The following is a 69,652-nucleotide window of genomic DNA, read 5'->3' as shown; positions in this document are numbered from 1 at the left end:
CAAGTTGCTTCAGCTTCTTTCTATTTTGAGGAATCTTCATCTCTTGTCCTTTCTCTCTTTTCCTTACTTTCTAAAGGAAAACCAACCAATCAGCTACATCAAAAACCCCTGGCTGGCCTCATACAGAGCCATTGCCCTACTCCTCTGAATCCTTGGCACCATTCAGAGACCAGGCATGGCGGAGGGTTAGAAGGGCTCCTCTTCAACCACAGACATACATATTCTTCTCTCTATGAGGGATTCAGGCCAATGAGAGCTTTTAAACACCATTCTGGCTCAGGCACTTGTCTTTCTGGATGGTTTCAAAAGCCACTCCAAATCATCTCTCCATCTTCTCTAAATTCAAAGTAAAAACATTTATTCTTTTACCATTACTTTTCCTGTGACATGTCATTTCTATTTCCTAAAGTTGCTCTATTCTCTTTAACTAGCTGGGCATAGCTAAGGTTTCAGAGTTCATCCCCCATCCCACAATTCCTAGCAACCTACCTTGAGCCAAGTTTTCTTGAACAACCTCCCATCATAATTATTTCAAGAGTTTGGGCTGCAGCTTGCTTGAAAATTCCAGTGAAGGCCCTGCTTAAACTGAGATCTCCTTTCTTTACTCCTTGAAGTGAAGTGTTAGTTGCTCACTCATGTCTGACTCTTTGCAACCCCAGGGACTATAGCCTACCAGGCTCCTCTGTCCTTGGAATTTTCCAGGCAAGAATACTGGAATGGATTTCCATTTCCTTCTCCAAGAGACCTTCCCAACCCACGGATTGAACCTGGGTCTCCCGCATTGTGGGCAGATTCTTTACTGTCTGACCCACCAGGGAAGCTCCCTTTATTCCTTATTACTTGTCAATTCTTTTTTTGGTCTCCATTATGACTATTTTCTTCTCTCCTTTTTTATGTTCTCCTAAAATGCTAGGGAGTAAATTTTTAAAAAGAATTATTAGTATGTATCTTTTATTACATAGCTGTTTTAATTTTTTTTCTATTAGAAAGTAATGGGGGTCTTTTGAGTAGGGATTCTTTAGAGTCATATAACTAGGAAAAAGGAAAAAAATCAATAAGTTCTTTAATATGATCCTATAATTGGTTATTAAAACACAATAATTTTAAGGAGAAAATGTGTAATGAATGATACATTTTTAGCTAAGATCAAATTCTCATATTATAAAAATATTAAGAGCATTTTTAAAACAATGGTTATGAAAACCTGACAAATGTTTTAAAAGAAACTTTTCAGGAAGCACTTTATCTTCTTAACAAAGAATAAAGAATTTTTCCAGTGTCATAGTTTATCTGAAATGTTATTATATCACATACATGTTTTATCTCCCTGAGGATGAGTTATCATAATATCAACTGCAGCGATGAGTCACACACTTTAGATTGCTTATTAAGCAGTGGATCAAGCCAAAATATTAAAATCCCAGAGTCTAAGGATATGTTGAAATTTTCTACCACTTCTGTCTTCAATTATAAATTTTTATTGGCATTTGTCTTTAATCCTGTACTATGTTAATTATGTAGAAGCAGTGGTTACATGGTTAAGTGATTGGGCTTTGAAGTTAGGCTTCCTGAATTGAAATCCCAGCTTTGCTTTCTACTGGCTGAATGGCCTTGTGTGTTAGTCGCTCAGTTGTGTCTGATTTTTTTGTGACCCCATGGATTGTAGTCCGCCAGGCTTCTCTGCCCATGGTATTCTCTAGGCAAGGATACTGAAGTGGGCTGCATTTCCTTTGGTAAGCTATTAAACATCTCCATGCCTCAGTTTCTACATCTGTAAAATTTAAATTGTACAAGTAATGATTAGAACTGTGTCTAGGTCAGAGTAAGAGTTTAGTAAATATTAATCCATATTAACTATGGCCTTCCCCTGGTGTGTGGCAACTGCTTGGACACTATTAGTTGCCTATCCAATAGTCAGCCTCCTCCTCTTTCTTGCTGGCAGAACAGAAGTCAGAAATATCTGATGCTTCTTTGCCCAAGCCTCCCTCATACTGGGGCACTGTGTAACCTGGTCCCAGCCAATAATCTAAGGAGTAGTCTCTTAGCAGGAGAGAGATGAAGGAGAAGGAAGAGGTGGTGTTGGAATCATTCACAGAAAAGGTTTTCCTCCCTGAAAAAGAAGAGAAATGTCTACAAAAAGCCTACCCTTCTTTCCTGAAAGGGACAGAGGCTGGGAAAGTCAGCCTCTGTGGTCATTAGGTGAAGAGGGCAGCCAAAAAGTGGAGTGTAGCAGAGCTGAAAGGTAGAAAGAGCCTATGTCACTGACGACACTGGTGACAGCTGAGCCAAGCAGGGAGTGCCAAACTCCAGACTTCTTACTGTGTAAAGTAAGCTCTGATTCTTCAAGCCATCATTAGTTAGGCATCCAACTACTTCCCACCAAAAATCTTGCAACTGATACATGTCCTCCAGAAAATAGCATTGTCGTCATTCAGTCACTCAGTCGTGTTTGACTCTTTATGACCCCATGGTCTGCAGCACGCCAGGCTTCCCTATCCTTCACCATCCCCCAGAGTTTGCTTAAACTCATGTCCATTGAGTTGGTGATGTCATCCAATCATCTTGTCCTCTGTTATCCCCTTCTCCTCCTGCCTCCAATCTTTCCCAGCATCAAGGTCTTTTCCAATGAGTTGGCTCTTCAAATCAGGTGGGCAAAGTATTGGAGTTTCAGCTTCAGTATCAGTCCTTCCAATGAATGTTCAGGGTTGATTTCCTTTAAGATTGGCAGATTTGATCTCCTTATTGTCCAAGGGACTCTCCAACACCACAGGTCAAAAGTGGGGTCTGATGCTCCTTTTTCCAAGGCATTTCTAAAAAGTGCAAGTCAGTGTTTGAAAACGTGTACAGTAACTGGTTTAATAAGTAAATGTATGATATTCTGATGAACAAATTAATACCCTTTTCATTTCCTTGAAAAAATTTTGTCCAAGTAATTTTCTTTTCTGTACAAAAGGATCATGTTGATTTCAATAAGCTAACAGGGAAAAGATCTATTTTTAAAATGCCCATCCATAGCAGACAAGCCAAAAATAGAATAATTTAAAAAAAAACAAAGTTAATGTTTTAGTTTTCTTAAGCTATTCTTAAAGCATATACTAACCATAAGATACTAACAATGCCAATTTCATATTTGTATCCCTGAGTTACTAAGACCACATTCTATCTTCTTATGAATATTTTTCTTCATATTTTACAACTGGGGGTCCATTATTTTTTGAGTGTTCTTGACATAGTTAACTAACTCTCCTAATTTCTAATTATATTAGTAGATAGATCTTGAAATGATAGAATAGTAAAATAATGTCAGTACTCTCTGTTCCACATTGCATCTTTATACCATTAGATTTAAATTGCTTCTGTTTATTAAGAAAGTTCATGTCTGAAGACTCCAACTTCTGTGGATAGTATCTGGGTGAAAACTGATAATCAGATCCAGCAGTCTCACTCCTTAGTATTTGCCCAAAGGATTTCAAAATGTATGTCCACATAAAAACCTGCACATGGATGTTTAGAGTAGCTTTATTCCTAACTGCCAAAATTTGGAAGCAACTGACATGTTCTTCAGTAGGTGAATGTATAAATAATCTATGGTACATCCAGACAATGGGATATTATTCAACACTAAAAAGAAATGAGCTATCAAACCATGAAAAGAACACAGAGGAAACTTAAATAGACATTACCAAGTGAAAGAAACCAATCTGAAAAGGCCACATACTGTATGATTCCAAATATATTAAAACGTCCAAACTGTGGGAACAGTGAAAAGATCAGTGCTTGTTAAGGGTTTTGGGGGGAGGAGATGAATAGGCACAGCACAAGGGATTTTTAGGGCAGTGAAAATACTCTGTATGGTACTATAAAGGTGAGTACATGCCACATATTTGTCCAAACCCATAGAATGCACAACACCAAGAGTGAAACTTAATTTAAGCAATGGACTCTGGGTGATCGTGATGTATCAGCTGAGGTTCATCAGCATCACAAATGTTCCATCTGGTGAGAGGTGTTGCTGATGGAGAAGCCTATGCATGTGTGGGCCAGAAAAATATATAGTATATCTCCGTTTCTTCCTCTTGATTTTAACTGTGAACCCAAAAATGCTCTAGGAAAATTAGGTCTTTAAAAAAAGAGAGAGCTAGTCATTCTAATTCCATAACATGTGCTTTGAACCTTAAAGCAATCATTGTTTATTAATACTTCCTGCTTATGGGAAATCATGATTTATCAAGGTCAGGGCTATGTGTTCCACAAATAAAGTAACTTGCCCCAACACTCGCAGCTAGAAAACATGAATGCAGATGGAATGTTTTCAAAGCCCTTGCTGCTAATCACTATGTTATTGTAACAACGCATTTCAACCTTAGCTCATGCTTATTCCCAGCCTGATCTCCAATGGTTTCAGTTCCGTTCAGTTCAGTCACTCAGTCGTGTCCGACTCTTTGTGACCCCGTGGACCACAGCACACCAGGCGTCCCTGTCCATCACCAACACTTGGAGTTTACCCAAACTCATGTCCATTGAGTCAGTGATGCCATCCAACCATCTCATCCTCTGTCATCCCCTTCTCTTCCTGCCCTCAATCTTTCCCAGCATCAGGGTCTGTTTAAATGAGTCAGCTCTTCACATCAGGTGGTCAAAGTGAGTTTCAGCTTCAACATCAGTATTTCCCATGAACAGTCAGGACTGATCTCCTTTAAGATGGACTGGTTGGACCTCCTTGCAGTCCAAGGGACTCGCAAGAGTCTTCTCCAGCACTGTTGGGAGCCAGCGTGAGGAACTCCGCCCGTGGCAAAGGTCTTGAGGAAGGAGGCTCGGCATTACACAAAGGTGGGATTGAGCCTCAGGAGACCCCCTGTTCCCGAGCATCTACCCTCAAAACCAGAGTCTGCCTACTTTACTGCTTTATGCTCTCACCCACACCTCTGACTCTACGGGGGGCTGTCCCCCATCACTTCTCTCCGAGAAGGAGTTAACTTACAGCTCCAGTTAATAACAATTCCTGGGTGTGACAAGAGTGTTTCAACTTACAAACTCCTCTGAGGGTTCTCTAGCCTACCTGAGCAGGTTCGTCCAGCCACGTGTGATTGTTCACACCCTCCCAATCGTGAGAGGCATGAGATGCTTTAAACTTTCTAAATACAGATTCTTTTGAGAAGTTATAAAATTATTAGTATAGTATAGTGGGTTGACTAGGAATTATATTGGTGAAGGGTTTTTCATTTGTTGAGCCAATATTTGCTGCTAAATCTCCATATTCCCTGCCCTTATAATGAATATAACTAGCATATAGGAGAAATATGTATTAACCTTTAAGATTAATCATGTTAAACCTTCGGCTAAGTAAATTCCTTTCTTAATTGTAACCCACTGCACCTTCATGCTATAGGAATGCAACTTTATCTGGTACTTTCGGAGGGTGGCGCCTGGTTTAAGAAAAATCACCCCTGGAAAATAAGTTTTCTGGTTAACTGACTTATCAGAAAGAAAGGGTCATAAAATGTCAGCAGGCCTCATGGCCAGAAGATGATGTAAAGCCACCTAAGACCTTTTGTATACATTTATATTAAGCATCTGATTTTGATAAAGGTCAGGACTGCTGACCCCCGCATGACTTTGAAATTTCCATTTGTCTCTATCTGTAACAAAAAGGTATATAAGCAAACCTGAAAAATAAAGAAATTGGATCAGTTCCTGGAAAGACTGATTCCCCCGTGTAGTTCTTTCTTGTTCTCCGTTTTTCTGGCTGAATTCCCATCTGGAGCATGGAGGCTCGCCATATCTTCTTACTTACCCTGGTTTCTAAGACCCACGCGAGAGGGAGCCCAAGGTGGGGCACCCTCCGCTATTCAAGCGGGCGCTGGTGGCCTATGTAGATGGTGCAAACCTCTTGTCTCAAGGTTTTATTGGTTTTCCATGTAAACCAAGTTATTCAGCATCTTTTTCTCCACTAATTTTCCTACTACACTATTCTTTCCTAATATCTCCTTTCTAATTAAATAGTCCTCTCCCAGATGCCGACTCCATCCCCACTTCAAATTCCCTGGATCCACTGAGGCTGGACCCTGACACAACACCACAGTTCAAAAGCATCAATTTTTCAGTGCTCAACTTGTTCTCCCCAAATTCATCATTAAGAATGTGATGGTATACAGAGATGAAGCCTTTGGGATATAATTAGGTCATAAGCATGGACCTCATACTATAGAATTAGTGCCCTCATTAAATGACACGTGAGAGAGCTTGTTTCCTTTCTCTCTCCTGGGAGGATAGGATCTATCTGTAAAGTAGGAAGAGGGCTCCCACAAGGAAAGGAATCAGCCGGCATCTTGATCTTGAATTTCCCCACCTCCAGACCTGTGAGTGATAACTTTCTGTTATTTAAGCCACCCTGTCTATGTTATTTTTGTTATAGCAGCCCAAACTGACTAAGATACCAATTAGATACAGTTGGATAACTCTATATAGCAAAGTTAACATTAAATCCTACTTCATTTCTTACAAAAAACTAATCATACTCTTAAATATAAAAGCTTAGAATCATAAAACTTTTAGAAGAAAACATAGAATATCTTTGCAAATGTGGAGTTATGAAGCATAAAACCACAAAAGGAAAAATATTGATAAATTAGATTGTACCAAAATTTAAAAAATTCTACTCATTAAAAGACACAATTAAGAACTGTGAAATTACAGATGTTCAAGCTGGATTTAGACAAGGCAGAGGCACCAGAGATCAAATTGCCAACATCCGTTGTATCATCAAAAAAGCAAGAGAATTCCAGAAAAACATCTACTTCTGCTGTATCGACTATGCCAAAGCCTTTGACCATGTGGATCACAACAAACTGTGGAAAATTCTTCAAGAGGTGGGGATACCAGACCACCTTACCTGCCTCCTGAGAAAGCTGTATGCAGGTCAGGAAGCAACAGTTAGAACTGGACATGGAACAACAGACTGTTTCCAAATAGGGAAAGGAGTATATCAAAGCTGTATATTGTCATCCTGCTTATTTAACTTATATGCAGAGTACATCATGAGAAATGCTGGGCTGGAGGAAGTGGAAGCTGGAATAAAGATTGCTGGGAGAAATATCAATAACCTCAGATATGCAGATGACACCAGCCTATGGCAGAAAGCGAAGAACTAAAGAGCCTCTTGATGCAAGTGAAAGAGGAGAGTGAAAAAGTTGGCTTAAAGCTCAACATTCAGAAAACGAAGATCATGGCATCTGGTCCCATCCCTTCATGGGAAATAGATGGGGAAACAGTGGAAACAGTGACACACTTTATTTTGGGGGGCTCCAAAATCACTGCAGTTGCTGACTGCAGTCATGAAATAAAAAGATGCTTACTCCTTGGAAGAGTTATGACCAACTTAGACAGCTTATTAAAAAGCAGAGACATTACTTTGCCAACAGAGGTCCATCTAGTCAAAGCTATGGTTTTTCCAGTAGTCATGTATGGATGTGAGAGTTGGACTATAAAGAAAGCTGAGTACTGAAAAATTGATGCTTTCAAACTGTGGTGTTGGAGAAGACTCTTGAGAGTGACTTGAACAGCAAAAAGATCCAACCAGTCAATCCTAAGGGAAATCAGTCCTGAGCATTCATTGGAAGGACTAATGCTGAAGCTGAAACTCCAATACTTTGGCCACCTGATGTGAAGAACTGACTCACTGAAAGAGACCCTGATGCTGGAAAAAATTGAAGGTGGGAAGAAAAGGGGATGACAGAGGATGAGGTTTTTGGATGGAATAGCTGACTCAGTGGACATGAGTTTGAATAAACTCTGGGAACTGGTGATGAACAGGGAGGCCTGGCATGCTGCAATCCATGGGGCTGCAAAGAGTTGGACACAATTGAGCAACTGAACTGAACTGAACTAAGATACAGACTGAGAGGAAATACTCACATTATATTTGATAATAGTACAAATATAAAAGACTCCTACAAATCAGTAATAAAAAATAACCCAATAAAGGTGAACAAAAATCTTGATATACATATGGGTCATAACTATTAAAACAGTGCTCAATAACATTGTTAGTTATCAGGGAAATGCAAATTAAAATCACAATGAGATGCCACTTCGTATCTGTTAAAATAGCTTAAAAAGGGTGACTATAATAAATATTGGCAAAAATGTGAAGCAATTGGAACTCTAGTTACATTGCTGGTACAATCACTTTGAACATGAATATAGCATTTTGTTATAAAATTAAAGGTATGTATATCCCCATGACCCAGCAATTCCACTTCGAGGTAAACAAATGAAAACAGGTTCATAAATGCCTTTTACAAGATTGTAGCAGCCTTATTTATTACAATCCCAAACTGCAAACTACCTAGATAGCTATCAAGAGGAGAACTGATGAATTGTGATATATTCATATAACTGAATACTACTCAGGAATAAAAGGGAGCAAAGTACTAAAATAATGCAAGAACATGAATGAATCTAAAAAACATATATATTGAATAAAACAAGCAAGACACAAAATAATGTACAATGTATGATTGCATTTATATAAAGAACAAGAATAGGCAAAATTAACCTCTAGTGACTGGAATTAGAAAATGGTTATCTCAGTGTGCATGTAGGTGGTGAGAAGGAGTGAAGGTAGTTTTGGTTGATGAACTGGAAAGGAATACAAACAAACTTTCTAGGCTGATGTAAGTTTCTAAATCTTAGTTTTAGGTAGTGGCTTTATCGGTGTATATAATCGTCAGAACTCATGTTCTGAACATTTAATATCTGTTTTGTGCACTTTATTGAATGTAAATTTTAATTCAGTTTAAAAGCGACCTGTGGTGATCAGGAAATAAGTAGTTATTAAAGGCAAGCCTTTGATGAGAATGGCAGAAATGAAGAATACAAACATTATGGGGTGGGTTTGATCTTTATCACTGTATTAAGAGGCTTGAAGCAAAATGCGATAAGCTCAAGAGCTGGATTGGATCCCTGGGCTGGGAAGATCCCCTGGAGGAGGGCATGGCAACCTACTCCAGTACTCTACCTGGAGAATCCCATGGACAGAGGAGCCTGGGGGGCTACAGTCCACAGTGTCCCAAATAGTTGAACACAACTGAGTGACTAAGCACAGCACAGCGGTCAGGAAGGCTTCTGTGATTGCCTTAAAAACATCTTTATGGGTTGCTGGGATGACATGGTGGTGTTGGTTTAGTCACTAAGTCATGTCCAACTCTTGCGACCCCATGGATTTCCCAGACAAGAATACTGGAGTGGGCTGGGAACTTCCTGACCCAGGGATCAAACCCCCATCTCCTGCGTTGCAGGTGGTCTGTTGCATTGCAGGCAGATTCTTTACCGCTGAGCCAGCATACATATCTAAATCAAATATTAACGCTGTGAAGAGCTGAGTTACAAAGTAAGTTGAACAAACAAACTGACAAGGTGAAAAATTAAGGCACTGATTGAAAAGGAGTTGGGTCTTGAGATTGTAGTGAAGCTGTCTGAATAGACTTAGATAATTCTGTCATCTTGATACACAGACCTTATAGAGCTTTGGACTTTCTGAAAAACTCCTCCTTCCCTGTCTTATGAGGCTGGTCCTGTCTTTTTTGAAAATTCTGAAATAACATTGACTGAAGAATTTACCTTCTCATAACTCAGTGTTATCCTTTCTTTATCCTTCTAAACCAGTGCTACCCAGTAGAAATATGTGAGCCATATACACAATTTTAAATTTTCTAGTAGCCACATTAAAAATAGTAAAAAATAGTTAAAGTATAATGATATATCCTTATTTAATTCCATACATTCAAAATACTATCATTTAAACATGTGTTCAATATAAAATTATTAATATATTATTCAGTCCATTTCAGTCACTCAGTCATGTCTGACTCTTTGTGACCCCATGGACTGCAGCACACCAGGCTTCCCTGTCCTTCACCAACTCCTGGAGCTTGCTCAAACTCAAGTCCATTGAGTCAGTGATGCCATCCAACCACCTCATTTTCTGTCGTCCCATTTTCCTTCCACCTTCAATCTTTCCTAGCATCAGGGTTTTTTCCAATGAGTCAGTTCTTCAAATCAAGTGGCCAAAGTATTGGAGTTACAGCTTCAGCATCAGTCCTTCCAATGAATATTCAAGACTGATTTCCCTTAGGATTGACTGGTTTGATCTCCTTGCAGGCAAAGGAGTCTCAAGAATCTTTTCCATCACCATAGTTTAAAAGCCTCAGTTTTTCGGTGCTCAGCTTTCTTTATAGTCCAATTCTCACATCCATAAATGACTACTGGAAAAACCATAGCTTTGACTAGATGGACCTTTGTTGACAAAGTAATGTCTCTGCTTTTTAATATGCTGTTTAGGTTGGTTATAGATTTTCTTCCAGGGAGCAAGCATCTTTCATGGCTTGAAATGGAGTGTCTTTCATTTGCAGTTACCATCTGCAGTGATTTTGGATCCCCCAAAAATAAAGTCTGTCACTGTTTCCATTGTTTCCCCATCTATTTGCTATGAAATGATGGGACTGGATGCCATGATCTTAGTTTTCTGAATGCTAAGTTTTAAGCCAACTTAATATGCAAAATCAGTGTGTATTTTGCACTTAAAGCATATCTCAATTAGAAATAGTCACATTTTAAATGTTCAATAGCTAAAGGTGACTAGTGTATTCTCCATATTGAACCAAGGTTTCTTAATGTCATCACTATAGACATTTAGCCTGAAAAAAAATATATATATTTTTTGATGTGAGGGCTGTCCTGTTCATTTAAGGATGTTTAGCAGCATCCCTGCCTTCTACCCACCAGGTGCTGGTAGTACCCTCCCACACCTCCAGTTTTGATTAAAAAAAAAAAAAATGTCGAGAACCGCTAGTGCAGATCTATAGTGTTGGCTCTCAGTATATTCTAGGGTGTAAGTAAAAAGTCTGGTCTAGGAAAAGGCTTTCACACAAAAATTAGCAAGACTTTGCTTATTTGTGCTGGCAGAAACCTATGGAATACAATAATGAATTCCAATGGTGTTAGAACAGGCATGAAAGGATACAATTTTTGATGAGACAAATATTTATAATGACTATACTTTACCAGAGACCATAGATTTATCATGAGCATCTGGGGTGATTCTAAAGATTTTCTTAGTCTTTTGGTTGAAACCTGAACTTAGTGGTGGCCTGCACTTAAATAAAGTTGAAATGCTAGAACTCTCTCAATATATTTTAGAGAATTGATTTAAAAGATTTAAGGAGATAGGATAGTTAGAACAGATTTATCATGTGCAACCCAGGCATCCATCTCCAAACATGTCCTGAAAAGGCCCGGAAGACATTCTCTTCACTAATGCATGGAGAAAATAGTGGGGAGGAGTGCCAGAATCCTTTCACAGCACTGTAGCTGCTATCCTCTAAGACCAGGGATGAAATTAGGAGATTATGCCATTTAACGGGGTCCCCAATTCCCTACTAGACATAGTAGAATCCAAAAATGGCAGAGGTCAAATGACCACAATTAACCATCAGAGATGAGGTAGTTGTAGTTATAGTGATAGGTAGGAGGGCCAGAGCAGTAATTATAGTCATTTGACTAAGAGGCATCTTTAGCTGTGGATAATTGAATATGGTGTCCCTACAGTGAAATGGACAATCTACGTGATAATGAACAATTGATAGATATGATGAAGAGAGACCTAAACTTCATCACCTTAATGGAGATTTACAATATCTTATCATTGGCTTCTTAACTCATGGCTATTAAAATAGGAAGCCCAGTTGGAAGCTTTGGAACTGCCTTTTCTACAGAAAGAGTAAACCAAAAGCAATACCATATTCCTGGGGAAATTCTAGTGATTAGTGCCAATAGCAAAGACTCAAAAAATGCAGGCTGGTGATTCTGACCACACTCCCATTTAATCTGCCATTTGACTTGTGTAGAAGATGAATGGGTTGTGTAAAATGTTGATTCCTAGCAATTCCTAGCACCTAATATGCAGATATCACTTTAACAAATGTCTTTTACTCATCCTAATGATATGGCAACCCACTCCAGTGTTCTTGCCTGGAGAATCCCAGGGACGGGGGAGCCTGGTGGGCTGCCATCTATGGGCTCACACAGAGTCAGACACGACTGAAGTGACTTAGTAGCAGCAGCAGCATCCTAATATGCATGGAACAACGGAAACTATTCAGTTTCATTTGGAAGTGAGAGAATGAGGGAGAATTTATTTATGTAAAGCTTTGATAATTCTTTCACTCCCACTCATAATTTAGTGTGCAGGAGCCATGATGATTTTATCACCTTATGGGACATCACTTTTGTCTACTCTATTTATGATATTGTGCTGACAGGACCCGATGAACAAGAAATAGCACATACCATAGATGCCTTGTGTAGTAAATTGTCTCTCATAGATGCTATGGATCTTGACACTATCTCATTCAAAGGTGGAATCCCTCACATTTGGGCTGACTCTCTGGTATATTTTAGATAACAAAATGCAGCAGAAGAGATTCTGTGTAAGTTGTGTGGCCATAGAGCTGCAGTTTCTGCCTTTGTTGCTTGGAACACTTACTCTTGGGATACAGTTGCCATGAGGAAAAACTCAGGTAGAGAGCCACAAAGATAGAGGGGGAAGAGGCCTTAGACCCTCAAGTGAACCCACCAAGTCACTAGACATATAAAGTCATCATGGATAGTCCAGCTTCAGCAACAATCTGGTTGCAACTTAGTGAGAGACCCCAGGTACTGACACATAGACCAAAAAAAACATCCAGCTGAACCCTGCCTGAAGTTCAGAACAAATAAAACAGTGTTGTTTCAAACCACTAAGTTTGATAAAACAACAAAAGAAAACTAAAACAACTTGGAAAGAACACATACAATTTGGGGGTGATGGGGAGGGTGGTTTAAATTGTGACAATTGAGAGTTCTGAAACCTCACTGAAATTTCTGGGGTCCAAATGGTCTGGGATATATTTGCTTATTCCCTCAAAATGAAAGTAGTTTCAATTTGCGTCCCTTTGGATCATGATGTTGCATTGGCTAGGGTCACTCATTCAGTTGTATTCACCTGGGAACAAGGCTGTGACTTGAAAGTCAACTGGCCCACAGGTCTAGCACCTCAGGTGAGAGGCTCAAACAGCGAGGATCTGGCTAAGTCTCCTTCCTCAGCAGGGTAATTTGATTTCTTATATGGTGCCTGGTTTCCAAGAAAGGAAAGCAGAACCTTCTAGGTCTCCCAAGGCCTAGGTCTGGAACCAGTCTAGGATCACTCTTTAACGACACTGTATTGTTCAAATTCAAGAGGAGGAAAAATAGACTCCATTTGTGACGTGTATACAGGTCTGAGAATAATTGTTTGGAGGCCATCTTTGGCAACAGTTTATTGTACCACCAAGCTGTTTTTTAAATTGCTTTTTTACTTTGCTAAGTATTTCTATTCATCAAGTATCTTTAACCTATTATTTCATTGTTTGCTGTTTTACATTATAGTGTACATTTGGTGCCATCAGGGGAAAAAAAACCCCATAAATTTTATCTAACACTGCTGAGGGAAAAAAAAAAACCAAACATAATTTTTATCCAACTCCACATTGTTGCATCCTACACACAAAAGTCCCACTAATGAGTTTAATGCTTATTAGGCATTTGATGTCTTAAAATGCTTTGCATCAGAGGTTTGCACGCTATGTCCCATAGGCCAAATCTATCCTGGTACTCATTTTTGTAAATAAATTTTAGTGGAGCACTGACAAGCCATGTGCTTATGTATCTTTCTATGGCATCTTTTATGCAACAGTGACAGAGTTAAGTATGACAGAGGCTGTATAACCCACAAAATTGAAAATATTTACTGTGTGACCTTTTCAGAAAAAGTATACTGGCCTTTGCTTTAAATTATGCAGAAATCCTTGGCAGATTGTTTCACAGGTAGTCAAGTATTTAATGATATTTGGGGGAAATTGGGGTTTTTGATGGACTGGAATGTTTTCCCATTATGTAAAAATGGAATAAAAGATATTTCTATCCGAAAGTTCCCTATCCAACCAGATTTCAGGAACAGATTAGAGTCAGACGATGAGGGATGCCATATTTACTTTACCTGGACAATTCAGTTAAATAGGTCAATTTAAGAATTTTATGTAACCACTTTGAGATTTTTGTGAATGTTTCCTCTTGAATGTTTATCAGTTCAGTTCAGTCGCTCAGTGGTGTCCGACTCTTTGCGACCCCGTGAATCACAGCACGCCAGGCCTCCCTGTCCATCACCAACTCCCAGAGTTCACCCAAACTCATGTCCATTAAGTCAATGATGCCATCCAGCCATCTCATCCTCTGTCGTCCCCTTCTCCTCCTGTCCCCAATCCCTCCCAGCATCAGGGTCTTTTCCAATGAGTCAATTCTTCTCATGAGGTGGCCAAAGTACTAGAGTTTCAGCTTTAGCATCAGTCCTTCCAAGGAACATCCAGGACTTTTCTCCTTTAGAATGGACTGGTTGGACCTACTTGCAGTCCAAGGGACTCTCAAGAGTCTTCTCCAACACCACAGTTCAAAAGCATCAATTCTTTAGTGCTCAGCTTTCTTCACAGTCCAACTCTCACATCCATACATGATCACTGGAAAAACCATAGCCTTGACTAGACGGACCTTTGTTAGCAAAGTAATGTCTCTGCTTTTGAATATGCTATCTAGGTTGGTCATAACTTTCCTTCCAAGGAGTAAGCATCTTTTAATTTCATGGCTGCAATCACCATCTGCAGTGATTTTGGAGTCCCCCAAAAATAAAGTCTGACACTGTTTCCACTCTTTCCCTGTCTATTTCCCATGAAGTGATGGGACCAGACGCTATGATCTTCGTTTTCTGAATGTTGAGCTTTCAGCCACCTTTTTCACTCTCCTCTTTCACTTTCATCAAGAGGCATTTTAGTTCCTCTTCACTGTCTGCCGTAAGGGTGGTGTTATCTCCATATCTGAGGTTATTGATATTTCTCCCAGCAATCTTGATTCCAGCTTGTGCTTCTTCCAGCTCCGCGTTTCTCATGATGTACTCTGCATGTAAGTTAAATAAGCAGGGTGACAACATACAGCGTTTATACAGGTGGTAAACAACAACTTATAATACCAATACAATTTAAATAAGTATTTTTCTTAACAAAAGCCTAACTTCTGTGTACAGTTATTTTTCTAATTATGACAAGTTAGCAAAGTTGGCTAGAATCCTAGTTTAGTGCTAAAAAGGCCCCAAGAATTATGTTTCTTGGGCTTCCCAGGAGAAGGCTTCCCAGTGGCTCAGCAGTAAAGAATCTGATTGCTAATGCAGGAAACACAGGAGATTCGGGTTCAACACCTGGGTTGGGAAGATCCCTTGGAGTAAGAAATGGCAATCCATTCCAGTATTCTTGCCTGGAAAATCCCATGGACAGAGAAGACAGTCCATGTGGTGTTGCAAAGAGTCGGACAGGACTGATACGAACCATGATACAGCTTATAAGCCATGCCGCAACTAGAATGTGTCCACAGCTGCTAGAGAAAGCCACTCTGTTCTCATCCCAGCTCAGATAAGGTTCACCAAGGGGGTACGTAGAATGCTGAATATGGATTCTAATGTTGCGATTTTTACCTAGCTGTACAGTCTGAAACAAAAGCTTGTGGCTCAGAAAGGGCTTCCCAGGTAGTGCTAGTGGTAAGAACCTACCTGCCAATGCAGGAGACATAAGAGAGGGGGTTCAATCCCTGGGTGGGGAAAATCCCCTAGAGGAGGGCATGACAACCCACTCCAGTATTCTTGCCTGGACAATCTCATGGACAGAGGAGCCTGGCAGGAGTTGGACACGACTGAGGGACTGAGCATGCACGCTTGCCTCAATTCTACTTTCCCTTTTTTTTCCAGGTGAGAAGATTAGCTCAGAGAAGTTGACTTGCCAAAGGTCATGATCCATCAATTAGAGTAGGTACTTAAATGTGCAATTCCTAGGGCTTTTTAACATTTACATATATGGAAGTTAATGTATTGTGAACTTGTGCTGGGGCTGGTGGTGGGGATGGGGGAGCATTGCTGGAATCATCAATGGAAATTGTTCTTTAGTGAAAGCAGTAAGAGTTATGCCACGGTTAAACTGCTCAGTTGATAGTTTCTTTATTTGTGAACCTAATGTGATACTATTTTTAACGTTAGGTTGAAGCGTTGGATAACTTTTTTTGTTTCTTAACTTTTTCAAGTAGAATTTTGCCTTGTTCAATTTATAAACGTATCAGATTACAAATTATCGGAAACCCGAAAGATGGCTGGGAGGTAGCCGTCCGGCTCTCTGACTTAACAGGACAAAACAGAAGTCCAGACAATTACCTCGGATAAACGGCTTTCAGCTGTTTACATTTACAGCGAACTTTCTTCCAGTCTCGATTGCCTTGTTTTTTTTCAAATTTACCCCTTTAAAAAACAAAAGGAAGGCACTTTTGATGATTCAAGCCTAGTGTCAGAAGATTTGGAATGCATCGGCCTTATTTCCCTTTCTCTGTGAACTCAACAGTTAAGACTCTTGGTAACTATACACAAGTGCTGCCCTTCTCTTAAAACAAAAGGTTGGGGGTGGGGGAGTTTACCGGGAGAAGCAACTCCGAGACAGGACGCCTCCCCCGTGCCCCGCCCCCTCACTCCTGACAACAGCAGCAGACGCCGGCGCTCGCTTTGCTGAACTCGGCCAATTGGCTGCGCCGCTGCGGGCGACCGAAGGGGCGGGGCGGCCGTTGCCAGAGAAGCTACTTGCTGGTTACCAACCCGGTTTTGTCCCGCTTGCTCCCCGTTGGGCATTCTTCCACTCAGGTCGTTCTAGGAGTTCGCCTGCTTCCGGAGTCGCGTCCTTGCCTTCCTTCCTAGCTTTCATCCACTGCACTGCCCCCCGCATCCTGCTCCCTGCTGGCCCACCCAGGGCTGGGGAGCACAGGTATGCTCGCCAGGGTTTGCACTAACGTTCACCCGACGTCAGCCTTCGGGGCCCTAGCGGACCCGGCGGCGGCCTGACGTCACGGCGGCGTGATGACGCAGTGGTGGAAGCGACGGTCTGCTTTTGGAGGGGAATTTTGGCTTGCGCGGCAGAGGGTCGGTTACCGCGGGTGGCTTTAAGGGTCCCGGGTTGGGACCGTGGCCGTGGCCTTGGTGAGTTACGGAAGTGAAAGGCCCTCGCGTCCACCCAACACTAACCTCAGCCCCTTTCTGCCTACACCTCCCACTCGCATCCTTGACTTGGCAAAGGCAGCGAGGAAGGGTGTGGTCCCTGGAACAGCCTGGCAGATCTTAGTGAGTTGGGCTTGTCGAGGACCGAGACGTGATCCAGAAGGCCCTGGTAACGGCAGCGCTTCTTTAGGAAATACTGCTCCCTTACGTATTCGGCGGATGTTGAAGTGCCCGCTGTATAATATGCCAGACTCTAATTGGCTCCGGGGCTCCTTTAGTAAAGAATACTTCAGGCCTCGGGAAATCATTCCTTTTCCAGGGCCCTAGATTTCCAGCCTCTGTTCTTTAAAGTGTATGGTTTGGACAATTCACTAACTTATCTGGTTTCAGTTGCCTTCTTCGTAAAATGAGGGATAAGTCACTTTCGAGTGGTTGTAATAAGATTTAAGTTAACCAATGTCAGGTTTTGAGTAGGTGGTCGGTAAGTGGTGCTTGTTCAGTGAGAAAACCACAGCCAGACTTTGGCTGGTGTTGGGGAGAAAATATTGCAAAAGACAAAGTTTCCCTATCACCTCACACACAGGTTTCCGTTGTTTTTGGATGAATGAGGGCTTCCTTGATGGTTCAGTGAATGAGGTTCTTGGAGTAATTTTAAGTACCACTTGGTTGGTTATGGTTTAAGGAATAGACTGCAGAAAGCCTGTCTACTTTTAAAATGAGTTTAATACCCTCCTGCTTACAATAAGATTGTCACGGTCATGTTTGTTATGGTCCTTAACAGCTAGGTATCCATTTTCTTGCTTCTCTTTTTCTTATTTCAAAATTGATGTGTATTAGTAAGGTAGTTTTTGCATCGAAAACTCCCAAAGGTATGAGAAAATGGCTTTGTTTATACCGCTGCTAATCACTGCTTAGTTTGTGCAAATGACTGAGACCCTAGAAGCTGGGTATAGTAATGAGGTTAACATAACATCTATTCCCTTGGGCACAGTTCTGTTGGAAGTCAATGATTGTTCCTCTGGGCCCTGGCTTAGTAGAACTCAGTCAGTTTTTTACTGCATTGAAGATGATTTGTAATAATTCTACAAGAATGATTTTTGAAAGAATTATTTTGAAGTTGAGTTGATTCCGTACAGATAACTCTGAGAAGGAAAAAATAATACATTTATTTTTGAAAGGTTTTTTTTGATATGGACAGTTTTTGAAGTTTTATTGAACTTGTTACAATGTAGCTTTTGTTTTATGTTTTGTTTTGTTTGGCCATGAGACATGTGGGATGTTAGCTCCCTGACCAGGAATTGAACCCATGCTGCCTGCATTGGAAGGTGAAGTCTGAATCACTGGACAGCCAGGGAAGTCCTAATACACACTTTTAAAAGATTTTCTTCAAACTGGTCTAAGTTAATTTTTTACTTAACGGGATAAGCGGCCGTTTTCTGCAACTTAAATGTTGAGCATCCGTTCAGATGGTCATGAGTAAATGAGGGGTTACATTTGATCATTTCCATACTGATCTCTTGCTTTTCCTATATTCTGATTCCTTCATTGTTTTCCGTGGGGTTTTGTTTGTTTTAATCACCAGCAGGAGCAACTTTTGATTTTTTCAAAAATTTTTGTTGCAAAACATTGTTGAAATTTCATCTCTCTTAGGATCTATTTCTATTCTCCTCCATATGCCTAGTCTATTTTCCAAAACACCACTGGGTTTATCTTTAAAAGATGCACTTCTGATCTGGCATTCTCCTGCTTAAAATTATTTAATGGTCTGCCTTAACCTTTTGGGAAAAAACTCAAACTCTTGAATTTTGCATAGAATTACTGCTTTCATGTGTCCAGTCAGTCTCATCTTTTGCCAAGTGCCCTTTCAAATCATGTTCTGTCATGATTCCTTGTTCTTGCTGGTACTTTATTCTCTATCTGGAATGCCTTTTTCTTTTCCCGTTTGCCAGCCTCAGATGCTGCTGGACTCTACTGTGGATTTACCTCTGGGAAGTCTCCCAGGATCCTGCTCGTTGCTTTCAGGGTACCCAGTGAGTCCCTTACAACTGTTAGCACACTGGATTTTAGTTTTCTGCTCTCTGTCTTCTCTGGGGCTTCCTAGGTGATGCTAGTGGTAAAGAATCTGACTGTCAATGCAGGAGACATGACACATGGGTTCGAGCCCTGGGCCAGGAAGATCCCCTGGAGAAGAGCCTGGCAACCCACTCCAGTATTCTTGCCTGGAGAATGCCATGGACAGAGGTATCTGGTAGGCTGCAGTCCGTAGGTTCACAGAGTAGGATACAACTGAAGTGACTTAGCACGCTCACAGTCTTCTCTCAATTTAGACTTGTCTGTGTCTTCAAGGAGCTCAGTCTTACTCATCCTTTATTTCCTTGTACAGAACAGTTTTCATTTTTAAAATATAAACTGAATTTATGAGTATTATTAAAACACAGAAGTTTGTATGTTACTTTTAGCTGTGTAAATTCTTATATTTTAGTATCTTCTGGCTTTTGCTTCAAAACTGAGTTCCACCACTTCCTTACTTACAAACTTGAGCAAGCTATTTAACCTTTCTAAAACTTGTTTCTTCATGTGTAGCTTTGGGATGTTAATAGAAACTGTGTAGTGTTTTTGTGAGGTGATGTTATAAGGTAAGTTAGGCTCTGTTGATAAATGGCAGCATGTCCTCATGCTGTTCATGTGTTGAAGGGAAAGAAAATGTTTTATTTTTATTTGATGAAAGGATACTGACTATTTAGGGTGAAATGGTACTCTGAAGACTTTGGTCCAGTCTTTTGGGTAATTGGGTTCTCTATGAGGCTCACTTGATCTCTTAACTGTTTCAGGTTGAATAATAAATTATTTGCTCACCATCACTTATATATTGGAACCTAACCTATGCCTCTCACTGTATTATGTAATTTTTGAGGGTAAAGAGTGACGAGTATATTGCCCTCACAGATTTAGTAGCCATTTAAAATATTACTGTTTATATTGCAATTAAATTCTAAACTGTATAGTTCTGAAAATATTATTAGATGTTTAGGATTCTTGGTGGACTGAATCAGTCAGAGGAATATTTTGAGAAGGAGGGAGGACTTGTGCCTTGAAAATATGTATGTATCCTTTATTTACAAATCAGACACTCTTCCTGTCAACTTTTTTTTCGATATTATCCAATCTGCAACCCTTTTATTTTTAAATTCCTTTATTCATTGGACAAAAGCATTAGCTAATTTTCAAAGTTAATCTATCTATATATAAAAAAAGTTTTTTTTTTTTCAATTTTGATAGCTTTCACTCATAAGATCTGTTTCCATCTCTGGCTATTTTTACTCTGTCTAATTCCAAATACCTTTTTTTTTTTGCTATGGAGTCCAAAAAGCTATACAATTACATCTCTAGTAAACTTTTGACTAGTGTTTAGTGAGTGAAATGAGTAGCATTTCTGTATCTACTTGATGTTCTTTGCTGAATATTTCATAGTGAATATTTCAGTATAAGGTGCATGCTTTTGTTTGACGCTAAGTGGGAACTAGTTTTCCAAGGGTTAGTATTTGGCAAAACAAAATGAAATATGCAAGATTCATATGCTTTTCTCTCCAAAGAGGTTTTGAATGTATATTTGAAGCTGATTAATTTGTATAGAACAATGTAGGTGCTATGGAAGGTCATGGACTGTGAGCTTTCCTTTCTGTGATCATGGCAGCATCATGGTCCCTGAACAGCCATCGCTCAAATGCTGCTTATTGGCCAAAATGGAACATAGTTTAGTGAATGTAGCTGAGTTGCCAGAAACCCATGACCACTCCTGGAAAAGGCTTTAAATATATGCCTTTTGGGGAGAAGACTGAAAGTCATTTCTATATAGGAAATTTATTTCTTTAGCCATTAAAAATATTTAAATATTGCTATTCTTTAGGGATTTGATCATTAAAAGTGTGTTTGCAGAATATATGTCTTTGTTTCACCACGAGCAAATTGGACAAAAGTTTAATACATTTGTAAATTGGCAGTTTATTCTACATAATTGATAACATTTCCTTGTGAAATATCTGCTCTTTTTCCATGCAAGAATACATTTGGTGCACCAAAATGATAGCTTTTTCTTTTTTTTTTAATAAAGGCAAGACTTTTTATGTTAAAGAAAATTATTACATTTTTCAGCATACATATGTTTCTGCTTATAGTATCATCACAACACAAAAATAGTGGAGTACCTTGGAACCTCTCAATATTTTGAGAAGTTCCTGTATTCCTATATATTATAAGTGAATAATCCTATATTTGTTCCCCACAAAGCCAAGCAAGAACTCATTTAAAGTACTAATACCAAGCTGAATTAAAAAAAAAAAGAAAATTTCGTTTTCTTTATTTTTTTGCCTGCATTGAGTCTTAGTTGCCACATGTAGGGTCTTCGTCACTGCATGCAGGATCTTTAATTGAGGCATTTGGGATCTGGTTCCCTGGTGGCTCAGACGGTAAAGCGTCTGCCCGCAATGCGAGAGACCTGGGTTCGATTCCTGGGTTGGGAAGATCCCCTGGAGAAGGAAATGGCAATCCACTCCAGCACTCTTGCCTGGAAAATCCCTGATAGGCTACAGTCCATGGGGTTGCAAAGAGTCGGACACGACTGAGCAACTTCACTTTCTTTCACTTCACTTTCCCTGACCAGAGATTGAACCCAGGCCCCCTGCATTGAAAGTGTGGAATCTCAGCCACTGGACACACGGAGCTTCTCAAACTGAATCTTACCTCATAAAATGTTTTCAATAAATTGAGGATCCTTATCCTCTTATACTGGTTTGTAAACTTTTGTTTTAGATATATGAACTATTGTTCTTTTAGTGATCCCCTAAAAGATGACTCAGCGGTGAATAGTTATAAAAAGCATCAGTTTTAATTCATCATATTTCTAAATTACGCCAAGCCTTGAGCCCTCTCCTTCAGTTATTGCTTAGCTTTTACAAGGCTTATAGGTGCTGAGGATTCTAGTAAAGAAGAAATTTTTATTGAGATTCTGTTGTACAGAGAGACAGATATTTAAACAAGTTAATGGACAAATAATAAGTACCAAAACTGAGCAAATGAGTAGGTGATAATTTCGTTGATTGCAGTGACTTATCCAAGCATATTCGTTTTCATCTTTAGGTTTGGTTTTTCATTGATTTTGTATATTCATGAAAGAAAGTGAAAGTGAAGTCTCTAAGTCATGTCTGACTCTTTGAGACTCTGTGGACTGAGGCCCACGAGGCTCCTCTGTCCATGGGATTCTCCAGGCAAGAATACTGGAGTGGGTTGCCATTTTCTTCTTCAGGGGATCTTCCCAACCCAGGGATCGAACTCTGGTCTCCCACATTGTGGGCAGACTCTTTACCCTCTGAGCCACCAGGGAATGCCTGTATAATCTCTCTGATATATAGAACCTTCAGACAAAAAAGATACATTTTTTACAGACATTTTAAATGATTTCTGAACTGCTAATTAAATATTGTGAATACTTTTCAACCTTTAATCTCACATCTATCTAAAGATCTGAAAATTCTTGAACATATGTATTTTATGATACAGAAAATTAAAAATAAATTACAAGGAGGTAAAGTATCTCTGCAAAAATGCAGAAGACCTTAAGTAGGATGTTTGATTTTGTATAAACAGAATTAGGGAGACACATGTCCATATATTAGAATTGTGAAAATACAGTCCTAATGATTGCCAGAGCACTAATTCATTACTTAAAATGGAGTAGCTTTGAAGAAATTCATAAATGTCATAAATTTAAAATTCACATTTTAAAATGACATCTCCAAAAAAAAAAAATAAAAATGACATCTCCAAATTTGAGAGAAAACAATTAGATTATTTAGTAAGACTTAGATGTAATATCATCTGCCCATTCAGTATCACCAAAGAATAACCTAGATTGAACTTTTTTAAAAACTAGGATTTATTTGTAGAAATAAGTGATTTTAATGTTGAAAAGTCTACTTAAAAAAAAAACCTTTATCTTTGCAGCTACTGTTGCCAGATACTTTCAAAAGTATCTTAAATGTTTACTGTTATAGGCATGAATAACATTCATTTCTTATTGACTAGATCTAACAAAATTGAAATTTATAGTTATGCCATGACTTTTATGTCCAGTTTCTAGTCTGTTTGGATCAAGATATTATTTTAATAGTTCAAGAAATAGACTAATAGCAATTTATTACTATTGTAATCTATTACTATTATTACTATTTATTATTATTGTTAATATGTAGAAAATAGTCTTTTTGGAAACTGGCAGTTGGCAATTGTTGAATGATTGTGCTGTGCAATTTTGATACAATTTTAAATTAGTATCACAACGAGTAGCAGCTACAATTTGAGTTTTGTCTGTGAAATATTTTTCTTTTATGCATCTTTAGGATTTTTATCTTATAGGGTAATAACAAAAAAAGAATCTACTGAAATGTTTAATAATGAAAATATTTCCTAGGTTTCAGCTTATGTGGAGAACTTGCTGTGGAAGCCACCTATAAATCCATTTAATTTATGGAGGAGACCGCAAGTGATGGAAATGATTCAGAAGAACTCTTTTCCCGTTTTGAAAGTAGATCAGAGAAAGAACATTTACCAGAGGATGCCAGTGAAAGTCATCTCAGCTGGTATTCTCAACAATAGCAGGGGATAACTTAATTTTCTTGATTTCAGGGTTTCATATTTTGTCCATATTGTAAACTATTTGAATCAAATATAGCATTCTTTCAAGGATATCATCTAACAGTCTAGTAATTAATATTTATTTAATTTGATTACAAAGTACTCATGTAGCAGAATGTGGCTGTTTTGAAATTTTAATGACAGCAATTAAAATTGAAAAAATTACCTATAAAAATTTATAAAGTATATACCTTTTTACCTAGGGTAAATGAAAATATAAATACCATGTAATATTGGAAATATAGTTAATGAATACTAATTCATTGTCATTTGGTATATTGCTATCTAAAAGATACCTGTCATACTTTGCTTCTTTGGTATGGGGATGCACTTGTATTTTGTATGACTCATTGCTCCTCAAAGTGACAATCTTAAAATACCGTGGTTGTTGCTATGGATGGTATAGTGCAGCTTCTAGTTATAAGTGAAAATAATATTTGATCATATATAATTATTTTTGACTTTTTGTACATGGTTTTTAATGATAATTGTCTTTTGTAGGCAGCATCTTCCTTAGGCCCATCATTTTAAGCCAGTGGTACTTAAGAATACAATGTATTTCTTAGAGACATAGCCTCTAAGATGCTATGTCTAAGCATGCCTCTAAGATGCCTCATTGTTGTTGAGCCATTATATTATGTACCATAGAAGAAAAGTGGTGTCAATTAAAGACACAGTGCTTTCTTGGAATGCTTGGAATTTTATTTATAAATAGTGTAAAAGCCCCTTCAAAGTTATACTTAGATTTTTGTCCAAATGACTCTGCTCATATAAAGATTAAATGAAATAAATTAGTGAAGGTATTCTCAAAGCTTCTTTATACTCAAAATCCAACTTCTTGAGTCACTTTTTAACTCAGAGTTCTCTCTGCTATTAGGAGTATTAGTGAAATGGTATTTCTTAAGCATATCTATATCTGAAATGAAAATTATTGGTGATGGGCTCTTACTTACAGTATACAGAAAGCCTACCTTGGAATCTTGCTTCCAGAATGTTGCTAAACATTCTTACTTCAACAACTCCTTCAAGCCACTCTTTCAAGCCCTCTATGTGACCCTTCTTTGCTAGAGGTTAAAAAAGTGCTGTATCCCATCTCTGGGATATTCTTCATACTATTTGATGCTCATTCTATAAGTTTTGGACATGTACAGGAGAGACAGCACAAGACGGCTTCCAGACTGACAAAGATTATTAAGAAGCATCCCTATTTCAGGATGTAAAAGTATGAACTTCAAATGTATTTTACAGTGATACACAGTAGTGTAGATAAAACATAACCAAGAAAGCAAATATTACCAGTTTCACTTTAAATGATAATGTTTTATAAAACCGAATGTGAAGAATTTTTAGGTGTCTGGAGAAGTTTGGTTTTTTGTGTTTCGTTTGTTTCGCTTACACATTCTTCTGGAGGAATTTTTTTGTGAAGAACAATAGATTTCAAGAAAGGATTGGGAATAAGGGCTAGAAAGTCAGATCTTTTGTTTTTGGACTAGGGAGAAGGGAGGGAAGAAAAAAGACACACATTCACATAAATCATTTTACAAACTGGAGAACAGATGTTGAATAATTATCAAATAGCAGAGTGCTATATTGCTGTTGGTAGTCTTCATATCTTAACATTTTAGAAATCTGTCTTACCATTTATAGTTAAGTGTAGAAAAAAAATGGAAATATAGAAAAAATTCATACGTTTTCAGTGACAGTTTAGTGTTAAATTTTGCAGAGCAACTTATGGAACTGTAATACTTAATCAGACTATGCTTAGTTTGCACAAAAAAGGATAACAAATTTATGTAACAGTTTTAACTTAAATTTTCTTTGTGCATAGCCTAAAGCAGGACATCCAAAATGAGAAGACCGAATTGGAAGCATTGTTTAAGGAAGCCGAGTTAGCAACTTGTTCTGCAGAATTACTTCTGCCATTATTTAAGGACACCATTGAAGAGATTAGTTTTGAAAATGTGAGTACTTGACTAGTGAACATCTAATAAAATGAGGAGCTAGGATAATACTCAGAATGCATTTACTGAGGTCTCATATCTTACAGTAATTATGTTCACACACTGGTATTTGATATAAAAAATGCAAGTTTATCAGTGTTCTTTTTTCCTATGTCATTAATTGCAATTCTTTTCATCAAAGATAATCTCAGGAATGCACTTGATGAGAGGCCAAGCTAGAAACTGTGTACCTTGGTGCTTGACTTACCTGGAGTTGAACTAGAGCCAACTTCTCTCAGGAGTGAATTTAAAATATTCTGAGAGATGAAATATATTTTCTATAGTACTATGTGGAATAAAAACCTCTATTCTAAAATTACAGTATACTAAAGTTTGAGTTAAGGGCAAAAAATAGATTGTATAATATTAGTTTTATTATAATAAATTCCTGAAATACTTTAGGGTTTAAGCCCTTATTTTGATTTCATTTTACTTTAGTGTACCACGTAACAAATACTATTCACTGCTATAAACTTGGCAAATTTTACTACTACTGTGTGCAAAAGAGGGCCTCCCTGGAGGCTCAGTGGTAAAGAACCCACCTGCCAATACAGGAGACCTGTGTTTGATCCCTGGGTCAGGAAAATCCCCTGGAGTAGGAAATAGCAACTCACTCCAGTATTCTTGGCTGGAAAATCCCATGGACAGAGGAGTCCATGAGGTCGCAAAGAGTTGGATATGACTTAGTGACTAAACAACAGCAACATGTGCAAAAGAATGATTTTTTTTACTGGGAAAAAGTATTCTTTGCTAATAGTAGCATTACATTTTAGAGTGTCTTAATGCAATGTCTTAAAATGTGTTTGTGGCTCTTATATTTTGTCAGGCTAATCTTTTCTGCATCCAATTTGAAAATTTCTAAACAGATGGAAATATTAACAATAGAATTAGATACTTAAGCGTGTAAAACAAACTTTAGAACATCTTAGATAGACAGAATATCAACAAGTAAGGAATACTAAGCACTATTTCAATAGTGATATTTCTCACTCGAAGGGTATATTGGTTCTTGAACTGTAGAAATTAAAATATTGGTATATTTGAAATGGAAATGATTCTTGAATTTTTGTTTGAAATGACAATCATTAACCCCCCCTTTCAGTGTTTCATGAGTAGTTTTACATGAAAGCAGCATATTTTATAGAAAATACATTTTTTTCTTTTCAATTTCAAGAACTTTCATTATTTGTTTTACTTGATTTCAGTTGATTACTATAAAAAACTCTTGGAATTTAAGCTCTTGTGTTCATTTTTATTTATGCATTCATATATTCCTTTCTTAACAGTTTTATTTAGATCTAATTCACATACCATACAGTTCACTGGTTCAAAGTGTGCAATTCAGTGATTTTTGGTATATTCACAGAATTGTATAGTCATCACCATCAGCCTTGGAGCATTTTCGTAGCTACAAATAGAAACCCTTAGCCCTTTAGAATTTTGCTTCTCATCCCCATCTACCCTTTCTTTGTCCCTTATCTGCTTTTTCTGTATCTATGGATTTGCTCATTTCACATATTTTTTATCAAGTGAGTGAAAGTCGCTCAGTTGTGTCCCACTCTTTGCGACCTCATGGACTGTATAGTCCATGGAATTCTCCAGGCCAGAATACTGGAGTGGGTAGCTTTTCCCTTCTCCAGGGGTCTTCCCAACCCAGGGATCAAACCCAGGTCTCCCACATTGCAGGCAGATTCTTTACCAGCTGAGCCACAAGGGAAGCCCAAGAATACTGGAGTGGGTAGCCTATCCCTTCTCCAGTGGATCTTCCTGACCCAGGAATCGAACCAGGGTCTCCTGCATTGCAGGTGGATTCTTTACCAACTGAGCTATCAGGGAAGACCTGATATTTTATATAAACAATAATATGGTATGTGTGACCCTCAAAGTGAATAAACATTCTCTGCATTCTCATTTAAAATATCTACATGGAATTCTTTTATTGATTTGCTATAATTCTTTAAAACATTTCTTTTTGCTAGACTTTAGGCTGCTTAAAATTTTTACCTGTTTACAAACAGCAATGTGAGCCTCCTTTGTATACAAGGTTCTTGTGATTTTTATGTCATTGGCTTGTACTTTATGAGGCATTATTTAGAAATTAATTTTATAAATTGTGGACAAAAATTGATTTGGAACACTTAAGCAAAAATCTTTCTGGTTTTTAACTTTAAAAAGCTGAACTACGCATAGTAGTTGTCCATATTAATTTCCTTGGAAGGCAGCTGTGGTCACCACTATATGCTGCGCCACATTAGTTTCTTCAGTTCAGTTCAGTTCAGTCGCTCAGTCGTGTCTGACTCTTTGCGACCCCGTGAATCGCAGCACGCCAGGCCTCCCTGTCCATCACCAACTCCCGGAGTTCACTCAGACTCACGTCCATCGAGTCAGTGATGCCATCCAGCCATCTCATCCTCTGTCATCCCCTTCTCCTCCTGCCCCCAATCCCTCCCAGCATCAGAGTCTTCCAGTAAGTCAACTCTTCAAATGAGGTGGCCAAAAAACTGGAGTTTCAGCTTCAGCATCATTCCCTCCAAAGAAATCCTGGGGCTTAAGTGATGCTTAATCCACTTTCTGCTATTGTGTAGAGAAATATAGCTTGTGAACACTGATTTATAACTTCTTTTTTCCACAGAGAGGGGAAAGTTTATTCAACTTGTTAGAGAAACTAACTGATAATGAAAGTGAAAACATTGTAAGTCTTTTATGCTTGGAAGTCTAGTTTCCTGAATTTTTTTGCTTATATGCTGGTCAGTTTTATAAAATTAGCCAACATTACCCAAGTTGTGATATTTCTAACTTTTACATTTTATTTATTGAAGAATCTTAAGAACAAGGTACTTGAAAAGGAGACCTATATCCAAGAACTTTCTTCTTTGTTTCAGAATGAAAAGGTAAGCAAATTTTGACCTTAATTCATCATATTTTCTTAATATTGACTCCTTCTTTACCTTCTTTCCATGTTGGCCTCCTGTTTATCCTCATAAATAGACACAATGTTTTTTAGGTTATTTGGACACTTTCCCCAGTTTTATATCAAATATAATATCTTAATTTTTTAAAGTTGTTCTCTTTTAGATTTTTATGATGCTTCATTCAGGGTACTTGGCATAAGTCAGGAACCTATGTATAAATATATATTTCAGTTTTCGTATGAATTAAGGTATTTCTGTGTTTGTAGGATCATTTTAGACATATCCATGATTTTACTTAGGAGGATAGATAGGAACTTGTAACAAGAGATAATTAGGAGTTATTAAATTAAAAAGGGGAGTAGAAAACATCCCCTTGATTTTATATAAAATCCATTCATAATGGGAGTGTTGTATTTGCTCTTTAGCAAATTTTTAGATAATATCCAAGTACTGTAAAGTTTAATATTGTAGAGAAATACATCAAATAACACATTTTTGTTTTGTTTTCTCTTCTAGGCAAATGCTTTGAAAGCAAGACGTTTTTCACAATCAGTGAAAGTGGTACATGAACGACTGCAGTCCCAAATTCATAAAAAGGAAGCAGAGAATGATAAATTAAAAGAACACATAAAGGTTATAAATACTCATCCATTTTTATAGTTTTAAGTGCCAAAAGTAATGAATGACAATATAGTCTTAATTCTGGAATTTAGTGGTTTTGAAAGAATTCAGTTTAAGTGTTGCCATGGGAAATCCATATTTGAGGCAAATCTTAACATTTCTGGTCTTTCTAAAGATTTGGCTCCAGATCCTAATATGAAAATGCTATCTCTCTTTAGTACCGATCTAGGAAGAATTTGTAAAGATTGAATTACTTAAAAAAAAATCTCTCCTATTATTAGTTAAATTATATTTATTTGGAAAAGCTATTAAATATAAGAGAAAATTAAAATAACTTAAAAATACTGAAGCTATTAATATTTGGTATACAGTCAATCCCTTTTATGTGCCTATAATATACTTAAATACTCTTGCACTTATTGAATGAGACAATAATGTTTATTATATTGTTTTTGTTACTAATGATAATAACATTAAGATCAGGTAACCTAGCATTGGTGTTTACATAATCAAGTAACCCGTTATTCAGCTTTTTTAGCAGGGAAATTAAGAGGAATTCTCTGGTTTAAACTGCATAGTTTAAATATTCTTGTGGAAGCCTCACAGTCACTTTGAGGTGAGAGTTTGAGGTTGCTATGGTATGACACAAGCTAACTGGATCTACTGTCATTTTTGTCAAAGGAAAAGAAGCAGTGTTGCCACTTTTGAAAGAGAAGTGTACAAAGACAAACCCCATTGAGTGTGAGGACTTCTGTGCTGGATTTCTGTTTGCTTTTATCTTCCTGAATCATGGCAGGTGCCTGTAGCCCAGGCACATGTTTTTCACGATGCATATTGAGGGTTGTTTTTTCCTTTAGTGGCAAAAAGCTTTTGCCCCTGAAAGAGACATTAATCAGACTTATGTGAGACATAAATCTTGTCTTTTGTCTGCCTTTAGGTGCTTTTTAGCACTTTCCCCCAGAGATTCCCTGTGTTCTTTGCGTCCGTGTCTTAGGGCACTGGAGATGAACTAGAGTTGAAATTGTACCGCTCTGTTATGGTAAATATAAGAGAATACATGTAATTTAACATCCCAGATTATCTACTACAATTTGTCTTTAAAAAAAAAAAATTTATGTCCTTAAATAGCACTTGGGGAAGTTCTTGAAAATACTTTCTTTAGTTTAAAAATGAAATAGTAAAAATTTTTTAAGGTTAAATTTGACAGTTCCTTTTTATATTCATGATATTTAGGAGAGCAAATCGGAGAAGGCAATGGCACCCCACTCCAGCACTCTTGCTTGGAAAATCCCATGGACAGAGGAGCCTGGTGGGCTGCAGTCCGTGGGGTCGCTGAGAGTTGGACACGACTGAGTGACTTCACTTTCGCTTTTCACTTTCATGTGTTGGAGAAGGAGATGGCAACCCACTCCAGTGTTCTTGCCTGGAGAATCCCAGGGACGGCAGAGCCTGATAGGCTGCTGTCTATGGAATCGCACAGAGTCGGACACGACTGAAGCGACTTAGCAGCAGCAGCAGGAGAGCAAATATAAAGCTATAAAATCCTAAAGATTTTGCCATCACATTCACCTGTCTATTACTTTGAGTTTACATTCTTTTACAAAATTCTATTATTTAGAAATAATTAGAAGTTGAATTAGCTCATGGGTTTTTTTTTTACATTCCTTCTAACACAGTTTTGGAATTTATTTAGGGTTGACAAGTTTTGTTGTTGTGTTTTTTTTTAACGAATGCATGCACAGTGAACTAACTCAGTTTGTCAATATAAATCTCATTTTTTTTAGTTCTGTTGATGGATGACTCAACAATTTTATTGGGTCTTTTAAATTTTTTAGTTACATTTTAATTCCTTGATAACTACCTTGAAAATACTTTGAACTCATTTTTCTTTCTAGATCTTTAAAATATGTCAGTTAGAGTTAGAAGATTTTCACATTTTAGAAGAGACAGAATAATTATCTTTATAATATACTGCAAGTATAATTCTTTGGGAAAAGGAAAAGGCAAATAGTTGGTTTAAAATATATATCCATTCATTTGGCAAATGACTGATGGGGTTATTTTGAAACTATAAAAATAATTTGATAGTTTCAGCATACTTCCTAATAGTGGTTGAGCATGGGATTTGATAATCTAGTAAGAAAGTCCTGTGGATCCATGTTCAAAAAAAATCTATTTCACCCTTAGTGATAAGTGTGCCTGTCATTCATGATGTGATGATGACACCCTGTGGTATTTTAGAGAAAGTACAGCGGTTTTTCTTGGGTTGGGGAGGGTTCTTCCTTTCTCTAAAGCTGACTTAACTATATTGCAGTTTGTTTTCCCCAACTACTTATTATAATGGGATTTTTTAGTTTATAGAGATTTTTAAAGACTAAGAATGTTTTGCTTCTTCTCTTAGTTTGTGAAGTTACTTTTCAAAGAGATCAAGCCTTTGGATCTTGTTTAAGATGTATCTCTTAAACTCATTTTTACTGAAAGTTAAGTGTAGTTTTTTGTTGATCATAAGGTAGAAAAGCTCCATCATTTACTGTAACTCCTATTTTCTTTTTTTTATTAAAATGATTGCCCAGGAATTGGAAGACTAAAACTTAAATTCTTTAATAATTTTGCATTATTTTCAGAAACACACAGCTTTTAAGAAAGGTAGAAACATTAAAACCTTAAGTCTTTAAGTTCTTAGTACTCAGATGCTTTAAAATACAAAGTTTTAAGATAATTTGAAATGAAAACATGAGTTATCACACTAAATCATATTCATCATCGACCCAACCTCATATTCTGTGTTTAGTTATATCCCCAAAAGATATGTAAGGAGTTATGTCAATTAACATTATCAGACTCAGTGGATAAAAACATGCCTTACCTTTGGGTAAAAAGATAACCAAACATCTTTTTACCCTTCATGACTCTTACTGATCTGGTAGTCGTTTCTCGAACCCTGTGTGGTCTTAGAATAATAGCTTCAATAAATTTATTGCTTACTGGTCAAAGTAGTACTTTTGTTGTCTTGATGTAACTCTTTCAAATGTCAAGACTTCCCCCTTAATTCTAGTAAATTAAAATATAGCAAATAAGTTTTTGTTTATCTCATCTATACTCTTCATGATCTATAGATTTTGATTATATATCCTTTAAGCATTTATAATTTGAACTATAGTCCTAATATATTTGGGGAGCTACTGATTCCTTTGAGCTTTATATACATACTGTTTGAATTGTCTCCGGCTTAATTACTTTTTTTTTTTTTGATTTGCAGTAACTAGTGAGTGGTATATATAATATTCTAGATGTGAAATTAAAAAAAAATTCTAGTTAATCAAAAAGGTATTAAGGGAATTAGTGTTTCTGCCATAATCACCAGTATTAGCTTCTTAGTAAGAGTAGTATTAGTTTTATATAGGTTTATACATTTTAAATTTGCACTAAAAAATAAATAAATAAATTTGTACTGTATAACTGGTTACAAATAAACATTGGTGAAATCACCTTTCTTCACTGTTTTGCTTTTTACTAAACTTATTAGTCTTTTTCATAAATTCTATGTGGAAGATTACTTACATATTTTAACAATGTTTATGTCAACATTGGCATTCTAAAATAACTTAACTACTGCTGATATTTTTTAGAGTTTAGAAACCCAAATATCAGAATGGAATTTGCAGTTGAAAAAGAGTAAGTATGAGGCTGTAGCAATGAAAGAATCAAGTAGGCAAAAAACTATCGCTTTGAAAAAGGCATCTAAAATTTACAAACAAAGGATTGAACATTTTACTGGAGACATGGAAAACCTTACTTCCCAAATTAGAGAGCAGGTGAGTTATATACATTCTTCCTTAAAGAATTGTTTTATGTACTTAGTTAATGTACTTAACTTCCTAACGCTTAGTATAATTATCTTGTTAGGAAAACTTTACTCATACTAATTTTGCTTTATTCTTTATTTTGAAAGATTACATAAACTGACAAATTTACGTTTTGAATTACATCAGCATTTCCTTGGGACTTTTATTTAAAGGATATGTAAGTCCCAAAGCATCTGTGATTAACTATGGGTTGTACCACTTCATACATATTCACCCTTGGAAATTTACATGGCGTATTAACATTAAATTAAAGTGCATTAACAAAGGCCCTGAGAAGGCCTTCAACGTCAAGGAGGTTATTGAATTCAGAGTTCTCCACTACTTAGTTAGCTGCAGAATTCTTTTATTCACAAAGTAACTCTTGGAACTGACTCTGAGGAATACCAGTTTGGGAAATGCTGATTTGTATTATTAGACCATATGACTTTATTCAGTAATTCACTTCACTTAAAATCCATAATGTATTTAAATACATGTGCTGATGTAAACCCACCATGTGAAAGTTATCTTTGGGTTTATTAACAGAGTTGAAAATTGACTTAGCGCTTTGTTTTTGATGAATTATGTTTATTCAATTACCAAATAATAAAATATTTACTCTTTTTAAGTATCATTGGTATCCCATCTTTTAAGAACTTAGATATGAATGAACTGAAAACAGACTTGCATAAATGCTTATATAAGCAAAACAACCTAATGTTTTATAAGCTCAACTGTGAACATTTTAAAACTCTTTAATATTTAACCTACATTCAGAAGAATTTAATTAGATAAAAGACTTGAGGACTAAGTGCAAAATCTGTAAGGCTGAAGGGCTAGTTGAATGCCGGAAAACATTCCTGTGTGTTAAAAACTAATTGAGTCATTAAAATTCTTGGGATTTTCTTTTAACTAGCACCATGTCACTCATGCCCCAGATCATAGTATAGGAAGACTTTGCCACTTGTTAACCTGGTGACTTTGGGTAAGGTACTTAACCTCTCTAAGCTTTAGGTTCTTTATCTATAAAATAGGGGATAATAATACTGCCTGTCTCATATAGGAATACATGAGAAAATGTCAAATCACAGTGTCTGTCCGACTGCATTTTTGCCACATTAACCTTTCTATTCCTCTAATGCGGGTAGTGTGTTTGTTTCTCTTCTATGCTGTTGCCTCTGACTGTAATGTTCTTCAGGTTCTATAATAGCTGATTGTTTAAAAAATCATTTTGCTATCTTTTTACTTGATATCTCTTCACAGGGGCCTTCCTTGACTACTTTTGAAATAGCCCCACAACAGTTAATCACATCAATGTCTTAAATTTTTTTCTTAGCATTTATTTTATAGGCAAAATTTCTAAATATCTTAATTTATATTCTAATATAATTGCCCAACATATCCTTCATAATGCATATTAATATTCATTTACATGTAATATAAAAATAATACTAGTCTTTTTTAAATACATTGAAAATATTACTGTAAAAATGTAAAAGAAAATGTCTCACACATAGTAGATGTTGAATAAACACTTGTTCAGTGATAGGAAAGAAGGAAGCATCCAATAAATATAAACTGCTCATATCACTACTTCTAAGTCTTCTGATTAGTAATTATTGGCACCATTGTCATTCTAGTGAATTTGTCTTTCTTTAGAGAGGGGGTACAATGGCTATAGCTCTTTAGGTGAATTTGTAAAGAGTAGATCCATTTGACAGTTATTTGTTGAGAGTCAGTAGGGTGATCTATACAGAATAGCTTGGCATAGAACTATCATACAACCCAGCAATTTCATTCTTGTATATTTATCCAAAAAAGCCCAAAAAGCTAATTCAAAAAGATATGCAGCCTAAAGTTCATAACAACATTATTTGTAATAACCAAGATATGAAAACAACCTAAGTATCCATTAACAGATGACTGGATAGAGAAGATGTGGTGTATACACACACAGGAATATTACTCAGCCATAAAAATGAACTTTTGCCATTTGCAACAACATGGATGGACTTGAAGGGTATTCTTCTAAGTGAAAGAAGTCAGAGAAAGACAAGAGTTCAGTAAATATAAAGGAGGGAATTATCGTCAGTAATTATGAAACATTTTTAAAAAATAGCTTCATTAACATCCTTAAAATGTTAAGTTGGGACTGTTATTATATGCATATTAAGTAATAGTATTATAAAGTCATTATTAAAATTTACTTTAAAGTTTTCCTGTGTTCAGATTTGTACACTGAAATTTTCTGTAACAAAAGTTCCATAACATAGGATGAGTGTTTCCTTGTTAAAAATGTATTTTTTTTTAGAACAAAACTAGTGTTATTAAATTACAAGATGAGTACTTTATGTATTTTTTAGGAAGCCAAGTTGTCTGAAACAGTTTCAGCTTCCAATGCCTGGAAAAGTCATTATGAGAAAATCGTAATAGAGAAAACTGAGTTGGAAGTTCAGATCGAAACAATGAAAAAGTAAGAAAAAAGAGTCTTTACTATTTATAAGAAATGTTTTCAGTTCTTTCCTCTTTGAGTAGTTTATATATGGTTCCTATGAATTACATAAGGCTATTGTCTGATTTGCTATGTTTGCTATTTATAATTTATAAACTTTTCTTACTCTACTTTAAAAATACAATTAAAAATTATTACCTGTTAAAATGCATTTTTATTCACAAATTATTGATCCTTAAGGTATCTTAAATGCATAACAGAAAATCTGAGTAAAAATATGTATGTTTTATATTTTGTTATTTATTATTAATAAGTTAACAAAAAAAGAACTATACATTTGCTTTTGAATGTTTCACTTTCTGTATATTTTCTTCAATTTTTTTATTGAAAAGTAGTGTATATTATTTGCTTCTAAAGATTATTTATTATCTCACTTGATCCTTTTATTTAACTCTTTCCCAAAATTGTGTGTGTGTGTGTGTGTGTGTGTATGCATGTATGAATGACAGAAAGACAGGCCCACCTGTGGATGATCATAGTTTAGATGTTTTACTAACTAGCAAAGAGAATATTGTTTTTCATTAGTGTCATCAGTGGATAATTATTTCTAATCAGTTACTCAGGTAGAAGTAACCTTATAGATTATGATTTCCTATTTCCTTTGTTCTGACTTTTGAAACTGTACTTTACAAAGAATAACTTCAGAAGCACACTTAAGATACATATTGTTTGAACGAAAATTTCTATGGCTTTTATAAAGGCAAATCATTAATCTTTTGGAAGATCTGAAGAAAATGGAAGAGCATGGAAAAATTTCATGTGAAGAAATTCTTAGAAAACTTCACTCAATTGAATATGAAAATGAAACTCTGAATCTTGAGAATACAAAATTAAAGGTATGTGTTTGTGTATATGTATATCATGTTGTATGAGGACAACTTAGTCCTTTGTAGAAGTAGCTTGAAGTAACAACACGTTTAGAAGTATGCTGTTGTATCATTATCTTTTGTTTCTCAGAGGTTTAGAATATCATTATAATAAGTAATTCTAAAACTATATCTTTGTGTCTTTACATACATATATATGGACAATACTTATATATTTGAATGTTTACAGTTGTATACACAGATAACCTGTAAAAATTGTTTTCAGTAGTACTGAATAAGACTTACGAAGCTGAATAACTGTCTCTGTCTCAACCTAAGAGAATTTGTTTATTCTCTAATTTTAGCAGTTTAGGTGAATCTCCAAAATTACATTAACTTTAATGCATAAGATTATTTCTAGGTGTCATGGTTATGATAGGATATAGCCTCAGGCTTGGTCCTTTGAAACCAAAAAGTATATTTTTGGCTGCTTCATAACTGGAAAGAATTTTCCAACTTAATCAAATCTGAGGGACAATTGAGTTTTTATGTACCAGAGAAAAGATGTAGAAGCTTTTATACTTCCTGAGAAAAAGGATATTTGAGTTCCCACTCATAGATATGTGTAACCTGATGAGACCTGACTAAAGAGGATGACATCATTTTCAGTTCTTTAATACTATTTTTGGAGGACAGTAAATAGAAGACAGAAAAAAATCTGTTTATGGGAAAAAAGGTGAAAATTGGCAGCTCAAAACCAGAATGGCATCAGAGAACTGAGCTACTTTTTAGCTCTCTACCCTGCCATTCAAATGGGTGATGGGGTGCCATCCATTATATAGCCAAGATTCAAACAACAGGATGGAGGGACACAAAAGATGAATTATCGCTCCCCTTTTCCCCATTTCCTCCTCTTTATGGAGACTTCCTGAAAGTTCCATGCCACTTGATTCTTCTCCTTATTTAGGTGTTAATATATGGCTTCCTCTAGTTACAAGGAAGACTAGGTAATGGAGCCTTCTAGTGATCCTGCTGCTGCTAAGTCACTTCAGTCATGTCCGACTCTGTGCGACCCCATAGACGGCAGCCTGCCAGGCTCCCGCGTCCCTGGGATTCTCCAGGCAAGAACACTGGAATGGGTTGCCATTTCCTTCTCCAATGCATGAAAGTGAAAAGTGAAAGTGAAGTCGCTCAGTTGTGTCCGACTCTTAGTGACCTCATGGACTGCAGCCTACCAGGCTCCTCCGTCCATGGAATTTTCCAGGCAAGAGTACTGGAGTGGGATGCCATTGCCTTCTCCAGGTGATCCTGAGCTCTAGCCAAATATGAATACTCCTTATTTCCTGCAGTTTGTTCATATTTTCCTCTATCCCTATAGTTTTACTATTTTTACAGTTTGGAATTTTTTTTCTCAAGTATTTAAATCCTACCTTTTCTTTAAAGTTCAGTTTAATGCTCCTTCTTCGCAAAATCTCAATTAGGATAAATCTTTCCTCACAAACTCCCATCCTTTATGCAGAGGATGCCTTGGGGAGGTGTGACATATAGTTAGTTCTCATTCAATATTCATTGAACAAATTCTTTTTTTCCTATTAATTTATTTTGATTGGAAGATAATTACTTTACAATATTGTGATGGATTTTGCCATACATCAACATGAATCAGCCACAGGTATACATGTGTCCCCCTGTCCAGAATCCCCTTCCCACCTCTTCCCACCCCATCCCTCTGGGTTGTCCCAGAACATCAGCTATGGGTGCCCTGCTTCATGCCTTGAACTTGCACTGGTCATCTGTTTTACATATGGTAATGTATGTGCATCTTTCAATGGTATTCTCTCAAATCATCCCACCCTTGCCTTCTCCCACTAAGTCCAAAAGTCTGTTCTTTACATCTGTGTCTTCTTTGCTGCCATTCAGGTAGGATCATTGGTACCATTTTTCTAAATTCCATATACATGTGTTAATATACATATATATGTGTTAGTATAATTTGTCTTTCTTTTTCTGACTTGCTTCACTCTATAATAGGCTCTGGTTCATCCAGGTTCATCATTAGAACTGACTCAAATATGTTTCTTTTTATAGCTGAGTAATATTCCATTGTATATATGTACCACAACTTCCTTATCCATTCATCTACCAATGGACGTCTAGGTTGCTTCCATGTCCTAGCTATTGTAAATAGTGCTGCAGTGAACACTGGGGTACAGAAATGTGTCTGAAATGTGTCTCTTTCAGTTCTTGTTTCCTGTGGGTATATGCCTAGCAGTGGAATTGCTGGGTTGTATGGCAGTTCAGTTTGCAGTTTTTTTTAAGGAATCTCCACACTGTTCTCCATAGTGGCTGTACTAGTTTACATTCCCACCAACACTGAAAGAGGGTTCGCTTTTCTCTTTACACCCTCTCCAGCATTTATTGTTTGTGGACTTCTTGATGATTCCATTCTGACCGGCATGAGATGATGCATCATTGTAGTTTTAATTTGCATTTCTGTAATAATGAGTGAAGTTGAGCATCTTTTCTTGTGTTTATTAATCATCTGTATGTCTTCTTTAGAGAAATGTCTATTTAGGTTTTTTGCCCATTTTTTTATTGGGTTGTTCATTTTTCTGGTATTGAGCTGTATGAATTGCTTGTATATTTTGGAGATTAATTCTTTGTCAGCTGTTTTGTTTGCTATTATTTCTCCCATTCTGAGGGCTGTCTTTTCACCTTGCTTATAGTTTCCAAAAGCTTTTAAGTTTAATTAGGTCCCATTTGTTCATTTTTGTTTTTATTTCCATCACTCTGGGAGGTGGGTTATAGTGGTTCTTGCTGAGATTTTTATGCCAGAGAGTGTTGTGCCTATGTTTTCCTCTAAGAGTTTTATAGTGTCTGGTCTTACATTTAGGTCTTTAACCCATTTTGAGTTTATTTTTGTGTACGGTATTAGAAAGTGTTCTAGTCTCATTCTTTTGTAGGTAGTTGATCAGTTTTCCCAGCACCACTTGTTGAAGAGACTATATTTTCTCCATTGTACATTTTTGCCTCTTTTGTCAATGACAAGGCATCTATACTTGCATGGGTTTATCTCTAGACTTTCTATTTTGTTCCATTGATCCAAATTTCTGTCTTTGTGCCAGAACTATACTGTCTTGATGTCTGTAGCTTTGTAGTATAGTCTGAAGTCAGGAACGTTGACTCCTCCAATACCATTCTTCTTTCTGAAGACTGCTTTGGCTATTCAGGGTCTTTTGTGTTTCCATAGAAATTGTGAAATTATTTGTTTTAGTTCTGTGAAAATTACCATTGGTAGTTTGATAGGGATTACATTGAATCTACAGATTGCTTTGGGTAGTATACTCATGTTTACTGTACTGACTCTTCCAATCCAAGAACATGGTATATTTCTCCATCTGTTTGTGTCATCTTTGATTTCTTTCATCAGTGTTTTATAGTTTTCTATAGACAGGACTTTTGTTTCTTTTGGCAAATTTATTCCTAAGTATATTATTCTTTTGAATGAATTCTATCGTAGAAGAGGAAGCAGCTTTATTGATTATGTTTATATTTTCTTAATTTCCTTAATACCCTTCAGAGAGGAAATTAGGATATTTCATTAATTATAAGTATGGTTTTTAATTACATAAAAAATCATTGAGTTAAAGTTTAAATATTATCATATTCTATTAATAATTCAAAAATATGTATTTTTAACACATTTTTCTCTGAATTTTATTCAAGGAAAAACATCCAGGTATATTTGGCATATGTTATATACAATGTAAAATTGTCTAGGTGTTGTATTTTGTTACTTTCTCTTATTTCAGAATAATTTTAGATTTTAGTTTCAAATGAAGATGATACTAGCTGATACTGTTTCCAAGGCCCTGTGACCTCCTCTATTAAAAACAACAAAAATTATTTGGAGGTTTACAAAGTTCTATTTGTTCATTATAGAAAGTTTGAAAAACAGAAAAGCACAAAAGGATAAATCTAAAAATCACCTATGATCTCACAAATGAAAGAAATGAAATTACTATTTTAGCATATATATAATTTGGGGGGATTTTGGATTACTTTCAGATTTTTTTGCTATTATAAATAAAAATGTGGATGGTTTTAGTCTTTTTTGCATATATATATATATGTATATATATTTTGAGGATAAATTTCTGGAAGTAGAATTATATGGTCAAATGAAAGACCCATTCTTAATTTTGATATTATGTATTTCAAAATCACCCATCATAAATGGGTCCTTATACTTTTGGCAACATTTGACAATTTTAAAACAAATCTCTCCAAATATGATAAGTGATCTTACCTAATTTGGGGGATTTAGATACCATCTATATCCTGAGGGCTCTCAAATCTTTATCTCTAGCCTAGACCTTGGCCCTGAATTCCAGACATATTATGTATGTATTCTACTGCTTACTTGAAATCTCCTTGGATATTTCATAGATGTCTCAAAGTTATCATGTCTGAAATAGAGCTCCTGTATTCTTCAGTATGGTTCATCCTACAAAGTTTCCCTTGCCTCAGTTAATAGCAGTCATCCTTTCTATTACTTGACTCCTTTCTTTCATACATACAATCCAGTTTGTCAGCAAATCTACTTCAAATACATCCAGAATTTAACTGCTTCTCTGCAGCATCACTGTCATTGTCCTGGTTCAGCCCACCATCATATCTCATTATAGTGACTTCCTACCTCTTCTCTGCTTCTGCCATTGCCGCTGCAGTCAGCATTCAGTGTAGTAGTAGAGTAGTTCCTATAAAAATGTAAGTCGTCTTCAGACCATGCCACTGCTCTTGGTTAATAGAGTAAACATCTACAAGGCATTATACTATCTGACCTCTGACATTACCTCTCTGACCGTATCTTCTTCCACACTTCCTTTTTCTTGCTTTCTGCTACATTGGCCTTCTTTCTGTTTTCCTCTAACTGACCAGGTTTTCTCCCACTATGGCCTCTTCCCTCAAAGGGCAACACATCGTTTTGGTGTTTACTCCAGAGTCTCTTTTTCAGGAGGCTTCCTGGTGGCCCATTCTCAACTTGTCCTTACTATATTGCTATCATGTATGATATATCTTACATCTTGTTCTTGTTCTCTTTGTCTGTATACTCCTTGTTTTTGTCTGTCTATACATGGAGTACATTAAGCTCATGATGGAAGGGTTTTTGCTTTTTATGTTCACTACTAAAAGATTGTATCCAGTGCTTAGGGCATTTTGTAATAACTGGTAAGCAAATTTTTTCATGTATTTTTCATCATTTACATTTCTGCCTTTTGGAATTACCTACTAATTATCCTTTACATGTCTTTTTTTTTCAAAATTATATAAAGATTCTCTCTATATTAAGGGTATTAATCTTTTGTCATAATCCTTTACATTTTTGCACATTTTGTTAGCCTGTTTAATACTCTGAGGGGCTCTGAAATTTTGGGGATACACATGAACCTATGTATGTATAGGTGTATGTGTGTGTATGTGTATAATATATTTTTTCCCTTTACGGCTTCCTTTGGGAGTCTCTCACATTTCTGCATATCTTGGGAGCAACGTACTGATTATGATCCAGAAAAAGACTTATCTTTTCAAGGATGTTTGTATAGTGAACATCCTTGGAAGATAGTAATGTTTCCTTCTACCAAAAGGCATGCTTACTGCCTGTTATAAGTGATTTGGGCTCCCTAAATTTGGAGTTGCTTCTCTGTACGTCTCACTATGTGTACAGGTGTCATCAGCCCTCTTGGTATTGCTTTGGGGGAAGTGAGGCTTAGGAAACTAACACAAACCCTGATATAAGACTCACCCAGGAGTCTTGTGTCTTCTGCTAGTATCCATGAGACTATGCTAGGCTAACTGGTAGTCTTGGAGGGTAAAAATTTCAGACTCTTACAGTTCTTGATATCGTCTTTTGATTGTATGCTTAGTTAGGTTTTTACTATTCTAAAATTAAATCACATTTTACCTGAATCTTCTGTGAAAAAAAGTGTAAGCTTAATTTTTAAAAAATATTTAACACATTAAAATAAATGCATAATTGACCAATGTAAAAATCATGTTTGCTGAAGTTGTATTGTTAACCTGTTTTTTCCTAATGAATGATTGTCTTATTACCATTATAGTGATCCATATTTTCCCCATTTATTTAAAAATCCAACCTTTGTCATATGATAAATATAATCTTAATGTTTTTTTTTTTCTATTCCATAGACCCCTGTCTTATATAGAGAGGGGTCGCGAAGAGTTGGACACGACTTGGCGACTGAACAACAACATACATTTTAGTATCTAATAAGTACTGAGATTCTCTACTTAGTATCCTTTAAAATTTTTATTAGTCTCTTCTATTTTTCCATATGAATTTTAAATTAAGTTTCTCATATTCTTCTTCCCCTCAACTGTTTTGGTTGTAATTATATTAAAGTTGTACTGATTTGTAAAAAACTGATATGTCAATAATATTGAGTCCCCCTTCCAGGAATGTGGTCTTTCTATTGTTCAAGTCTTTTATGTCAATAAATTTTTAAAGTTTAAAAATATGTTTTTAATAAATAACTTTTTGAAATTCTTAATTTTAATGGTAATTATATGCAGTCAAAAATAAGCTAATTTTATTAGCTTTGTTGATAAATGAGTTAATTTTTAATGCATCAAAGTACAAATGAATTCTAATGATTTATAAAATCTATTTATATATTCCTTAATAGACTACACTTGCTGCTTTGAAGGATGAGATTGCCTCTGTTGAAAATGAACTCTTAGAATTGCAAGAAGTAGAAAAACAACAGAAAACTCTTATTGACGTTTATAAAACTCAGGTAACCATTGCATTTATTTTAATGTTTGTTAAATTTGGTAGATAATTTAAACACTGTATTTGTTTATGGTTTAAAAAAGCAGAACTGGGGAAAGGTGGAGTTATTGTGATAAAATATGATTTATCTCAAAATATTTCTTAAGGTCCCAAATTCATAAAATGATTCTTCTTATTCCTAATTCATATGCGCTGTGTTTATATTAGATATTCCTAAAAGTGATCTAAAATTAATTGTTAGTTAATTTTAGTTATATTTGTCATCTTGTATTTTTAATGGTATTGATTTAGAATAATGACTCCATTCAAGGGTCATTAAAGCACAATATTTCCTCTTTGCATCTTAAAAAGTATAATTCATATTTATTCTCATGAAAGACCTGGAAGAGAACATATGTATTGAATAGAGCATGTGTTAATTGGTAATTTATAGAAAAGCTTATGATATAGAAATACAGTATTTAAGAAAAACTTCATTTGAAAGATGAGACATGCAAGTCCTTGAATGATGGGTAACAGATTGGTCAACAAGGACCTTATTTTCATGAAAGAGAGTGTTTGAATTGAAGGATAATGAACTAAAGGTTAAAGCTGAAGGAGGGAAATAATGTAGGTAAGTAGGAAGGACTCCATTCCCATGGTTTAGATGGGAAACTGGAGTTGAGACTAAAATTCAGTTAGAATATTCCAGTTATCCCTGCCGGAGGTAGGAGTGGAGGCTGTGATGGACTGTGTGATGCCTCACTGAAAATATCATCTCGGTCTTTCAGCTGGTTGTTCTGATTTAACCCTCCATCAAGAATACTGTGGATGAGTATATTCTTGGCTCTGGGTCTTGTATAAAGTGCTTAGGTTTTCTGTTTTTTAACAGATTTTGATTTGTAGAGTGAAATAGTTGCTTTGGGAGCTAGTTTGGACCAGAGACCAATTCTTTAAAGTGACATTGACTTGCTAGTGAAGGTTCCTCTCTAATATTCAGAGCTCAGGTGAAGATTGTATTATTATTCTATTTCTATTATGGGAAAAGACAGGTAAATCACAAAAGGATTGTGGATTAGAGTAGAGCACTGAGTGATTCTTGTATTTAAAGAAGGAATAACATTAGATAAACATACTGATGGTTCTAACAGGGTAATGATAATGGGTTTAAAATAGAAATTTTAAAATTTAAATTCACATTTTTAGCTTTTTATTTCATATAATGGTCCTAATAAGCAAATACTGTGCAATTTTTTATTTTCAGATACAAAAGGTACAAGAAGCAGCTGAAATGGTAAAAAGCAGATGCAAAAATTTGCTACAAGAAAATAGCCTAATAACAAAAAACAAAAATAAAAAATTAAAAAAGGTTGGCTTGACATTTTAAATAATAAAATGTTTTATTTATGTTTTGTACTATATGAATTTTATATGAATTCTTTTATATAAATTTTATATAAATTCTTTCATTTTCTTTAGTTTAGACTTAGGAATTATCTGTTCTCGATTTCTGTGACAATTTGTTTTCTAAGGAAGTAATGTATTCCAGACCTGAAATGTGTTAATATATTTTTAAAATTTTTCCTAAATATTTAAAAAATAACATAAATGTTTAATTTCTCTGATATAAGAGGAGACTTACGTAGCATCAAAAATGGTTGTCACTGAGCTTCATGCAAAGTTGACTATCTTTCATTTTTAATCTCATCTTTTTTATTCTGATACTAAATCTTTTGTGTAAAAAACCAAAATATTCTCTTCTAAATGCTTTTTTGGAAGAAAAGTAACATTAAAAACAAAAAGAACCCAGAATCATTTCCTTTTTTTTTTTTTTCACCCTATTGCAAAAGAATGAAGGGAAGGTCAGTGTTGGCAAGTTATGATGTTTTTGTGAATATTTTTAAGTTTTTAAATGAAACCGCATCCTTTTTTGGGTCTTCTCACATTGCTTTTGGTAAGGAAGCAGTGAAACTTGTAGGACGTTGACACCCCTGACTCCCGGCTGGGGAGGTCATGGGATGTTACTGGTTAGTTGAGTGTAATAAGGTGACTGTCTCTGGGTTGTCCCCACATCTTGGAATTGAGAATTCTGAGTAAGACACCAGTGTGAAGAAGAGGTCAGTCAGACCAGGCGTTGTCTGCTGGTTAAAAGAGAGAAAGGTAGCCCATCAGATGTGCAACTTACTATTTTTCACCTATTTTTAGCAGACCAGAGAAGAAATCATTTCATACCTCTTGATTACTTTTTCTCATGAGACATACCAATGCAAATGCCTCTTCTTTTATAGGCAACACTATAAATAAAAGTCTATTTTAGAAAACCTGTTCAAAAAGCTGAAGAGGCTGGAGCCTGTACAGGGATTCCAGATACTGTGAGGTCACAGTGTTTTCTTACTGGTATTAAACCAGATAAGCTGTTTTTTAAAGTGAAATGCTCCCTTTTTCTTGTCCACTGTTTTAAGTCTCTTGTCTTTCTCATGGGCTCTTAGATGTTTGGGGACCCAGAGGCAGGCATTTTTCTAATTTTATCATTTGTGATCCAGAAGGCCTGATGTTGCCTAGTAGCTCTCGGTATTCCCTGTCTTGGGGAAAAGTCTAGCTTTTGTTTTTCTTCCCTATGAATATCCTAGGTGCCCTATGTCTTGTTATTTCTTCTTAATTATCAGTTCAAACAATTTTTATGGTTGCTTCTTGTCACATCTCTACAAAAGTGCCACCGTGAGGAATTGTAGCAGCCCAGAGATAATATAAGTACAATTAGATTTGTTCTTAGTAACATAGTAACATTAATGATCAAACTATAGTCTCCTGAATACTACTGATATTAGGTATTTTGAATTTACATACAGCAAACCTCACTAATTCCGACTGAGTACAGCAAGACTGCTTTATTCAAAATATCTGAGTTACTAGATCAAATTTTGGACAAAAGTCTAAAGTCACTTTGGACTGATGGCTGGACAGCAGCAGACTACTGTACCAGCTTTCTTAGTAATGTCTGTGCTTGCATATAAATGACAGGAAGGAGTCAAAAGTTTACTTACCTAAGTAATTTAAACATTCGCCCTGCAAGCTAATATCACCATATTCATTTACTCAACAAACTTTTTGTACACTAACTAAAGTCCAACCTACTTTTGTGTTCTATATTCTTATTTAGCGGGTGGGCTTCCCTGGTGGCTCAGATGGTAAAGAATTAACTTGTCATGCAGGAGGCTCAGGTTCGATCCCTGGGTTGGAAAGATCCCCTGGGGAAGGGATTGGCAGAATGTGCCCAGAGAATTCTATGGACAGAGGGGCCTGGCGGCAGTCCATGGGGTCATAAAAAGTCAGATATGACTGAGAAAGTTTCACTTTTCATTCTTATTTAGCACAGTCGAACTTAAAGTTTATTCTTATTTATTTGGTTAAATCTCTTTTCATAAACTCTTATACCTAAAATATTTATTATATTACAGGTATATCTAGTATTTAAGATAGTAAAAACATGAATGCTGAATGTGTGATCTTGCACTTATTTCCCTAATGCTACAACTCAGATGAGAGGCCAGATGGAGTCTCATCTGAAGGAGTTAGAATGTGTCCGCGATTCCTTGACGGCGGTGGAACAGAGGCTTCAGGAGTGTCAGGAGAGTCTGCAGCACCACAAGGGAAAGTGTGCAGACCAGGCACACACCGTTAGGGAGCTTCAGGGCCAGGTGTCCAGCCATCATTTTGATTTTCGTTAGACGTGTTAAATGCTTTGGAATAATTTCGCCAGTTGAGGGCACTCCTGTCAGGGGTTGATTACTTTACTCTTATCTAAATAAGTTGATAAAATGTCAGTTTCTTGTGAATACTGTGTTATTTTGAAAGCTATTCTTGTTAGTATTTTATAATGAAGAATGGTAGTTAAAATTGCTAATTTAATTTATTCATACAAATCTATATTTAGACATTTGAGGACAGTAATAGCATGAGAGAAGGAGCAAAGCTATGCCTACAAGTATATTTTTGATGTCAGGATAAGATAAATTATTGTAATTTACCTTATAAAAATTAGAATTTATTTCTGTTAGAATTATGTGCAAGTTTATTTGGATTACTCTCAGTTATTTTTTAAACATATACTTTTTCACTGCATCAGAAGAGAGAGATCATGGGTTTCCTATAGCCATCTCTTAATTAAATGCCTAACACATAGTAAACACTAATAAATATTTTTTCATCTTTTTTTTTCAAAGAAGCATGTCCAAAGGTGGTAGCACATCTTTTTATTTGCGAAATAATTTTAGGAAGAATTCCCTATCTTCTAGATTAATCTGGATTTAATATTGAAAATCATCCTCTTTTTTTTTTAGTATAAATTTATTTATTTCAAAAAGAACCCAAACAATACTTTGCTGACTTTATCTCCTGAGAAGAGATCTTTCTAGGAAAATGTCAAATCACACTAACTGAAATATGAGAAAAAATTTTTTTTCAAAACTGCATTATTTAAACGTAGCTTTTAAAGCAGTGGGAAGAATATTCTGTTTTGGTGTAGGCAAGTGTATCTTTGCTTATCTGTTTTGTTTTGCTTCTCACAAATATGTTTTTTATTCAGTAGTTACAACTTTATAGATATTCTATTATTAATCACTGCCTGTAGATGAATCAGAAAACTGTAAGAGTAATCCTAAGTATCCAACAATAGGAGGTTACTGTTTAAAATCTTCACATTTACTTAACAAAATACATGTTCTTTTTCAATAAAACATTACTCAGAATGTTTTAATTGCCATCTTTCAGTAAAAATTTTAGTTGGTAATTTTCCATGAGGCAGCAATAGTTTTTTTAAAAAATCCAGGAATTTAAGTATTTGTTTTTTAACATTGTAATATTTCTTGGTGTCTCTCTGTGTAGGGATAATAATATTTATGCCATCTTCTTTTTTATATTTGTTCTAGCAAAAAACTATGTAGATTTCTCTGGAAGTCACTTATAAAGAAAATAACCAAGAAAACTTTTTTCTCTTTTAGGTTAATGAAAATCATAATCTTCTGACAAAGCTTTCTCTGGAAGAGGAAAATTATCTTATTCAGTTAAAGTGTGAAAACCTTAAACAGTAAGTATTAAATTGACTTAAAGTTGGTATTACATTTTTTTCTACACTCTATAATTTTAAAATATATGTCTTCTGTAAAAAGAAAATTAGAACAGATGGATGCAGAAAATAAAGAGCTTGAAAAGAAGCTAGCAAACCAAGAAGAATGTCTTAAGCACAGCAATCTGAAGTTTAAAGAAAAATCTGCAGAATATACAGCACTGGCCAGACAGCTGGAAGCTGCTTTAGAAGAAGGAAGACAAAAGGTACAGATGGCCTTTATTTAGAAACGTTTTAATTAGATTACCAAAGAGTCATCTTTTTAAACAGACGATATCTCATCTTGCCAAACCTACAGTTATTGTTTTTAACCTGATGACAGGGTGAAGGGAGCAATTACATTTTTGTTTTTTATCTACTTTTCCCTTTTGGAGCTAAACAGATATGTTACTGGTCCGGAGTTGCTTGACTAAATAAATGGTGATGTGGCAGGGTAAAGGGCAAGAATGGAAAACACTTTATAGGAATCGCCCTTTTTTTTTTTTTTTTTTTTTTTTAATGAAACCAGAGCAGATATGCAAGTTACTGAACCTTTTGGTTTTGATTGAGATTCAGTGAGCTATAAAGCTCAACTCCTTTTTGGCAAATGTTGTAAAAATAAATATGGACAAGAATTAATTTCCAGTTAAATCCGTGTGATTAGCATTTAATAAATATCTCACTGTCTGTTGAGAAGCATTCTGTTAGTGCTTCTGATACAAAGATGAGTAAGAACTGGCCTCAGCTCTCAGGACACTCACAGTTCAGTAGGTAAACAACATGTGAACAGACAGTATCATCCAGCAAGTAGTTGCTACAATGTAGAGAAGACCACAAGGGACACTGCCAGGTGGATTAGTTCAATCTGGAGATGTAGAGAAATGATTCAGGAAGATCTCAAAGAAGAGGTAAATTTATCAAATGATTTGAAAATGTAATCTTGAAAGACACGAGGTGGGCTTTGGAATTCACAAGAGGTGGATTTGAATTCTGGCCCTGACACATTATATCCCAACCCAAGGCAAGCTACTTTCCAGACTTTAGTTTCTTACTTGGTAAAATGGGGATGATGAGTTTCCTCATAGGATTGAATGACACTGGAAAGAGATTGTCTATACCCTGATGACTCTCAGAAGTATATCTCTGCCACAGACTTCTCTCTTTCCTGACATCTAAATTCGTATGCTCTGCTATTTATTTATCTCCTCTTAACATTTTTAGGCAACTCAGACTTAACGTGTCCAACACCAGATTTTGACTGTCTCTCTGAACTCTTCCACCTGTGGTCTTTCACAAGCCTGTTAAAGGCAATTCCACAAGAGTGAGAGAACTTCTGATACCCTTGCACTCTTAAATGTCACATAGATATATTTTGATTTTTTTTTTTTAAACCTCTGGGAAAGCTATTTAAGTTGACTTTGAAAGACATATCATTGAATGAAAGCTGAGTAGTAAAATGTACTGCCAGTGATAGAAATGTAATCCAGGTTTCTCAGTCCCAACCTGTGGGAGAAGAAGAAGTGACTTTAGCCTGGGTTCAGACTAAGTGAACCTTGAAAATGCTGGATGCTCTCAGATTCCTTCTCAGAAGTAGTCAGAGCCCTCAGAGATGTGTCTGCCCTCTCCTTTCCTTCCCGCTGCAGTGAGTGTGGAGCTGCCTGTACTGCCGCAGGAAGCACGCCACTGCCCTGTTGCTGTTGCCCCCACTGCAGGGCCTTGTGAAGGACACGGATACTTGTCCTGGGGGCTCTTTCTCCCAAAGCTTCAAATCCTGTTAGAATTCTTCTCTCACAATCACCCTTGGAATTTGTGTACAAGAAATCTTTGTAAATAACTATAGTAACTTAGAACTTAGTCCGTGGGAGTTAGGTTAGAGGACAGTCCTTCCTACTAGCTCCTTGCTCCTGAACTAGTCTCTGCCTCCACTTTCATTCTTGTGGTTCCAACCCACCTTTCCTGCAAATAGGTTCCCATGTATCTGAATCCTTGGATAAACATCACTAAGCTAGACTTTCTGCTGAAATAAACCATCAGAGAAATACGAAAACTCAAATTCAGACCATTTTGGAAGTGAATGAATGAAAAACCAATCTCGTGTGTGTGTGTGTGTGTGTGTGTGTGTGTGTGTGTGTGTGTGTGTGTGTGTGGTGTGAATATCATCTACCCTGCCCCCAATTCTCTCCATCCAAGTCTATTCTCAGCAGATTGTGGAAATATAGTATTGGGGAAAACCTGCCTACATCACATGTGTGGAACTTCCACTTCCAGCTACTTTTTCAGATACTTCCATACCAAACAGGAGAATGCGTGCTTATGCTATAAGTGTTTCTCAAGATAGAACACCTTTAAACGCTTTCTAGTTAAGTTGTCTAATATCCAAATAATATCTATTTGGAAAGAAGAGATACAGTATAATTATGTCAAGACTTTAAATTATATCTTAAAGAAAGCACATTTAGCTCTTTTATTCTTTCAATTAAAATTACAGGTTTCTGAAGAAATAGAGAAAATGTCATCTAGAGAAAGGGCTTTACAAGTCAAAATAGTAGATCTGGAAAATGAACTTAGAAAGAAAAATGAAGAACAAAATCAACTTGTTTGCAAAATGAACAGTGTAAGTATTAGTATGGCTTAATGTATTTTCATTAAAAATAAGTTAGCATTTAACATTCTTACCATGGAGTTTTAGTTAAACAGTTAACATACAAAGTGAAGGGAATCAAGGCTATTACTTTACTGATAGTACTAAAAGTAACAAATAATGTAAATCATAAAAATAAAAATGTCAGCATTTGGCCAAAGAATTATTATCCTGCATCCTTGGTAGCTTCTATTACATTTCCCCCAAAGTCTCATCAGGCCCTTTCCCTGCATATTATTTTTACATGACAGATGCTTAATGAGAGTTACAGATATCATTTACTTGTTTTCTTTGTATTATGGATTTTTCATTTTTAAGATAAACACTATGATTAGATTTTGATAGTATTAAATAATGAATATTATATTTTAGGAAGTTATAAGTTGATGATTTAGATGTTTAGTTTTATCTGCACATGAGGTGGATGCTCGGGTCTACTCAGTCTTAAAATGAGAATACCAATATGAAAGCTAGCACGAGTTGTGATTGACTTAATTGAAAATTATCTACTGAACAGTGACATAGAAAATAATAATACTTTTTTTTTTTTCCAGGAGCCAGACTCCATAACTATTTTTTCATTCCCAAGCATGTAAACCATTGAAAACCTGAAAGGTTCAAAAGTTAAATATTCTAGCCATCATTGTTAGTTTAATTTTATTACCATCAAAAGTTTCATGGCAATTTAATCAGGACAAAACATTTCTCATCTTTAGTTTAGCACAGACCTTCACTTTATTTCACAATATTTTTTAGTCACTGTCAGAGTTTCTGTTATATTATAAAATGTACGATATTCTGTGTGTAATTGAAACTTCTAAACATAAGTATATTAAAATGAGGTATGTGTGTTATAATATTCCTAGTACTTGGTTAAGGCTGCTAAAATAAGTAAAGTTAAGATCTGATGTTTTGTTAATCTTGATGATTTTTACAGTAGTAAAAATTTAGAATTCTGACCCTGGATTTAGACATTGCTGAAAAATGGGTTTATTTCTGTCCCTTCCCGGGGGCAGTTCAGTTGGCAGTTTCAGATATTTGTTTTATATACACGCCTTAGCTCCATCTGAATTGTAAGCACCCTGAGAGGCTGTCTCATAGTTAATTGTATGCTGCTGTCTTCCATAGTGACTGACCCACAGTAGCAGGCCTCTACAGATTTTCTGCCCAGTGCTTCAGAGGGAGAGAGAGGGTGGAGTAGATACACAGACCCAAGGGTGACCCTCAGGGGCCTACTCTAGATCAAGAAGCCTGAAATGTCTTTGGAATATATTATATACTTACATTTTAAAATCTATGTACATTTTGCATTCTACCTTATAATATGTGTATTTGTATTAATATTTTTCCCTCCAAGTTGTTGAGTAAAATCAATGTTTCTCAAAGATCCATTATAGTCATTCTATGACTTTGTAGACTTCAGCCTGGCGAGTTGTTTTATACCACCCACTACACTTTCCCTGGGGGCATTGCTCAGTTTCAGAAGGTAGCTGGTGTCATTGAACACCTGGTAGGAAGGATATAAAAGCTTTTTCTTCTCACAGTTCCTACATTTTACTTGGAAGCTAGGTGATATTTGTAGCCTGTCTATCTAAAATATTTTCAGTGAACAGATCTGTTTGGGAATTTACGCACAACTGAATATTTTAAAAATACATTTTAAATGTTTTCCTCAAAGACCACATATGATATTGAGTTCATTTTGTTTTTAAAAGATTCTAAAAATAAAATGTTCATATTATCAAAACTAGAATTCTGTCAGTTTTTAAGATAGCAAAAGTAGTCAGCCTTTTAGGGAAAGAAAATGACAAAAACTAGTATTAAAATATGCCATGTTAAATGTAATAGAAATTGTGACAGTTTCAAGTAAAATCTATTTAAGTTAATCATATTAAATATATAATAATTTAGGGCTAAGTGAGTGTGTATTACAACAAACTGTCACAGAGAGATCAACCATGTATGTGCTCTGTTTATTCTAGATTTTAAAGAAAAGTGAGCTCTAAGATTTTTTTCTTTAAAAAAATTAAAAACCATGTATTCAATATTGTGTATATAAATTTGTATATTATCACTGTCTGATATTAATGTCATTATTAACTATTTTTATTTCTTTTTTTATTTAGAAAGCACAACATCAGGAAGTATGTTTGAAAGAAATACAACATAGTCTTGAAAAGTCAGAGAATCAAAATGAGAGTATTAAGAATTACTTACAGTTTCTTAAAACCTCTTATGTAACAATGTTTGGATAAATTTTTGGCTTTACTTTCTATAAACAATAGATTTTTACTATGAGTAAAAAGTAATTAGGTAAAAATTAAATAAATATGTTATCTGTTGCTATACTTTATGATTTATGAATGGTGCTATTAGGCTTTTATGTAAAGATTTTTGAAACATAATTTATTATCCAGTTGAAATTTTAAAACAAGATACTTGTTAATATTCCTTTTTTGCTGGATAGTCTTCACTTAACTCTGGATTAATATCTATTTAATTTATTTTGGTTTCTAGAATATCTTATATACAGAAGAGAAGCTAGAATCATTCTTTGTGACTATAGCTACCATTCAAATGAATTTGTAATAAACCTCGGCCAATTATGAGCCAAATACATGATTTTAAATAATGTATGTAATTGTTTTACACTATAGTGCTATATGTGTATATATTAATATAATAAAAGAAAATACTCTGAATATTATTTTTAATAATGATATAATTACATAGTTTTAAAGTTGCCAAATGTCTCAGTGTACTTAATATTGTTTCAAATATATGCTAAAATGCCATTATAATTTCTGTCAGGTTTTAAATATAGAATTTTAAGTCATGGCTTTATTAAATGCCAACTGACAGTGACAGATGAAAACACGCATGCATTGTTTCTTTATAGAGAATAGGTCTTTAGTCTTTCCTGCGAATTTATAGTCTCTTTTTGTTCATCTTATGTTAGTGATTGATATTATTAGTGTAGACATTCTGAAACCCCTGAGTTAACTGAGAGATTAAAGAGGAGTGATTTTTCCTACCCCTTCCCATGGCCAACTCACATGGGATGATCAAAATAAACACTCTTAATACCAGGAAGCTTTAGAGTGAGATCTTTGTTATTGGGATGGAGTAGAAGAGACACCAAGAACATGTTCTGTGTAATCTCTTACCCTATGTGTCAAGTCAGGATACTCTACAAGGGAACAGATATAATTGACAAAGAATCAAGTAATAGTGACTCCTCTCAGAGAATGACTTGAGAGGTGTTTATTCAAAGGACACTCAGGTCTGTAAAGATCAGTCAAAGCAGCAAGTTGTGTACTACAAAGTCGAGCCTATGAACTGAGCTCAGTCCCTCCAAGATATTTTATCTACTTCTCTGACCAGAAATGAGGGCCTGCTTTTCTCTGATCCTCTCACTCCTAAGATTGCCGTCTATCATCTGCAGGGGCTTACTTCCCAGTGACCCAATTGCTTCATAGTATTTTTCAAAAATACAGTAATTTCAGAAACTGGCCACATTTTTTGCCTAACAAGTGCTAATAAATTAGTGTTGCCTTTTAATTTTAAATCATAGTACTTGTGTTACATCCTTGACCCTTGTGATTCTTTCTTCATCTCCTTAAGCAAAGGCAGCCTTTCTTCTAAAGAAAGAAAACTAAGGTTCTTGAGCATTTTCCACTAGACTTTGAACTCTTTAAGAACAGAACTGTATCTTACTGACATTTCTATTTCAGCTGCAACACAAGACCTGGTATATAGACACTTAGTTGATGTTTGTGGATAGGTAGGTGGATGTTAAAAGAGGGAGGTATTCATATTCCTGTTTTAAATATGAAGAGTATAAGAGGAATTAACTCCTGTGGCTATGGTATAAAGCTCTCTGAGTTTTAAAGTTGGTATTTGAACTTGAGTCTTCTGACTCCAGAATCTCTGTACAATACTTTTTTCCTGTTGTAAGCAGTGACAGCAGCATTAGCCCAGTGGCAGCATTGCTAGTATTTATTGAGCACTAGTCTGTGCCAATGGCAGCCCACTCCAGTGTTCTCGCCTGGAGAATCCCAGGGACGGCGGAGCCTGGTGGGCTGCCATCTATGGGGTCACACAGAATCGGACACGACTGAAGTGACTCAGTAGCAGCAGCAGCCGTCTATGCCAAAGTTCTGACTCTGATACTTGTATTAATTCATTTACCCTTTGTCTAATGAGATAGGTGCTGTTAATTACATTTACTCTTCAGGAAACCAAAACACAGAAAAGTAACTCACTCAAGGTCACACAGCTAGTAAGTAGCAGGTATCCAGAATCTCTTCTCTTAGCTATGACCATACTATCTTCATGTATATTTTATAAATAAAGGTAATGGTTTCTTGTAACAATCATGCATTACTTCATCTATGAATACTTTCTCTTTTAAACATTTTTAATTTTATCAAAGAAATTTGTGCATATGGTATTTAAAAGTTGGTCCCCACCATATTTTGGCTAGACTATGGAAGGAAAAGACCCTAAGGTCGGTACTTGGATGTAGTGACACAGAATAACAAAGGAAATTTACCAGAACTAGAACTTTAGCAATCTCCCTGCTTAACGTTTCCATGTGAAGCATTAAGCACAGTCATTGGGTTTTTCTGGCATGTGAACCAAACTCAGTGTCAGGGAGGCTCACAGTCAGTCCCTGGGAATCCCCAAGTGGTGTCTGCTTCCAGCTTCCCATCATCCCAGATGGGGAAAGAAGGCCCTTGTTCCCACAGTACTAATAGGCTGGCAGGATTTTCTGTTTATCCTTGATATTCAGGGTCTCATGACTCTTAAGTTCTAAATGTTTCCTTCTATTATTTATGTGATTATTACCTCTCTACATATTCCTCCCCTCTTCCTTATTTTGTATGCTGGATCTGACCTCCACACCACTTGCCTTTTCCCTCAGGGTATCTGTTATAGGACTTCTTGTGAGGCATTTCTTCCATCTGATGTTTCTAACCACTTATATGGTTCTCAGGGGCAGTCATTCTCTTTTTCTGTTGGATACTGAATTTCTAAATAAGAAGTATTGAATTTTAGTTCCTAAAAATGTTGGAGGTTTTTTTTTTTTTTTTTGTATTTTGCACTGTAATTCCATTCTATTTTCATTAAAATTCTCTTGTTTCTTCCATTGGTTCTACTGCAGTAGGCATCTCCTGTTTCTGTTCTGTTGGCCGTCTTTCTTTCAGAGCGCTGTGAGTTTTAATTTTCCTTGCCTACTCGTGGTTGTGGTTCCCGCCATACTTGCCAGCAGCCTGCCTTGCATATTTCTGGGGCAGCAGGAAAGTAAGTGGTGAAAGGCACCATGGCTTCAGTGCTCATGGCCTGCAGTGCGGTGCTGTGAGAAACCCTCCTGCTCCCAGACTTTTCCAGTCACAAGCATCAGTGCTTTCCCAGCTACCAGTATTGGAAGCACATTGCTCCACTGAAGAGTGCTTCAAGGTTTTCTGGGATCAGCAAGTTTGTTGCAGAAACAATGAGTGAAGTTCCCTTTGGAGGAGAACCATGGGCAGCGTCTCTACCAGGAACAATGTGCAGCACTTTAAAGAAGGAATTCGGCCTGTATCTGAGATTTGTTCGTGATTTTTATTTTTAGGGTAAAATAACTCTCGGAGTTTTGTGTTGGGTATGATTAACTTTTCATAATCAAGCATTTATATACACAAATGTATATACATTTATAAGTAAGTAAGTTCACATATGTTGGTATGAGCATGGAGGAAGGTATAGAAAAGCCTACATGCCTTGGTAGGGTTGGAGGAAATAGTAATAACTTTTCACTTTTTCTGATGAGGTTATATTTCAATTATTTTTTTCTAATCAGATTTTTAAAAATTCAAACATTAGAGGACAGGCTTGATAGGTACAAAGTGGAAGAAAGGTAGGCTTTGTAAGAGGATATGGTCTGACATCGAATCCTGGAATTTGATTTTCAGAGGTGGACTAACTTGGGACAAGGAGAAAGTAGAGAGAAGCCTGATTGAGGAGGAGCTGGAGGGTCACTGGAGTCCAGGGTGTTGGGCTGAGAGGTCTTGGGTGTGAAGCTATCTGGGATATGGAGAGCTTTGGAATAGAGCTGAAGGATAAGCAACTAACCTAGTTAAATTTGAGCAGATGTGTAATTACTCTGGTAAGGAGTGAAGTTTCTGGTTGCATTTAGAATAAAATCCAAAATCCTCAACGTGACTTTCGAGACCCGGCCCCCCTCCTCAACCCCTCAGACCACTCTCCTCACCCATTTGCCCAATTGTGCTTGGTTTCCTTGAAAGCTGAGTTGTTTTCTTCTCATTCTTAAATGCTCTTTGTCACTCTTGGCCTGACCAAATCCTACTGATTCTCTCATATACCTTCTTATTCTTTTCTTTCATAATTGGCAATTAATTGCATAATTATATGTTTCATATTTGTCTTACTAGATTTTAAACTTCATGAGGATTTACTGTTCTGTAGTCTACAGCTAACAAGGTGGCTGGCACATGGCAGGCACTAAATACATATTTGTTGGGTGGATAGATAGATTATGGGGTAGTGATATTGCTTCTAGTTCTGAGCTTCAAAGTAGGGACAGAGGATTTGGCTACTAAAGGGAAATTGTATGGAGTCTGGGAGAATGAGTAGCTTTCACTTCTGAGAGCTGCTAGGGAAGCAATTTCCCGGATGATGGGTCAAGTTATCTTTCAGGCAGAGGTAGAGACAGAAGAGACTTAGGATGTAGAGACCTTGTTTATAATCTGATACACGTGTGTCCCAGAGGCCACAGTGGAAAATGCGAGGGAGCAGGTACTAGAAGTCAGAAAGATAGAATGGGTTCTACTTAAACAGCTGTTTGCTTCAGATAGTTTAACAGGAATTTCTTTTTTTCTTGTCTAAGAAGGCTGAACTCTAAAGAATTGATGCTTTTGAACTGTGGTGTTGGAGAAGACTCTTGACAGTCCCTTGGACTGTAAGGAGATCCAACCAATCCATTCTGAAGGAGATCAACCCTGGGATTTCTTTGGAAGGAATGATGCTAAAGCTGAAACTCCAGTACTTTGGCCACCTCATGCAAAGAGTTGACTCATTGGAAAAGACTCTGGTGCTGGGAGGGATTGTGGGCAGGAGGAGAAGGGGATGACAGAGGATGAGATAGCTGGATGGCATCACCGACTCAATGGACATGAGTTTGGGTGAACTCCCGGAGTTGGTGATGGACAGGGAGGCCTGGCATGCTGCAATTCGTGGGGTCGCAAAGTGTCTGACACGACTGAGCGACTGAACTGAACTGAACTGAACTGAAGAATTAATAAAAATCCCATACATTATCTTCTTTTCTTTTGATGCTACTGAACTGGGAAGTTGGTTAAATCCTAAGTGTATCTTAGTGGTTTTGATTTATTTACCATTATAACCAGTTGCAGTACTTTCAGATAACACATACACACACATGCACACACTTGCACAAATATTTAAATAACATTTTCCTTAAAATTTAAGATTTCTTTAAAATCACAAAGTTTAGTCTTATTTTTAAAAATAACTTTAGTATCTTGCTTCTTATATAGGTTTAGTTTGGAGTGGGCACTAGAGGTAAGAACAACTGTTAGGTATCCCCTATATCTAGTTTGTTATTAGATAAAGTTAACATTGACAGTTGTTTATGGCCAAAGCTAAAAAAATTAAACCTGTAATTAACTGTCATACATTACTGAAACATTTTAATTATATACTGTGAATGCTTTTGGCAGGCTTAAAGTTTATTTTTTGCAGCTTTTTTGTAAAATAGATATCTTCCCCTATCATTCAAAACAATGAACTTAATTAAAAAAAAGAATTAACTACAGAGGGCATGTAAAGCCAGGGCAGTAAGACATGGTCCTTAAAGAAAATTATGATTTCATTTTAATAATTAAATTTCTTGAGTAATAACAAAACCTCTTGACTGTTACCTGACTGTAATATTGCCTAAACCTATTCTTATTTTTAAAAGGTTTGTTTTCACCTCTACAGATAAAATACTTAATTACCTTAAAATTTCATAAATTTTCATTTCTACATTTCTATGCTAGAAGTTTAACTTTTACTATTTTGAACTTAATTGAAAAAAAACTATTTTTTCACTTTATCAATAGTACCCATGAGCTTGAACACTATCAGAAGTTAAAGCATTTCAAGAAATAATTTTAATTTCAAATGAGGTGATTTATGCTAAAACTCTAAGCATAACACTTGAGGGTAAAATAGACAAAAGATTTTTATGCTTTCTTTTATCTGCCCAACATTTAAAGAGCTGTTACAAATTAATATAAAGTCCTGTCAGATAAAATAGCCACAGGGGAAAAAAAAAAAACAACTCAGAAGAATAACTAATGACTGATAAACATTTTTATAGGATGTTCAGATTTTATTAGTAATTAAATATAAAAGAAAATTAATCTTTTATTCTCCTCAGTTCAGTTCAGTCGCTCAGTCATGTCCGACTCTTTGCTACCCCATGAATCACAGCATGCCAAACCTCCCTATCCATCACCAACTCGCGGAGTTCACTCAGACTCCTGGCCATCTAGTCGGTGATGCCATCAGCCATTTCATCCTCTGTTGTCCCCTTCTCCTCCTGCCCCCAATCCCTCCCAGCATCAGGGTCTTCTCCAGTGAGTCAACTCTTCGCATAAGATGGGCAAAGTATTGGAGTTTCAGCTTCAGCATTAGTCCTTCCAGTGAACACCCAGGACTGGTCTCCTTTAGGATGGACTGGTTGGATCTCCTTGCTGATGAAGGGACTCTCAAGAGTCTTCTCCAACACCACAGTTCAAAAGCATCAATTCTTGGGCGCTCAGCTTTCTTCACAGCCCAACTCTTACATCCATATATGACCACTGGAAAAACCATAGCCTTGACTAGACGGACCTTTGTTGGCAAAGTAATGTCTGCTTTTGAATATGCTATCTACGTTGGTCATAACTTTGCTTCCAAGGAGTAAGTGTCTTTTAATTTTGTGGCTGCAATCATCATCTGCAGTGATTTTGGAGCCCCACAAAATAAAATCTGACACTGTTTCCACTGTTTACCCATCTATTTCCCATGAAGTGATAGGACCAGATGCCATGATCTTAAGATTTTTGAATGTTGAGTTAGGCCAACTTTTTCACTCTCCTCTTTCACTTTCATAAAGAGGCTCTTTAGTTCCTCTTCACTTTCTGCCATAAGGATGCTGTCATCTCCATATCTGAGGTTGTTGATATTTCTCCAATATCAATATTGGAGAAATCTGTCAATCTGGATTCCAGCTTGTGCTTCTTCCAGCTCAGCGTTTCTCATGATGTACTCTGCATATAAGTTAAATAAGCAGGGTGACAATATACAGCCTTGACGTACTCCTTTTCCTATTTGGAACCAGTCTGTTCCATGTCCAGTTCTAACTGTTGCTTCCTGACCTGCATATAGGTTTCTCAAGAGGCAAGTCAGGTGGTCTGGTATTCCCATCTCTCAGAATTCTCCACAGTTTATTGTGATCCACACAGTCAAAGGCTTTGGCATAGTCAATAAAGCAGAAATAGATATTTTTCTGGAACTCTCTTGCTTTTTCGATGATCCAGCTGATGTTGGCAATTTGATCTCTGGTTCCTCTGCCTTTTCTAAAACCAGCTTGAACATCTGGAAGTTCATAGTTCATGTATTGCTGAAGCCTGGCTTGGAGAATTCTGAGCATTACTTTACTAGCGTGTGAGATGAGGGCAATTGTGCGGTAGTTTGAGCATTCTTTGGCATTGCCTTTCTTTGGAATTGGAATGAAAACTGACCTTTTCCAGTCCTGTGGCCACTGCTGAGTTTTCCAAATTTGCTGGCATATTGAGTGCAGCACTTTCACAGCATCATCCTTCAGGATTTGAAATAGATCAACTGGAATTCCATCACCTCCACTAGCTTTGTTCGTAATGATGCTTTCTAAGGCCCACTTGACTTCACATTCCACGATATCTGGCTCTAGGTGAGCGATCACACCATTGTGATTATCTGGGTCATGAAGATCTTTTTTGTACAGTTCTTCTGTGTATTCTTGCCACCTCTTCTTAATATCTTCTGCTTCTGTTAGGTCCATACCATTTCTGTCCTTTATCGAGCCCATCTTTGCATGAAATATTCCCTTGGTATCTCTAATTTTCTTGAAGAGATCTCTAGTCTTTCCCATTCTGTTTTAGTATTTTACAGATGATAAATGCAGATTCTTTATACAGTTCTCAGAAAACCTCTTGCTTTATTAAAAATGTAAACTTTTATCTAGTCACAAATGTTTTATTTAATCTATAAATAATTAATCCAATAATAAATTGAGAGTTTACTGTCATAGCTGGCAATGTAAAAGACTATTAGAATGTATTTACACATTAGAGTTTAATTGATTCAATGTGATGTCCTTTTACGGGATGATAAATATGTAAGGAAAGTAGTAGCCTATGATTATGGAATTAATTCCTGCAAGAAGTTGATTATAATTAGATAGAATAATCATTGTTATACTCAGCTGGGGGTAACTGGAATGGCTGGGAAAATAAAATTCTCTAGGCTAATTTACAGTCATCAGGTTGGTACTGATGGTGGGAATGTTATAAATGATGGGCTGCTGTGTGTGTGTTAGTGAGCATCAGCCAAGAAAGACTGTGTATACTATAAGAAATGGTAAAGGCTGTGCCGCTATGATAAAGCTTTATGAGGCTGCAATAACTTTCTAATCCTAAATGATTCAGAAGTAAATTAACAAAATCATTAAATGCAAAAGGATCCAGTTATGATCCCTTGTTCAGCTGCCAATAATGAGGCAATTCTGTAACCATATACTTCAGTTTCTGATTTTGTATTCCCAAGTAAAGGGAGACATTTTTACTAAGAAAAAAGTTAAAGTTACCTATCACATGTTATTGGATTGATTATGAGTAAAGTGTGAGGTGTATTGTAAGATGGAGTGCATTTAATGTTTAACTATTATTAAGGTAATGGGAGACAGTATAAAATAGTTTCTTAACTCTCAGTTCAGTTCAGTTCAATAACTTAGTCATGTCCAACTTTTTGCAACCCCATGAACTGCAGCATGCCAGGCTCCCCTGTCCATCACCAACTCCCAGAGCTTGATCAAACTCATGTCCATTGACTCAGTGTTGCCATCAAACCATCTCATTCTCTGTCATCCCTTTCTCCTCCTGCCTTCAGTCTTTCCCAGCATCAGGGTCTTTTCCAATGAGTCAGTTCTTCGCATCAGGTGGCCTACGTATTGGAGCTCTAGCTTTAGCATCAGTCCTTCCAATGAATATTCAGGGCTGATTTCCTTTAGGATTGACTGATTTGATCTCCTTGCAGTCCAAGGGACTCTTAAGAGTCTTCTCCAACACCACAGTTCAAAAGCATCAATTTTTTAGTGCTCAGCTTTCTTTATGGTCCAACTCTCATTCTTAACCCTAGCTCCCAATTAATTTAAGTATTTATATCTGTCTATATAAGTTTTGTTTTCTTCAGACTGCTTATACATATTTCTTTATAAAATTATTTTTAAGTATTTTGGAGTTTTTGTGTAGAATCAGAATTGTTAGCTTCTAACTACTACTAATATATATGAATACTATCATTTTTATCTTGTTTTCAGTTATATTACTAATTAATTCTGTTTTCCAGTGGATACTCTGGCCTTTTCTAAATAGACAGTAAAACATTATAATTAGCAGTATTAGTTAACACTGTACTTTAGTTAAGTATCACTTGTGTTTAAAATGTCTTTTACAAATGATTTATTTATAGCAGGATACAAACAAAATGCACACATTGCATTTGGTGGACATGTCTCCTGAGTCTTTAACAGTTTCTGTTCCTTAATTTTTCATTTATTTATGGAACATTTACATTTATTTATGGAATACATGGATCATTTACCCTAGAGAATTTCTTACAGTCTGTACTTGGCTGATTATATTCTCATGACATTATTTAATAGTTTATTCATCTCCTGTCTTTCCCATAAACCAGTAATTTGGTCCAAAATCTTGACTGCATTCAGTTTTAAATCTTTCTGGCAAAAGTAACTTTGTTGGTGGTGCTGTATGCTTTCAACTGCATCACATTAGGAGCAATGCTATGTCTGGGTGTCCTACTATTATTAACATTAAAATGAACCAGTGGATTCAGATGATGTCAGACTAAGTCATTCAAGGAATTACATCAACTTTTTACCAAATGCTTTTAAGCAGCCATTGATGATCGTTGCCAAGTCTGTTATTTTATTAAGAAATTTTAATATGGTGATTTTCAAATTCTAGTATTCTTCTGTATCTATTCATTACTCATTTTCTATTAAAAAAATCTTTACCTCCTCAACTGTTTAATTATCCTGAAGGAAAGCTGAAATGCTTGATTCAATTTTTAGAGTAATGAATGAGTGCCTGGTAGCCTCAAAAAGTGACAAATAAGGTTTTGGGTTTTTCAGTATATTCTTACCAATTTTATGTATAAATACACACACACACATACACACACACACATATATATACATGCATGCTAAGTTGTTTCAGTTATGTCTGACTCTTTGCAACTTTATGGACCATAACCCACCAGGCTCCTCTGTCCAGGGGATTCTTGTCCAAGGCAAGAATACTGGAGTGGATGCCATGCCCTCCTCCAGGGGATCTTTCTAACTCAGGGATTGAACCCCATATCTTTTATGTATCCTGCATTGGCAGGCAGAATTTTTAACACTAGTGCCACTTGGGAAGCCCATCTATATATATATATGTGTATGTGTGTCTATATATATATGTTCATATATATGTATGTTTATATGTCTATATGTATACATGTATAGATATAATATGTCAGTGTATATCTCTCGATGTATCCCTCTCTCTCTCTCTCTCTCTCTCTCTGTCTATATATATATATATATATATATAGACACTGAGCCACCAGGGGTTTCCACCAGGTGGCTCAGTGGTAATGAATCCACCTGCCAACACAGGAGATGTGGGTTTGATCCTTGGATCAGGAAGATCCTCTGGAGAAGCAAATGGCAACCCACTCTAGTATTCTTGCCTCGGAAATCCCATGGACAGAGGAGCCTGGTGGGCTACAGTCCATGGGGTCACAAAAGTGTCAGATACAATTTAGCAACTAAACTACAATGTCTATTTTAACCCATCACGGTAACTTATTTTTATTTTGTTTAAAAAAAACTCTTTTTCCTATAATAGTGAGTGAGGTCTGGGTAGGTATGTGTGTGCCTGGTTTGCATTTTTTAGTCTGTATTTTTCTTATCTCACATATGCGTTCCTAAAATATTTTCTTTCTTTCATTTTTATATATAATAAAAATGTTATTTCTGATTTTGTGATTTCTGATATTGAGAATTTATTATCCTTTTTAAACTTCAGTATTAATTTTTCCAAATCTTCCTTATTTTGTCCATTTTATCTGTCATGGAGTAATTCTGATATATATTAAAGTCTCTCACTCCATGTGTGTTGCTGTCCATTTTTCCTTCTACATGAAATACTTTTTTCTACATAATTTAATGTTGTTATTATTTAATGTTATCCCTTTTCCTTCATAGGTATCAAATTGTGCCTATTTCATTGTTTTTTTTTGTTTCAATGACTCTTCATGGAAACAAGGAATTTATTTCTTTTTCCATCCTCTCCCTTTCTCAGTCTTTAATAATTTAGTCTGAGGTTGTAATTTCCATCATTTACTGGTTTTTAATAGAGTAATATAAAATTACTTTAAAAATAAAAATTAATGTTATAAAATAGTCATTTGAATTTATATTTTTATCTGTAACTGATTTCATAGAAAAGCACACCTAGCCTGGAAACCCTGAGGCTGGCAATAAAACCACGTTCAAGAGACTTTTAAATTGCTATGAAAAAGATGAGGAAAATGCTCTCTCCTTTTGTTAACAAGTAAACTGACATTCAATAAGGAATTTGAGGCTTCTTGATTTTTAAGATAGATTAAAAAAAAAACTCAGAATAACATGCAATCATTTCAGTTTTTGTTTGTTTTTAAGACATTAATTCTAGATTTACTTTGGGCCTTACTCTTTTGAGACTTGTTCTTATCATATATGAGGCTACTTTTCAAGTTTCAGTCAGGGTAATTCTTTTCCAGTTTCTTCAATGATTGTTGATCTCACGCATTTTTAAACTTAATTTTATCATTAATAATTTAATTATGAAGATAACAAATCTCTAATTAAAAATAGAGGGTACTGAAGAATGTGATGTGAAAAGTATTACCTCAGCTGATTCTCATCCCAAATTCCACTCCCTAAAGCAGCCACTGATAACAGTTCCCTAATCATACCATTTAACCTTCAAAAGATAGCCTAATTCTCAAGTAGTTTAGTCTAAGAAAGAAATATAATCTGGTTCTTTTACAAATAGCAAGAATTAATTTTCAATATTTTAAAATTTTAGTAACACACAAAGCTAGAGATTACTGAATAATATTTAACATGTTTGTTAATGCTGATGTGGCTAAGTAAAAATTTTCTGCAATTTATTTTCCTTTATCTCTTCTGAGTAAGAGCATAAGCTACCCTTTTAAAAAAGATGTTTTTCAATATTTCTAATATATATAGAAAGTTTTACTTGCTATTACTATCCACATAAAATCACTGGTAAAATTGTAGTAACTTAAGTTCTATTTTAAAAAATGAAAGTATAATTTAGCAGTGGCCTTTTGTATGTTTTTCACTTAATGCAGTCCTTTTAAGGCCATACATTCCAGTATCCAAGTTTTAAAGTAGTTTGTATACACCCAAGAGGCAAAGCCATGACTTTAATCATTTCCTCACCAGAACTTCAATTATGCCAAGCACTTTTTAATTATCCTGCAGCCCACAGTCTATTCTTAGTCAAAAGCCTGACTTGTACACAGGCAATATTCCTCTGTGGCAAGATTTAACTCACCACTTTGCAACCCCACCCATGAAAAAGCTCTGCGAATTAAAAGCTACTAAATTAAGTGTGTATTTTTAACAGCCTCAATTTTAAAGTCAATTTTGGCATGACAGTAGAAGATATTTTTTTGAAGTAAAAAAATGCTATGTTGGCATTTCATGGTATTTTCAGAATGCAGCTTATTTTTCAGGTTGTCTATTTAGAAAGTTAGTTTCTTCTAACATTTTTTTTTCCTAAAGGAAATATATATGGTCATCTTGTCCCATCACTTTTATTTTTGCATTATTTAAGAAAGAAGATTCTGAACACAAAAGAACAATTATAGAAAAGGGACTTCTGTGTGAGGACAGGGGTGTAGGGTAACAGGAAAGATCTGGAGCCCCAGGAGGCTGCAGGGGAAGCGCAGAGCTGACATGTAGCTGGATTTAGCATTTCATGCACAGATCAAAGCCTGAAATAAGTCCAAAATTAAGAGAAAAGTAAACTACATAGAATTATTGTGCTTTTTTCACTACTTAGTAATGGAAAATCTATTTTTCCCAGTGAATGTAAGTAGAACACAAGTCATTTCAGGACAAGCTTGTATAATGTTTATATAAATTAATCATTTAAAAAATAGTTAATGAGGATCTGTTCCATGTAAGATTCTGTGCTGCTTTTGTCATAAAGTAGCTTCAATAATTTACTGCTTCTATATCCCCTAAAGTCAGGAACAAGAAAAGGGTGCCCACTTTCACCAGTACTATTCAACATTGTTCTGGAAGTTTTGGCCACAGCAATCAGAGCAGAAAATGAAATAAAAGGAATTGGAAAAGAAGAAGTAAAACTCTCACGGTTTGCAGACGGCATAATCCTCTAAGTAGAAAACCCTAAAGACTCTACCAGAAAATTACTAGAGTTAATCAATGAATATAGTAAAGTTGCAGGATATAAAATCAACACACAGAAATCCCTTGCATTCCGATAGACTAATAATGAGAAAATAGAGAAGGAAACAATTCCATTCACCATTGCAATGAAAAGAATAAAATACTTAGGAATATATCTACCTAAAGAAACAAAATACCTATATATAGAAAACTATAAAACACTGGTGCAAGAAATCAAAGAGAACGCTAATAGATGGAGAAATATACCGTGTTCATGGATTGGAAGAATCAATATAGTGAAAATGAGGATACTACCCAAAGCAATCTATAGATTCAATGCAATCCCTATCAAGCTACCAACGGTATTTTCACAGAGCTAGAACAAATAATTTCACAATTTGTATGGAAATACAAAAAAACCTTGAATAGCCAAAGCAATCTTGAGATAGAAGAATGGAATTGGAGGAATCAAGCTGCCTGACTTCAGGCTCTACTACAAAGCCACAGTCATCAAGGCAGTATGGTACTGGCACAAAGACAGAAATATAGATCAATGGAACAAAATAGAAAGCCCAGAGATAAATCCACACACCTCTGGACACCTTATCTTTGACAAAGGAGGCAAGAATATACAATGGATTAAAGACACTCTCTTTAACAAGTGGTGCTGGGAAAACTGGTCAACCACTTGTAAAAGAATGAAACTAGAACACTTTCTAACACCATACACAAAAATAAACTCAAAATGGATTAAAGATCTAAACGTAAGACCAGAAACTATAAAACTCCTAGAGGAGAACACAGGCAAAACACTTTTCGACATAAATCACAGCAGGATCCTCAATGACCCACCTCCCAGAATATTGGAAGTAAAAGCAAAAATAAACAAATGGGACCTAATTAAAATGAAAAGCTTCTGCACAACAAAGGAAACTATAAGCAAGGTGAAAAGACAGCCTTCTGAATGGGAGAAAATAATAGCAAATGAAGCAACAGACAAAGAACTAGTCTCAAAAATATACAAGCAACTCCTGCAGCTCAATTCCAGAAAAGTAAACGACCCAATCAAAAAATGAGCCAAAGAACTAAACAGACGTTTCTCCAAAGAAGATATACAGATGGCTAACAAACACATGAAAAGATACTCAACATCACTCATTATCAGAGAAATGCAAATCAAAATCACAGTGAGGTACCATTTCACGCCAGTCAGAATGGCTGTGATCCAAAAGTCTACAAGCAATAAATGCTGGAGAGGATGGTGTGGAGAAAAGGGAACCCTCTTACATTGTTGGTGGGAATGCAAACTAGTACAGCCACTATGGAGAACAGTGTGGAGATTCCTTAAAAAACTGGAAACAGAACTGCCATACGACCCAGCAATCCCACTGCTAGGCATACACACCGAGGAAACCAAAATTGAAAGAGACACATGCACCCCAATGTTCATCGCAGCACTGTTTATAATAGCCAGGACATGGAAGCAACCTAGATGTCCATCAGCAGACAAATGGATAAGAAAGCTGTGGTACATATACACAATGGAGGATTACTCAGCCATTAAAAAGAATACACTTGAATCAGTTCTAATGAAGTGGATGAAACTGGAGCCTATTATACAGAGTGAAGTAAGCCAGAAAGAAAAACACCAATACAGTATACTAACACATATATATGGAATTTAGAAAGATGGTAACGATAACCCTGTATGCAAGACAGCAAAAGAGACACAGATGTATCGAGCAGTCTTTTGGACTCCGTGGAGAGGGACAGGGTGGGATGATTTGGGAGAATGGCATTGAAACATGTATGATATCATATGTGAAATGAATCGCCAGTCCAGGTTTGATGCAGGATACAGGACCCTTGGGGCTGGTGCACAGGGATGACCCAGAGGGATGGTACGGGGAGGGAGGTGGGAGGGGGTTCAGGATGGGGAACATGTATACACCCGTGGAGGATTCATGTTGATGTATGGCAAAACCAATACAATATTGTAAAGTAATTAGCCTCCAATTAAAATAAATAAATCTATATTAAAAAAAAGAAGTGCCCTTAAGCACTTCTCCATTATTTCTATATTAAAAAAAAATAATGATCTAAAGAAAATGCAGTGTTCAAAATCTCTACTTGAGAAACATACCAGAAACTTGTGGGCTCCATAAACACAGTCTTCCTTGTTTTTTCTTGCCTTCATCCACCATAAAGGCAGGAATATCTAAAAACTCAATTACCCAGCCTTCCTTTCAGCTAGAAGCTGCATGATGGGATTCTAGCCACTGCGGTGTAAAGGGAAAGCTGTTGGTGCCACATGGTTTCTTTCTGCCAAAGGGCTCTGGAAATGCTACCATCATCACTAAGGGCGACAGAACTGAAAGCCAGGAGGCTGGGTCCTTAGAGGTATCCTGGGCCACTATACTAGCTGTGGACTGCCTGCTCTGGGACTTCTTGTGATGTGACATGAAGGAAGCTCAGTTCAGTCAGTCGCTCAGTCATGTCTGACTCTTTGCGACCCCATGAATTGCAGCACACCAGGCCTCCCTGTCCATCACCAACTCCCGGAGTTCACTCAAACTCACGTCCGTCGAGTCTTTGATGCCATCCAGCCATCTCATCCTCTGTTGTCCCCTTCTCCTCCTGCCTCCAATCCCTCCCAGCATCAGAGTCTTATCCAATGAGTCAACTCTTCTCATGAGGTGGCCAAAGTACTGGAGTTTCAGCTTTAGCATCATTCCTTCCAAAGAACACCCAGGGCTGATCTCCTTCAGAATGGACTG

General features: G+C 36.1%; 1 protein-coding gene and 1 long non-coding RNA gene across 17 annotated transcripts; one reads left to right on the top strand and one right to left on the bottom strand.

Annotated features, from left to right (window-relative positions):
* Window positions 1-9,745: 9,745 nt before the first annotated feature.
* On the bottom strand, window positions 9,746-16,990 carry LOC105609231 (uncharacterized). The gene is made up of 3 exons (XR_001433752.4): window positions 16,751-16,990; window positions 16,319-16,402; window positions 9,746-15,021 (listed from the first exon to the last, which is right to left on the bottom strand). It is a non-coding gene; the product is annotated as an uncharacterized LOC105609231 (long non-coding RNA).
* ODF2L (outer dense fiber of sperm tails 2 like) lies at window positions 16,725-53,819 on the top strand. Of its 16 annotated transcripts, none has more exons than XM_012175177.5 (16): window positions 16,725-16,916; window positions 23,613-23,781; window positions 25,665-25,797; window positions 28,469-28,528; window positions 28,656-28,727; window positions 29,265-29,381; window positions 32,999-33,184; window positions 35,578-35,687; window positions 36,427-36,562; window positions 43,240-43,350; window positions 44,590-44,694; window positions 46,865-47,023; window positions 48,326-48,411; window positions 48,494-48,656; window positions 50,918-51,043; window positions 53,197-53,819. In XM_012175177.5, exons 2-16 carry the CDS (start codon window positions 23,669-23,671, stop codon window positions 53,323-53,325), a joined length of 1,806 nt encoding a protein of 601 aa, XP_012030567.3. In that variant the 5' UTR covers window positions 16,725-16,916; window positions 23,613-23,668; the 3' UTR covers window positions 53,326-53,819. The 16 variants fall into 16 exon arrangements, with proteins under 16 accessions (XP_012030567.3, XP_060267357.1, XP_042106537.1 ...); XM_012175167.4 differs by lacking the exon at window positions 16,725-16,916 and adding an exon at window positions 17,014-17,128; XM_060411372.1 differs by lacking the exon at window positions 16,725-16,916 and adding an exon at window positions 17,014-21,420 and having other exon boundaries at window positions 22,449-23,781.
* The last annotated feature ends 15,833 nt before the right edge of the window (window positions 53,820-69,652 follow it).

Source organism: Ovis aries, chromosome 1, assembly GCF_016772045.2.
Source record: "Ovis aries strain OAR_USU_Benz2616 breed Rambouillet chromosome 1, ARS-UI_Ramb_v3.0, whole genome shotgun sequence".
In the NCBI taxonomy this organism is placed as follows: Eukaryota; Metazoa; Chordata; class Mammalia; order Artiodactyla; family Bovidae; genus Ovis; species Ovis aries.
The sequence above is the reverse complement of the archived record's forward strand: the minus strand, read 5'-3'. Positions and strand labels throughout refer to the sequence as shown.

Bases quoted from the DNA above. Each gene is read 5' to 3' on its own strand.
- ODF2L (XM_012175177.5), top strand. From the start codon at position 23,669: ATGGAGGAGACCGCAAGTGATGGAAATGATTCAGAAGAACTCTTTTCC. The intron at 28,728-29,264 runs GTAAGCAAATTT...TTTCTCTTCTAG, and splicing joins CTTTGTTTCAGAATGAAAAG to GCAAATGCTTTGAAAGCAAG. The intron at 48,412-48,493 runs GTAAGTATTAAA...TTCTGTAAAAAG, and splicing joins AAGTGTGAAAACCTTAAACA to AAAATTAGAACAGATGGATG.